The sequence below is a fragment of the Peromyscus californicus genome, unplaced genomic scaffold, assembly GCF_007827085.1.
Source record: "Peromyscus californicus insignis strain IS unplaced genomic scaffold, ASM782708v3 Scaffold_1__1_contigs__length_55948999, whole genome shotgun sequence".
Lineage (NCBI taxonomy): Eukaryota > Metazoa > Chordata > Mammalia > Rodentia > Cricetidae > Peromyscus > Peromyscus californicus.
Window position 1 is genome coordinate 52,743,960 of NW_026294492.1, and position 72,089 is coordinate 52,816,048.

Consider the following 72,089-nt stretch of genomic DNA (forward strand, 5'->3'; position numbering starts at 1 on the left):
GATCAAGTAGGCTCCATTCCAGGGATGCAAGGGTGGTTCAACATATGAAAGTCCACCAATGTAATATACAATATAAACAAACTCAAAGAAAAAACCACATGATCATCTCACTAGATGCAGAAAAGGCATTTGACAAAATCCAACACCCCTTCATGATAAAGGTCTTGGAGCGATCAGGAATACAAGAAACATACCTAAACATAATAAAGGCAATTTACAGCAAGCCAACAGCCAACATCAAATTAAATGGAGAGAAACTCAAAGCAATTCCACTAAAATCAGGAACGAGACAAAGCTGTCTGCTCTCACCATACTTATTCAATATAGTACTTGAAGTTCTAGCCAGAGCAATAAGACAACATAAGGAGATTAAGGGGATACAAATTGGAAAGGAAGAAGTCAAGTTTTCCCTATTTGCAAATGACATGATAGTATACTTGAGTGACCTCAAAGATTCCACCAAGGAACTGATACAGCTTATAAACACCTTCAGCAACATAGCAGGATACAAGATCAACGCAAAAAAATCAGTAGCCCTCCTATATACAATTGAAAAACAGGCTGAGAAGGAAATCAGAGATACATCACCCTTTACAATAGTCACAAATGACATAAAATACCTTGGGGGTAACACTAATCAAGCAAGTGAAGGACCTATATGACAAGAACTTTAAGTCCCTGAAAAAAGAAATTGAAGACGAGGTCAGAAAATGGAAAGATCTCCCATGCTCATGGATAGGCAGGACTAACATAGTAAAAATGGAAATCTTACCAAAAGCAATCTACAGATTCAATGTAATCCCCATCAAAATACCAACACAATTCTTCACAGACCTGGAAAGAATAATACTCAACTTCATATGGAAAAACAAAAAACCCAGGATAGCCAAAAGAATCCTGTACAATAAAACAACCTCTGGAGGCATCACGATCCCTGACTTCAAGCTCTACTATAGAGCTACAGTAATAAAAACAGCTTGGTACTGGCATAAAAACCAACATGTGGACCAATGGAATCGAATTGAAGACCCTGACATTAATCCACACACCTACGAACATATAATTTTTGACAAAGAAGCCAAAAGTGCACAATGGAAAAAAGAAAGCATCTTCAACAAATGGTGCTGGCATAACTGGATATCAACGTGTAGAAGGCTGCAAATAGATCCATATCTATCACCATGCACAAAACTTAAGTCCAAGTGGATCAAAGACCTCAACATAAATCCAGCTACTCTGAACCTGCTAGAAGAGAAAGTAGGAAGTAGTCTTGAATGCATTGGCATAGGAGATCACTTCCTAAATATAACACCAGTAGCTCAGACACCAAGAGAAACAATCAATCAATGGGACCTCTTGAAACTGAGAAGCTTTTGTAGAGCAAAGGATACGGTCAACAAGGCAAAGCCACAGCCTATAGAATGGGAAAAGGTCTTCACCAACCCCACATCTGACAGAGGACTGATATCCAGATTATATAAGGAAATCAAGAAATTAGACATCAAAATGCCCAACAGTCTAATTAAGAAATGGACTATAGAACTAAACAGAGAATTCTCAACAGAGGAAACTCAAATGGCTGAAAGACATTTAAGGAATTGCTCAACATCCCTAATTATCAGGGAAATGCAAATCAAAACGTCTCTGAGATACCGCCTTACGCCTGTCAGAATGGCTAAGATCAAAAACACTGAAGACACCTTATGCTGGAGAAGATGTGGAGCTAGGGGAACTCTCCTCCACTGCTGGTGGGAATGCAAGCTTGTACAACCACTTTGGAAATCAATATGGCGCTTTCTTAGAAAACTGGGAATCAATCTCCCCCAAGATCCAGCTATACCACTCTTGGGCATATACCCAAGGAATGCTCAATCATACCACAAGGGCACTTGCTCAGCTATGTTCATATCAGCATTGTTTGTAATAGCCAGAACCTGGAAACAACCTAGATGCCCTTCAACTGAAGAATGGATAAATAAAATGTGGTATATATACACAATGGAATACTACTCAGCAGAGAAAAACAATGACATCCTGAGGTTTGCAGGCAAATGGATGGATCTAGCAAAAATCATCCTGAGTGAGGTAACCCAGACTCAGAAAGACAAACATGGTATGTACTCACTCATAGGAGGATACTAGATGTGGAACAAGGATGACTGGACTGCTACTCGCATCATCAGGGAGGCTACCTGGAAAACAGGACCCCAAGAAAGACACGGGGATCGCCCAAGGACGGAGAAATGGATGAGGTCTACATGAACAGCCTGGACATGAGTGGGGGTAATGTAGGGCGAGGGTTCGAGGGAAAGAGAGCTTGAGGTAGCGGGAGATCCAAGCTGGATCAACAACAGAGAGGGAGAACAAGGAATAGGAGACCATGGTAAATGAAGACCACATGAGAATAGGAAGAAGCAAAGTGCTAGAGAGGCCCACAGAAATCCACAAAGATAAAGATACCCTCACAATAGACTGCTGGCAATGGTCGAGAGACAGCCCGAACTGACCTGCTCTGGTGAAAGGATGGCCAAACACCCTAATTGTCGTGCTAGAAACCCCATCCAATGACTGAGGGAACTGGATGCAGAGATCCACGGCTAGGCCCCGGGTGGAGCTCTGGGAGTCCAATTAGCGAGAAAGAGGAGGGTTTATATGAGCGAGAATTGTTGAGACCAAGGTTGGATAAAGCACAGGGATAAATAGCCAAACGAATGGAAACACATGAACCATGAACCAATGGCTGAGGGGCCCCCAACTGGATCAGGCCCTCTGAATAGGTGAGACAGTTGATTGACTTGTTCTGTTTGGGAGGCATCCAGGCAGTGGGACCGGGTCCTGTGCTCAGTGCATGAGTTAGCTGTTTGAAACCTGGGGCTTATGCAGGGACGCTTGGCTCAGCCTGGGCGGAGGGGACTGGACCTGCCTGGACTGATCAACTATCAGGTTGATCTCAATCCTCGGGGGAGGCTTTGCCCTGGAGGAGGTGGGAATGGGGGGTGTGGTAGGGGGAAGGGGAGGGGGCTGGGAGGGGGCGTGAATAAAGGAATCTATGGCTGATATGTAGAACTAAATTATATTGTAAAATTAAATTAAATTAAATTAAAAAAAAGAAAAACAAAAATCAAATGCAACACATCTTTACATAGTTACACAATGCAAACTTGCAGGTCACTACTGTGGGATATCTTTCTGTATGCTGTGAATATGTGTGGCTCCCATTGGATAAATAAAGCTTCATTGGCCTATGGCAGTGCAGGATGAAGTCAGGAGGGAAAATACAAAAGAGATATTAAGAGATGAAAGGCAGAGTGGAGAAATGCCAGCCTGATGTCCAACGAGCAACATGAAATGGGATACAGGTAAAGCCACAAACACATGGTGATACATAGATTAATAGTAATGGGTTAAGTTAAGTTATATGAGCTATTTAGCAAGAATCCTAAGCCATAGGCCATACAGTTTGTAATTAATATTAAGCCTCTGAGTAATTATTTCATAAGTGGCTGCAGGATGACAGGGCCACTGGTGACCAGAGAAACTTCAAATACAGTTCACCATGTGATATAATCCCACTACATTTCCTCTTTTTTGTCTAGATGAAAAAGAAAGTTTTAACTCTAATACAGAAAAACTATATACAACAAGAATAAATTATCAAATAAGGATTACATTCTAAATGTCTAGTCCATTTGTATTTGGCAAATTCTGAGAAACTGCTCTATTATATAATCTTATCTTGTTGAGTTCAAAGTTTTGTAACTAATTTACCTTCTATCATAACTCAGGAAAATTATCCCCATCAAAGATTTGAGAAGGATATAACATTACCTGAGTAAACATGAAGTGCAGAGCAAGAAACTTCCAAATTACAGAAATGACAGAAACAGCTGGCTGCCTGGATAGTCACCCAGGGTTCCTACATCTTTGTGACATTCACTTTTGGCCTACAGGTCTAGTATATCTAACAGACTTTTCTATGAATCATGAACTTTGAAGGACTGTCCCACCTTTTCTTGACAAAGTTTGACAGTCACTTTTATTTGTGTCCTGCATGTCCAGGTTGATGGTATACTATTAGAAGTCGAGGCAAGGGCAGTTCTCTTGTTCAAATGGCTACATTTGACACACTGAAAGCCAACTCCATACAAAGGTTCTTTGATGCCCACCATCTTTTTTTGAAGCAAATTGGTGATGCCAGGAGCAGATGTGTCACTCCCATGAAAAGCCTTGTGTTACAAAACATTTTCAATGCCATATTCTGTAGGTATTTGAAGTGTTTGAACACCACCTATTTCAATATACTTGTTTAACCTTGAAAACATACATAATATGACCACAAGTTTGATTGTTATTGATGACTTAATACTAACCTGCATTTCTTAATTACACATTATATTTTTACATGAGCTATATGAGCATAATACCTAAAACAAGAGTAGAAACAGTGTAACAAAAATAATTTTAAAGTTGTATCAATATACCAAAATCATACCAATGTAAAGTATTTGATATTAATGGTTTTCTTTTTAACCTATATTCCTATACCTCCCCCAAATGATGACAAACATCCATATCCCACAGAATGACCAAAACCCACCTACCCAACCTCTTGGTTATGAGGGCATTGTGTTCTCTAGACTGTTTCTTGCTATTTGAGGATAACAGTATCTTGAGGGGACCCTGTGAATATTGAGATAATGGTCAAGTCCCAGGAAAACTAGTTCTAACATTTGTTGTCAAGTCTCTGTGTAATGGGAAAGTGAAGGGCTTATCTGACATCTTGCTGGAGTGACCTGTGAGGTAGGACCACCTCAGCTAGCTGCCCTGAAGTTGTTCTAGAGATTTTTGAGGAAACTGTAACAGGGGCATTCTGAGAGGGTGGGCCACCTGGGCTACTTGTCTTTATTGGTGTTTGGCCCTTTTTTTCTGAAAGCACACAAATGTTGAAAGGTAACACATATACTTGCATTAATGTAAGTATGGAATGTGTGGTGTGCACAGTTCAGTTATGAATGATTTTTTGTTTTATGTTTGAGCAGACAGAAGGCACCTGTCAAGTTTATGTCAGTTTGGACTGTATAACCAAATCATTATGAAAACTCTGTAGCCAACAAGATGTATCATGTCTCATACAGTTTCAGAGCTGTTCCCATGTAAAGGGATCAGCATACATGTCACTTGCCTTGTAGTTTTTTTTTCTTGGTTTATTTCTTTATGTCAGTGGTCAATATTTTCAGGGGATCTCTCCTGATCAAACCTGATTTCTATTAGTTTTGGTGGAATCCTCAGTCTTTCATTTCCTGTGGAAACAAAAATATAATCTCTCCCAAAACGCAATACATTTCCCGTATTCCATTTTAAAGTTAAGACGTCCCTTAACTACCTAGACTGGTTTAATTCAGCAGTCTCTTTTACTATCCAGTGTCTCACAGCAGCTGTTGTTCACACATCAGCATTTAAAAAATTCAAGGTCAGCACACCACCATACAGGATCCAGTATCCCTGTGTATTTCCCATCTTTATGTGACTATTTTCTTTTATATTACTTTACTCTCTCATTAAAGACTTGACATTATTTATAAGCTATTTATTTGTTCTTTGAGTGACTATACCCATTTTATGTTCTTTTCCATGCACTTAAGCACATTTTATGCCAATATAAACTGTTTAGAGGGGTTTTTTTCTATCTGGACCTGTCTTTACTGCATGCCTGTAGTCTTTTTGAACTCATGAGCCAAACCTTAACTGACCAGGCTCCACTTAGCACCTGGCACTGGTGGCTGGTACCTGCCTTATCCTCAGGTCCATGAGAGCCAGCCTTATTTGTGGGTCTGGCCAGAGAGCTGCACTTAACTGGGAGATACATTTAACCGCCCCAGATTTTGGTGCTGTGCTGCAGCAGGTGATTTTTCTTAGCAGGCTATTTCAACTTAATGTTCTGGCTGCTCCAGTGCTTGCCCTATGGCAGAACTCTGACTCTGTATGCTACAAGAACCAGGCTACTAGAAAGCCATATCGGTTTTTTTTTGTTTTCTTTTTTCAGCCTTTTCAGGCCCTACAAGGAAATACAGGCCACACATTGGGCTTCAAATGTAGCAGGCTTTCTTAGACTGCCAGCCCCCAGAGCACGACGTGAAGACTTACTATTAGTTATGAAAGCTCAGCCTTAGCTTAAGCTTGTTTGTATCTAGCTTTTCTAACTTCAATTAACCTATTTCTATAAATATATGTGCTGCTCCAAGACTCGCTTACCTCATCTATATACTGTCCATTCTGCTTTCCTGCTTCCTCCATGTCTGCTAGCTCGCTCCTCTTTTTTCTTCCCACTTTTTTCTTTGCCCACTAGCCCCACTTATCCCTACTCTGCATATGTACTGGCCATTTAATTTTTTATTAGCCCAATCAGGTGACATAAGCAGGCCGGGTCAATCAGCAACACTACATACTAAAACAATTTACATAGTTAAATAAAATATTCCACAACATATCAAATGCAACACATCTTACATAGTTAAACAAATGAAAACTCAGGGTACACAGTGTGATCAAATATACCACTACAAACCTCTGATCCATCAAGGGGCTATCAATGACTGTTCAACCACTTCTGCAATCCAAATTAGCATGTGACTACACCTGCTATTTTCCAAGGTGAGGTAGAAATGAGTGGCCTTGGGAAAGTATATTACCTGTGGCTGAAATCATATAGTGAGCCAGACTGAACATGCAATTCAAGTGTTAGTAGCTTTAAAGAATCCTCAGTGGAATGTATGCAAGCAGGACACAGGATAAAAGTTCTCCCACAAAGCAGTGCAGTACAGCAGTACAGCAGCTGGACAAGGATTCTTCATATTTTTTCCACCGCTGCTGGCTGCTGCTTCAGCATCGTCACAGATTCCAGACAGAGAAGCTAAAAAGTAGACAGTGGACTGTGGGGCAAAGGCCAAGGTGCCATAGATCCATGTGGACTCTATGGTGGTATTTTATTTGTACTGAAATGTGATTTTAATTGTATGTTAATAAATAAAGTTGCCCAGGGGTCAGAGCTATTAGAGCCATAGCAAGAGTGTGGCAGTTGTGGCGCACGCCTTTAATCCCAGAACTTGGTAGGCAGAGCTAGGTAGATCTCTGCATGTTCAAGGATACAGCCAGCATTGGAGACACACGCCTTTAATCTCAATCCCAACCATAGGAGACCTGGAAGTCTCTACAGAAAGGCAGTGAGGAGGCAGTCATGTGTTTGGGTTTACAACCAATGAGAAGGCAGAACAGAAAGACTATATAAGACAAACACACAGGAAGTAGGTCTCTTTTGGAGAGCTCTCTTGGCTGAAGCAGGAAGGGTAAGGCTCTTAGCTCTGAATCAGCTCTGTGTTTCTTATTTTATAAGACGGTTGGTTACATCTACAGGACTCCAAGACAAAGTCTGACACTAATGGTCCCCAAAACTGGCATGGCAGAGCCTGCACATGCTTTGCTATTTGCTCTTTTGAGATAGGGTCTCTCTTTTAACCTTGCCTAAATCTCAGTGATTCTCCTGCCACAGTGTGCTCAGTACAGAGGACAGTTGTGTGCCACACCTGGCTTCTGTTTATTTAATGACTAAATGTGAAATAATTAATACAAGTCAGGCATGGTGATGCAGCCCTTTAATCTTAGCACTCTGCGGAAGAGGCAAACTGATCTTTATGATCTCAAACCTAGCCTGGTCTGCATAATGGGTTCAAGACCAGGAAGGGTGGCAGAGTAAGACCCTGACAAAGAAAATGAAACAATAGAAGCATGATGTGAAAACATTTTTTTCTTCATTTGGCTTACCTAATTTTCAGTAATGATGCAGAATTGAGAGAAAAGTATATCTGAAGACTCATATTAAAATAGGCAGTAAATATGTATATTTAGTTGTCAGAATATCAAGAGTCTCTCTAGTAAATATGGAGTGATTAAGTAAAAATACTTTGATCCTGTGTAGCATGAATCTTAAAAGTTCTTATTAATAAAATCAAACCCGAGGCCAGTTATTGGGGCCAATGCTGGTAGATCAGAGAGACAGAACAAGCCACAGCTATCTCACCTTGCCAAATCCTCAGCTGATCCTGTTTCCTCAGACTGGAAGCCTCTGAGTCCTCATCCAGAATGAATCTCAGCTGAACTGTGTTGCTCCAAAGCCTGAAAGCTTAACCAGCCAAATGCTTAATCAGCCAAATGCTTCTAGTTTCTGGTCCTCACGCCTTATATACCTTTCTGCTTTTTACCACCACTCCCTGGGATTAAAGGCATGATGAGTCACCATGCCTGTCTGTATCCTTGAACACATGGATTTATGCCTCTGGAATGCTAGGATTAAAGGCGTGTGCTACTACTGCCTATCCTTTATGTTTAATATTGTGGCTGTTCTGTCTCTGACACCAGACAAGTTTATTAGCATGCACAATATTTGGGGGAATACAATGCCACAATCCTGTAGGGTTTAGTTGACTAAAATTTTGTATTTATAGATGGATCTTTTCTACAGAATAGGTGTTTAAGAGATTGCAGATTTTTAGTACATTTTTTAATCAACCTTTTGTTTTACAAAAGTAAAAATCATAGTACGTTTTCCATTGCTGGCCTGATGTATGGTTGTCCCTGAAACTGACAGGTTTTCTTTGTCCTTTCTCAATCTCATAGCAAACCTGACTAGTGCCCCAGAAATGAGTCCTGAACTCCCAAGAAGCTGGACAGAGTTGAGGTGTGAATCAGTAGGTAGCTGGTCCCAGCACAGGTTCTAGGTACTACACTTCTCGCTCTGAGTGGGATGGTGGGGGTCCCTCACCCTACTCTGCAGCCTGCCATGGTGCTAGAAGGGCTTCCGGGTAGGGTTGGAGGTGCCTGACCTGACAGTTACTCTGGCCCTACTGGGTAACACCTGAGTTCAGGGACTTTCTCCTGAGATTGCAGGACCTGCGGAAGCCTCCATCACTGAGTCAGCCCGGATTTCCTGTAGTCAGCGTTTCAGGTGCTGGGGACACAGGCCTAGGAGGATAATAGGGATGAGAAAGGAGCAAAATATCATTTCACCTGCCCAGAAAGAAGGTCCCTGAGAAGCTCACTTGCACAATCCACAGGAAAGGGATAGCCTGCTCAGGGGGTATGATAGACCACACCCTGTAACAGATAGGAGCTGAGGGATGCAGGGAGAATCTGGCAGAAAACGTCTTGCTTGGTTATGTTAATTAGGCACCTCAGCCCTTTGTCCCTGGTTTGAGACCTAACATCCTGTGTCCGGGACGAAGAAGTGCCTACTGACTGCAGGAAAGGTGCAGGGACGACCTTACAGTCCAGTTCCAAGTTTTGCAGCAAAGCCAATCTCAGCCAGTCTGGGACAGCTCTGTGTCTGCAGTGGAAGCCAGGGCTGGGAACCACTGTGCTGTGTCCCTTCCGGTACTCTGTCCCTAGGGGAGCTGTTCCTGTCACTCAGGACACATTAGCCAATCAGGGCCTCCCAGTCAGAATAGGGTGGGCATTTCCGGTCCATAATTCTTCTGGCTCGGCGGCTCCAGGGCTGAGGGACACTTTCTTGTTCCGCGTGCTTCGCTGTGACCAGCTGCCGGGATCTGTGAGGAGAGCGGGGCGAGCTCGGAATCCGCTATGGTGAGCGAGGGTCGCCGTTTCCACCCGGGGAGAAGGTGCGGGAGCCAGTGTGGGTCCCGGGGCTGTGGGAACCGGCGGACGCGGCCACACTGGGGCTGTGGGAACCGGCGGACGCGGCGGCCCGTGAGGTCTGAGTTCCCTGCTGTTCCTGCAACTCCGACGTCCTGCAGCCTCTGAGTAACTTCCATATGCGGCGGCTGCGGCTGTGGCTACACAGAACACAGGGATGTTGGTACTGTAGCTGGATATTTTCTTATTGTGACATCAGCATGCTGTGCGCCCTCATGCGCCACTTGCGTTACTGCTGGTGGAAGGCAGGTTGTTAACTCACAGAGCGCTGGTCACACTAGTGTCTTCTAGAAGTTCTGCACTGGGCACTGAACATTCAGGTGTAGGACCGGTCTGCAGTTAATTCTGTGCAGGGCGTAAATTCTGTGTCATTAATATATTTGCATGTAGATGCCAGGGTGGTCCAGTCATGAGTGTCAGTAAGATCAGGCATGCTGAGTTTTTGAGTCAAAATTGACTCTATATTAATTGTATCTCTAAGTTTTCTCTTACATTCTATTGATATCTTTATTCTTTGTGAAACAGCACATAGTGTGTTCTAGGTCACCTAGTGCTGCATAGTGAGAGCCCATCTCAAAAAACCTTAAAGAAAGATATGTCTGTGTACCTTTTTGTCTGTTTTGTTTTTTGTTTTTTTTTGGGGGGGTGTTGTTTTTTTTGAGTCAAGCCTTTTCTGCCTGTTATAGGTTATGAAATTAATCTTGAGTTCCCTGCAAAAGTAGTATGTTCTCTTAACAGCTATGCCATCTCTCCAACCAAAAATCTAAGTTTTAAATATTACTAATTTTAAAACCACAGTTTTACTTTTTCAAACATTTAAAAGTTGATTCTTTTATCAACATAAAAGCATTCAAACAATTATGAGGCTCTATGTGAGAAAAAATAAATTAACATGATACACTATTAATCTTCAAAAATTACATTCAAGAGACTTGTCTCCCTAGAGCAAAGACAATTGTTAACTCTACTCCATATATATATATATATATGGTGTTAGTTTTGTTGCGGCGCTGTGCTCTTACCCTGCAAGGAAATGTCACGAAACACGACAGAATCCGCTAATAAGAGTTTTATTAAAGATAAAAGGGACGGAGAATGCTCAGGCCTGTAGGAAACAAGTGTGTGGAGAAGAAAGAACCGGGAATATGGCACTGGCTTATAAAGGCTGGGCGTGCACAGGTCAACGTAACTAATCTACCCACGTGCATAGATCACATGGCTAAGCTGTGCGCTCTTACATAACCATGCAACGTCACGGATCCTGGTCACAGGAGACGATCCTGGTCACGCGAGACGCCCTGACCCAGAAATGGCTTTCCTGACCTGGAACTGGCTAGGTAGAAGTGTCCACCGGGCATATGCAAACACGCCCAACCGTGGGGGCGTGTTGTGAACCCTTCATATGGGTCTCACTGTGTAGTCATAGCTGGCCTAGAACTCACAGATCCATCTCCCTCTGCCTCCTGAGGTCTAGGATTAAAGGCCTAAGCTACTATTCCTGGCCATATTTATAACATATATGTATCATTTACATAAACTATTATAAGCTGATGGGTTAAAAGAAAAAATTGCCTTCTATCTCAAGTAAATGTATGATGTACATTGCATGCTTCTTTTTTAGCTTTCATTTGCTTTTTCTTTTTTTTTATTAATTTTTTTCATTTATTTTACATACCAACCAGTTTCCCATTCCCTCCTACCCTCCTGTTCCCTATCCCCACCTCCCTTCTACTCTTCCCCCATCCACTCCTCCTCTGTCTCCATGCAGAAAGGGGCAGGCCTCTATGGGATAGAGTCTACAAAACACGGCACATCAAATTGAGGCATGACCAAGCTCCTGCCCCTGCATGAAGGTTGGGCAAGGCAACCCAGCATCAGGAATGGGCTCCCAAAGCCAGCTCAAGCACCAGGGACAGGTCCTAATCCCACTGCCAGGAACCCCACAAGCAGACCAAGCTACACAACTGTCACACACATGCAGAGGGCCTAGGTTGGTCCCAAGCAGGCTTCCTAGCTGCCTATCCAGATACGAGGAGCTCCCAGGAGCCCAGGTCAGCTGGCTCTGTGGGTTCCTCCATCATGACCTTCACACACACACACACACACACACACACACACACACACACACACACCTCATAATTTCCTTCCTCTCTCTTTTCCACAGGAGTCCTGGAGCTCGGCCCAGTGCTTGCCTGTAGATCTCTGAATTTGCTTCCATCAGTTACTGGATAAAGGCTTTCTGATGATAATTAAGATAGTCACCAATCTGATTACAGGAGAAGGCCAGTTCAGGCACCCTATCCACTATTGCTAGGAGTCTTAGCTGGTGTCATCCTATGGATTCCTGGGAGATTACCTGGCATGAGATTTCTCCCAAATCCCAAAGTGCCCCCCATCAAGATAACTCTTTCATTATTCTCCCCATCCGTCCCACTCCCAACACACCCAACCTGATTCCTCATATTCCTGCACCTCCACCCCCCTCAGTTTACCCAGGAGATCTCTTTCTATTTTCTCTTCTCAAGGAAATCCTTGAACCTTTCTTTGAGTCCTCCTTGTTACCTAGCTGCTCTGGGGCTGTGGATTGTAACCTGGTTATCCTTTACTTTACAGCTAGTATCCACTTAGGAGTTAGTACATACCCTGTTTTTGGTCTAGGTCTGGGTTACCTCACTCAGGATGATTTTTTTTCTAGTTCCATTCATTTTCCTGCAAATTTCATGCTGTCATTGTTTTTTTACAGCTGAGTAATACTCCATTTTGTAAATGTGCTACATTTTCTTTATCTATTCTTCAGTTGAGGGGCATCTAGGTTGTTTCAGGTTCTGGCTATTATGAATAATGCTCTGTGAATATAGTTGAACAAATGCCCTTGTGGTATGATTGAGCATCTTTTGGATATATGCGCAAGATTAGTATAGCTGGGTCTTGTAAATTGATTCACAGATTTCTGATAAACCACTATACCAGTTTCCAAAGTGGCTGTAGAAGTTTGCACTCCCACCAGCAGCAATGGAAGAGTGTTTCCTTTACTCCACATTCTCTCCAACATAAGCTGTCACTAGTGTTTTTATCTTAGCCATTTTGACAGATGTATCATGGTGTCTCAGTCATTTTGATTTGCAGCTCCCTGATGCCTAAGTATGTTGAACAATTCTTTAAGTAGATCTCAGCCATTTGAGATTCTTCTGTTGAGAATTCTCTGTTTAAATCTGTACCCCATTTTTCATTGGATAATTTGGTATTTTGATGTCTCTAGTTTCTTGAGTTCTTTATATATTTTGGAGATCCACCCTCTGATATGGGCTTAGTAAAGATCTTTTCCCATTCTGTAGGCTGCCATTTTGTCTTATTGACAAGTGTCCTTTGCTTTACAGAGACATCTCTGTTTCAGGTGGTCCCATCTATTCATTGTTGCTCTCAGTGTCTGTACTACTGGTGTTATATTCAGGAAGTAGTCTCCTCTGCCAATGCGATCAAGGCTACTTCCCACTTTCTCTTCTATCAGCCGCAGTGTAACTGGATTTATGTTGAGGTCTTTGATCCACTTGGAGTTGAGTTTTTTGCAGGGCAATAGATCTATTTGCATTCTTCTTCATGCTGACATCCAGTTATGCCAGCACCATTTGTTGAAGGTGCTTTCTTTTTTCCATTGTATAATTTTGGCTTCTCTTTCAAAATTAGGTGTTCCCAGGTGTATGGATTTACCTCAGGGTCTTCAATTTGATTCCATAGATCCACGTGTTTGGTTTTTGTTTTTATGCCAATACCATGCTGTTTTTGCTTGAAGTGAGAGATCATGATACCTCTGGAAGCTCCTTTATTGTACAAGATTGCGTTAGCTATCCTGGATATTTTTTTTTCCTTATGAAGTTGAGTATTGTTCTTTTGAAGTCTGTGAAGAATTGTGTTGGAATTTTGATGGTAATTGCATTGAATCTGTAGATTTCTTTTGATAAGATTGCCATTTTTACTATGTTAATCCTACCAATGCATGAGCATGGGAGATCTTTCCATTTTCTGATATCTTCTCCGGTTTCTTTCTTTAAAGACTTAAAGTTCTTTTCATACAGGACTTTCACTTGTTTGGTTAGAGTTACCCCAAGATATTTTATATTATTTGTGGCTGTTGTAAAGGGTGTTGTTTCTCTGATTTCTTTATCAGCCAGTTTACCATTTGTATATAAGAGGGCTACTGATTTTCTTTTTTTACATAATCTTGAATCCAGCCATGTTACTGAAGGTGTTTATCTGCTGTAGTAGTTCCCTGGTAGTATTTTTGAGGTCACTTATGTATACTATCATATCATCTGCAAATAGCAAAAGTTCTAATTCTTCCCTTCCAATTTGTATCCCCTTGATCACCATTTGTTTTTATTGCTCTAGCTAGTAACTTCAAATACTATATTGAATAAATATGGAGAGAGTGGACAACCTTGTCTTGTTCCTGATTTTTATGGAATTGCTTTGAGTTTATGTCCATTTAATTTAATGTTGGCTGTCAGCTTGCTGTATATTGCTTTTATTATGTTTAGGAATGTTCCTTGTATTCCTGATCTCTCCAAGACCTTTATTATTAAGGGGTGTTATATCTTGTCAAAAAATTTTTTCAGCATCTAATGAGATAATCATGTGGTTCTTTTCTGTCAATTTATTTATATGATGTATTACACTGACAGATTTGCATATGAGAACCATCCCTGCACTTCTGAGATGAAGCTTACTTGATAGTGGTGGATGATTTTTTTAATATATGATCTTGCATTCAGATTGCCAGTATTTTATTGAGTATTTTTGCATCAGTGTTCATGAGAGAGACTGGTCTGTAATTCCCTTTCTTTGTTATATCTTTTTGTGGTTTGGGTATCATGGTAACTATAGCCTCATTGAAAGAATTTGGCAATGTTCCTTCTGTTTCTATTGTATGGAACAGTTTGAGGAATGTTGGTATTAGCTCCTCTTTGAAATTCTGATAGAATTCTGCACTGAAACCATCTGGCCCTTGTCTTCTTTGGTTGGGAGACTTTTAATGATTGCTTCCATTTCCTTAGGGGTTATAGGTCTATTTAAATTGTTTATCTGGTCTTGATTTAATTTTGTTACATGCTCCCTATCCAGAAAATTGTCTATTTCTTTTAGATTTTTGAATTTTGTGAAGTCTAGGTATTTTAAGTATGACTTAAAGATGCTCTGGATTTCCTGTGTCTGTTTTGTCCCCATTTTCATTTCTAATTTTGTTAATTTGGGTATTTTCTCTCTGTGTTTTGGTTAGTTTGGATAAAGGGTTTGTCTATCTTGTTGATTTTCTCATAGAACCAACTTTCTGTCATTTTTTTTGTATTGTTCTCTTTGTTTCTATTTTATTGATTTCAACCCAGGGTTTGATTATTTCCTCCCATCTACTTCTCTTGGGTGAATTTACTTCTTTTTGTTCTAGAATTTTAGATGTGCTTTAAGTAATTAGTGTGAGATTTCTCCAAATTATTTATGTAGGCCCTTAGTGCTATAAACTTTGCTCTTAGCACTGCTTTCACAGTGTCTCATAAATTTGGATATGATGTGGATTCAGTCTCATTGAATTCTAGGAAGTCTGTTATTTCTTTCTTTATTTCTTCCTTGACCCGTTGGTAATTCAGTTGAGAGTTATTAAGTTTCCATGAGTTTGAAATTTGTCTGTAGTTTGTGTTGTTGTTGATCTCCAACTTTAACCCAGGGTGATCCAATAAGATCTATTTTTTTTTTTTGTATCTGTTGAGATTTTGTATGTGGCCAGTTTTCGAGAAAGGTCCATGAGTTGCTGAGAAGGTATATACTTTTGTGTTTGGGTGAAATGTTCTTTAGGTGTCTTAAGTCTACTTCAATCATAGCATCTATTAGTTCCTTTGTTTTTCTGTTAAGTTTCTGTCTGGCAAACCTGTCCATTGGTGAGAGTGGGGTGATATAGTCTCCCATTATTAATGTGTGGGTTTTGATGTGTGATTTAAGCTTTAGTAATGTATCTTTTACAAATGTGGGCCCCCTTATGTTTTGGGGCATAGATATTCAGAATTAAGACTTCATCTTGATGGATTTTTCCTTTGATGAATATGCAGTGTCCTGTGTTTCTTTTGATTTGAAGTCTATTTTGTTAGCTATTAGGATAGCTATACAAGTTTGCTTCTTAGGTCCATTTGATTGGAAAAATCTTTTCCCAACCCTTTATTCTGAGATAATGTCTATCTTTGAAGCTGAGGTGTGTTTCTTGTGTGCAGGAGAAGGATGGATCCTGTTTTCATATCCGTTCTGTTAACCTGTGTCTTTTTATGGTTGAATTGAGTCCATTGATATTTAGACATATTAATCACCAGTGATTGTTAATTCCTGTTATTTTTTGGGTTTGGTTTTGGTGGTGGTGGTGGTGGTGGTGGTGGTGGTGGTGGTGGTGGTGGTGGTGATGGTGGTGGTGGTGGAGGTGGTGGTGGTGGTGGTGGTGGTGGCATTGCATGCATGCATGCATTTGCATAGGTTTGTCCCTGTGTGTGTGTTTCCTTCCTTTTGTGTTTTGCTGATATGTAGTTATCTATTTCCTTTGCTTTCTTGGGGGCAACTAACTTCCTTGGGTTGGAGTTTTCCTTCTGGTATTTTCTATAGGGCTGAATTTATGGATAGGTATTGTTTATATCTGGTTTTGTCATGAAATATCTTGTTTTCTCCATCCATGGTGATGGAAGGTTTTGCTGGGTATAGTAGTGTATGTTGACATCCATGATCTCTTCCTGTCTGCAGAATGTCTGTCCAGGACCTTCTGGCTTTTAGAGTCTCCTTTGAGAAGTAGGGTGTAATTCTGAGAGGTCTGCCTTTATACTTTACTTGACCTTTTCTGGTTGTTGCTTTTAATATTCTTTCTTTATTCTATATGTTTAGTGTTTTGATTATTATGTGGCAAGAGATTTTTTTTTGGTTCAGCCTATTTTGTGTTCTTTAAGCTTCTTGTACCTTTATAGGCATGTTTTTCTTGAGATTAGAAAAGTTTTCTCCTATAATTTTCTTGAATATGTTTTCTGTACCTTTGAGCTAGTATTCTTCTCTTTCTTCTATCCCTATTATTCTTAGGTTTGGTCTTTTCATGGTGTCCCAGATTTCCTGGATATTTTGAGTTCAGAATTTATGGGATTTAACATTTTCTTTGACTGAAGAATCTATTTCCCCTAGCATATCTTCAACACCTGAGATTCTCTCTTCCATCTCTTGTATTCTGTTGGTGATGCTTGCATCTGTAGTTCTTGTTCACATACACAGATTTTCCATTTCCAAATTCCCTTGGTTTGTTTTTTCTTTTTTTTAATTTAATTTTTTTTTAATTTTGCAATATAATTTGGTTCTACATATGAGCCATGGATTCCCTTGTTCTCCCCTCTCCCGCCCCCTCCCCTTCCCCCTAGCACACCCCCCATTCCCACCTCCTCCAGGGCAAAGCCTCCCCCGAGGATTGAGATCAACCTCGTAGACTCAGTCCAGGTAGGTCCAGTCCCCTCTGCCCAGGCTGAGCCAAGCGTCCCTGCATAAGCCCCAGGTTTCAAACAGCCAACTCATGCACTGAGCACAGGACCCGGTCCCACTGCCTGGATGCCTCCCAAACAGAACAAGCCAATCAACTGTCTCACCTATTCAGAGGGCCTGATCCAGTTGGTGGCCCCTCAGGCATTGGTTCATGGTTCATGTGTTTCCATTCGTTTGGCTATTTATCCCTGTGCTTTATCCAACCTTGGTCTCAACAATTCTCGCTCATATAAACCCTCCTCTTTCTCACTAATTGGACTCCCGGAGCTCCACCCAGGGCCTAGCCGTGGATCTCTGCATCCAGTTCCCTCAGTCATTGGATGGGGTTTCTAGCACGACAATTAGGGTGTTTGGCCATCCTATCACCAGAGCAGGTCAGTTCAGGCTGTCTCTCGACCATTGCCAGCAGTCTATTGTGGGGGTATCTTTATCTTTGTGGATTTCTGTGGGCCTCTCTAGCACTTTGCTTCTTCCTATTCTCATGTGGTCTTCATTTACCATGGTCTCCTATTCCTTGTTCTCCCTCTCTGTTGTTGATCCAGCTTGGATCTCCCGCTCCCCCAAGCTCTCTTTCCCTCGAACCCTCGCCCTACATTACCCCCACTCATGTCCAGGCTGTTCATGTAGACCTCATCCATTTCTCCGTCCTTGGGCGATCCCCGTGTCTTTCTTGGGGTCCTGTTTTCCAGGTAGCCTCCCTGGTGATGCGAGTAGCAGTCCAGTCATCCTTGTTCCACATCTAGTATCCTCCTATGAGTGAGTACATACCATGTTTGTCTTTCTGAGTCTGGGTTACCTCACTCAGGATGATTTTTGCTAGATCCATCCATTTGCCTGCAAACCTCAGGATGTCATTGTTTTCTCTGCTGAGTAGTATTCCATTGTGTATATATACCACATTTTATTTATCCATTCTTCAGTTGAAGGGCATCTAGGTTGTTTCCAGGTTCTGGCTATTACAAACAATGCTGATATGAACATAGCTGAGCAAGTGCCCTTGTGGTATGATTGAGCATTCCTTGGGTATATGCTCAAGAGTGGTATAGCTGGATCTTGGGGGAGATTGATTCCCAGTTTTCTAAGAAAGCGCCATATTGATTTCCAAAGTGGTTGTACAAGCTTGCATTCCCACCAGCAGTGGAGGAGAGTTCCCCTAGCTCCACATCTTCTCCAGCATAAGGTGTCTTCAGTGTTTTTGATCTTAGCCATTCTGACAGGCATAAGGCGGTATCTCAGAGACGTTTTGATTTGCATTTCCCTGATAATTAGGGATGTTGAGCAATTCCTTAAATGTCTTTCAGCCATTTGAGTTTCCTCTGTTGAGAATTCTCTGTTTAGTTCTATAGTCCATTTCTTAATTAGACTGTTGGGCATTTTGATGTCTAATTTCTTGATTTCCTTATATAATCTGGATATCAGTCCTCTGTCAGATGTGGGGTTGGTGAAGACCTTTTCCCATTCTATAGGCTGTGGCTTTGCCTTGTTGACCGTATCCTTTGCTCTACAAAAGCTTCTCAGTTTCAAGAGGTCCCATTGATTGATTGTTTCTCTTGGTGTCTGAGCTACTGGTGTTATATTTAGGAAGTGATCTCCTATGCCAATGCATTCAAGACTACTTCCTACTTTCTCTTCTAGCAGGTTCAGAGTAGCTGGATTTATGTTGAGGTCTTTGATCCACTTGGACTTAAGTTTTGTGCACAGTGATAGATATGAATCTATTAGAAGCCTTCTACACGTTGATATCCAGTTATGCCAGCACCATTTGTTGAAGATGCTTTCTTTTTTCCATTGTGCACTTTTGGCTTCTTTGTCAAAAATTATATGTTCATAGGTGTGTGGATTAATGTCAGGGTCTTCATTTCGATTCCATTGGTCCACATGTTGGTTTTTATGCCAGTACCAAGCTGTTTTTATTACTGTAGCTCTATAGTAGAGCTTGAAGTCAGAGATCGTGATGCCTCCAGAGGTTGTTTTATTGTACAGGATTCTTTTGGCTATCCTGGGTTTTTTGTTTTTCCATATGAAGTTGAGTATTATTCTTTCCAGGTCTGTGAAGAATTGTGTTGGTATTTTGATGGGGATTACATTGAATCTGTAGATTGCTTTTGGTAAGATTGCCATTTTTACTATGTTAGTCCTGCCTATCCATGAGCATGGGAGATCTTTCCATTTTCTGACCTCGTCTTCAATTTCTTTTTTCAGGGACTTAAAGTTCTTGTCATATAGGTCCTTCACTTGCATGGTTAGTGTTACCCCCAAGGTATTTTATGTCATTTGTGGCTATTGTAAAGGGTGATGTATCTCTGATTTCCTTCTCAGCCTGTTTTTCAATTGTATATAGGAGGGCTACTGATTTTTTTGCGTTGATCTTGTATCCTGCTATGTTGCTGAAGGTGTTTATAAGCTGTATCAGTTCCTTGGTGGAATCTTTGAGGTCACTCAAGTATACTATCATGTCATTTGCAAATAGGGAAAACTTGACTTCTTCCTTTCCAATTTGTATCCCCTTAATCTCCTTATGTTGTCTTATTGCTCTGGCTAGAACTTCAAGTACTATATTGAATAAGTATGGTGAGAGCAGACAGTTTTGCCTTGTTCCTGATTTTAGTGGAATTGCTCTGAGTTTCTCTCCATTTAATTTGATGTTGGCTGTTGGCTTGCTGTAAATTGCCTTTATTATATTTAGGTATGTTCCCTGTATTCCTGATCGCTCCAAGACCTTTATCATGAAGGGGTGTTGGATTTTGTCAAATGCCTTTTCTGCATCTAGTGAGATGATCATGTGGTTTTTTTTCTTTGAGTTTGTTTATATGGTGTATTACATTGACAGACTTTCGTATGTTGAACCAACCTTGCATCCCTGGGATGAATCCTACTTGATCATGGTGGATAATTGTTTTGATGTGTTCTTGGAGTCTGTTTGCCAGTATTTTTTGAGTATTTTTGCATCAATGTTCATGAGGGAGATCTGTCTGTAGTTCTCTTTCTTTGTTGTATCCTTGTTTGGTTTAGGAATCAGGGTAATTGTAGCCTCATAGAAGGAGTTTGGTAATGTTCCTTCTGTTTCTATTGTGTGGAACAATTTAGAGAGTATTGGTATTAACTCTTCTTTGAAGATCTGGTAAAATTCAGCACTGAAACCATCTGGTCCTGGGCTTTTTTTGCTTGGGAGACTTTTAATGACTGTTTCTATTTCCTTAGGGGTTATTGGACTATTTAAATAGTTTATCTGGTCTTGATTTAACTTAGGTATGTGGTACCTATCCAGAAAATTATCCATTTCTTTTAGATTTTCCAGTTTTGTGGAGTAGATGATTCTCTGGATTTCCTCAATGTCTGTTGTTATGTCCCCCTTTTCATTTCTGATTTTGTTAATTTGGATGCTCTCTCTCTGTCTTTTGGTTAGTTTGGATAGAGGCTTGTCTATCTTGTTGGTTTTCTCAAAGAACCAACTCTTTGTTTCATTAATTTTTTGTGTTCTCTTTGTTTCTGTTTTATTGATTTCAGCTCTCAATGCGATAATTTCCTGTCATCTATTCTTCCTGGGAGGCTTTGTTTCTTCTTGTTCTAGAGCTTTCAGGTGTGCTGTTAAGTCACTAGTGTGAGATTTCTCCAACTTCTTTATGTGAGCATTTAGTGCTATGAATTTCCCTCTTAGCACTGCTTTCATAATGTCCCATAAGTTTGGGTATGTAGTGTCTTCATTTTTGTTGAGCTCTAGGAAGTCTTTAATTTCTTTACTTCTTCCTTAACCCATTGGTGATTCAGTTGAGCATTACTCAGTTTCCATGAGATTGTAGGCTTTCTGTAGTTTTTGTTGTTGTTGAAATCTAACTTTAAATCATGATGGTCTGACAGAACACAGGAGGTTATTCCACTTGTTTTGTATCTGTTGAGATTTGCTTTGTGGCCAAGTATGTGGTTGATTTTAGAGAAGGTTCCATGGGGTGCTGAGAAGAAGGTATATTCTGTTTTGTTAGGATGGAATGTTCTGTAGATATCGATTAAGTCCATTTGAGTCATGACATCAGTTAAGTCCTTTATTTCTCTGTTAAGTTTCGATTTGGGAGATCTGTCCAGTGGTGAAAGTGGGGTGTTGAAGTCTCCCACTATTAATGTGTGGGGTTTTATATGTGGTTTAAGCTTTAGTAATGTTTCTTTTACATATGTGGGTGCCCTTGTGTTTGGGGCATAGATGTTCAGAATTGAAACTTCATCTTGGTGGATCTTTCCTGTGATGAATATGTGATGCCCTTCTTGATCTCTTTTGATTGATTTTAGTTTGAAGTCTATTTTGCTGGATATCAGGATGGCTACACCTGCTTGTTTCTTAAGACTGTTTGATTGGAAAGTCTTTTCCCAGCCTTTTATTCTTAGGTAGTGTCTATCTTTGAATTTGAGGTGTGTTTCTTGTATGCAGCAGAAAGATGGGTCTGGCTTTCGTATTTATTCTGTATGCCTATGTGTTTTTATAGGTGAATTAAGTCCATTGATATTAAGGGGTATTAATGACCAGTGATTGTTCATTCCCGTTATTTTTTGGTGGTAGTGTGTGTGTACTTCTCTTCTTTGGGGTTTACTGCTGTGGCTTTATCTATTGCCTGTGTTTTCGAGGGTGTATCTGACTTCCTTAGGTTAGAATTTTCCTTCTAGTGCTTTCTGTAGGGCTGGGTTTGTGGATAAGTATTGTTTAAATCTGGCTTTGTCTTGGAATGTCTTGTTCACTCTATGATGATTGAAAGTTATGCTGGATGTATTAGTCTAGGCTGGCATCCATGGTTTCTTAGTGTCTGCATTACATCTGTCCAGGTCCTTCTGGCTTTCAAAGTCTCCATTGAGAAATCGGGTGTTATTCTGATGGGTTTGCCTTTATAAGTCACTTGGCCTTTCTCCTTAGCTGCTCTTAATATTCTTTCTTTATTCTGTACGTTTAGTTGTTAATTATTATGTGGCGACGGGCCTTTTTGGGGGGGTCTAGTCTGTTTGGTGTTCCGTAGGCTTCTTGTATCTTCATAGGCATTTCCTTCTTTAAGTTGGGAAAGTTTTCTTCTATGATCTTGTTGAATATATTTTCTGTGCCTTTGAGTTGGTATTCTTCTCCTTCTTCTATCCCTATTATTCATAGGTTTGGTCTTTTCATGATATCCCAAATTTCTTGGACATTTTGGCTCATGACTTTGTTGGCTTTAGTGTTTTCTTTGAGTGATGAATCTTTTTCTTCTACCGTATCTTCAGCACCAGAGATCCTCTCTTCCATCTCTTGCATTCTGTTGGTTATACTTGCATCTGAAGTTCCCGAACGTTTACTCAGATTTTCTATTTCCAGTATTCCCTCTGTTTGTGTCTTCTTCATTTTTTCTATTTCCCTTTTCATGTCTTGGACTGTTTCCTTCATCTGTTTCATTGCTTTTTCGTGATTTTCTTTCAGGGCTTTATTGTTTTCTTCTACTTTATTTTCCTTTTCTCTAGTTTTTTTTTTATAGTGTTCTTCCCATTTTTTGTTTGTCTTTTCCTCTATATAAGCCTCTACCTTCTTCATGATGTTATTCATAAGGCTGTTTTCTTGTGCTTCTTCCAATTTTTGACGTTCAGGTCTAGATGTTGGAGGAGGACTAGGTTCTGGTGATGCTGTTTTGCTCTTCATTTTGTTGTATGTACTTCTGCCTTGACGTCTGCCCATCTCCTTGTGGTTTGTTCTTGGTCTTATCAGCGCACTTGGTCCAGACAGAGCTGACAGATTCAGGAAGTCTCTCTCTCTTGTCCAGATGGGAGCTCTCTTGTCCAGATGGGAACTCCGGGACAGGATGGTGGCTCTTGTCCAGATGGGAAGTCCGGGGCAGGATGGGAGCTCTTGTCCAGATGGGAAGTCCAGGGCAGGATGGGAGTTCTTGTCCAGACGGGAAGTCCGGGGCAGGATGGGTGCTGGGGGCTGGTCTCTAAGTCTTAGGAAGTGGCTGGGGACTCAGGCGGATAGGCATGGGGGCAGGGCGTGGAGATTGCAGGGTCTGCCGGGAGTCTTGGAGAAGGGGAGCCTTCCAGGTAAGGCTAGAAGGGAACCTGCCCAGTGGCCAGATCCTGGGGCCAAGTCCTGCCCAGAGTGGCTGGTGCCCAGAGATGGGGTCTAGGCTGAACCCAGGCACTCACCTCTTGTCCATAAGGGAAGTCCGGGGCAGAATGGGAGCTGGGGGCTGGTCTCTAAATCTCAGGAAGTGGCTGGGGTCTCGGTCGATGATGGGCGTGGGGCTGGGAATGGAGATTGCAGGGTCTGTCGGGGGTCTTGGAAAAGGGGAGCTTTCCCGGTAGGGGTGGGGGTAAAAGGGAACCTGCCTGGTGGCCAGAACCTGGGGTCAAGTTGGGCAGGTCTTCCCTGAGTGGCTGGTGCCCAGGGTAGGGGTCTAGGCTGAGCCCAGGCACTCACCTCTTGTCCAGTGGTTTGTGTTTTCTTTATTGCTTTAATTTCAACTTTCAAGCTTGAACCATTTCCTTTACCTCTTTAATTGATTTTCTTGGCTTTGTTTAAGGGATTCTTTGATTTCTTTCAAGTTTTTTGTTTTCCTTGTATTCTTTAAGAGAATTTTTCATTTCCTCTTTAAGGGACTCTATCATCTTCATAAAGTTATTTTTAAGGCCATTTTCTTGTGCTTCAGTTTTGTTGGAAGGCTCAGGTCTTGCTGTTGTACGATTAGTGGGTTATGGAGGTGCCATATTGCCCTTTATCTGTTGTTGAATGTATTGTTAAACTGGCATTTACTCTTTTGTTCTTCCAACTGGTGTGGGTTGAGCCTGTGCTTATGAGTCTTGCAGTTGAGGGCTGGTCAATGGGAGGATTAGCAGGTGTGTGGGTTTGGGTGGTGGAGTCAGTCTTGGGGGAACAGATACCAGTGAGTTGTGGTGATGGTGGTACAACCTTGGGCAGGTTTCTCACCTGCTTACTGGCTGGTTGGGACAGCACCAGAGCATTGGAGTTCCACCAGATTTGGGTGCAGGGCCCAGCTGCTTTGCTGATGCTGAGATGGGAGGAGGAGGGGCATGGGATGTGCCCTGGGGTTTAGGGTCTGGTTGATGGGGCAGTTCAGCTGGGAGACCAGTCATTAACCTGTTCTTCCAACTGGAATGGGATGTGCCTACCCTATGTACTTTACTGGGATTGTAGGGAACGGCTGGCCATGGGAGAATGACCAAGTGCATGGGTTTGGGCAGCGGAATGGATCTTAGAGGAACAGAATCTAACCTGCTTGGTGGCTGCTGGGAACTGCCTCATGCTTCTTTTTAACATGGTCTAGAGCTTTCTCTGTATGTTTTATTTCAATTTCTGTTAACCTTTATTTTTTTGTGCATACCTGCATGAATGTATATGCTTGCCACCTTTCCTCTCACATCAGAAGAAGAGTCAGATCTGTTGGAGCTGTAGGCTTGTGATACAACCATTCTGGGTGTTGGGAACCAGGCTCAGATCCTCTGTGAGAGTAGCACAGTCTTGACAACTCAGCCTTCTCTGCAGGCACTGCAGGTTTCTGAAGCTAATGAGCCAGTACCCTTGGAAGATGATTTTACTTTACTTTACTTTACTTTACTTTTGTTTGTTTGTTTGTTTTTGTTTTTGTTTTTTTGAGACAGCGTTTCTCTGTAGTTTTGGTGCCTGTCCTGGTTCTTGCTTTGTAGACTAGGCTGGCCTTGAACTCACCGAGATTCACCTGTCTCTGCCTCCGAGGGTTGTGATTAAAGGCGTGTATCTCCACCGCCTGGCTTAACTTTAGGTCCTCCCCCCACCCCTGGAGCTGAGGGCGGAACCCAGGGCCTTGTGCTTGCTAAGCAAGCACTCTACCACTGAGCTAAATCCCCAATCCTGTAACTTTATGTTTTTAATGACATAAACCTGGCAGTCAAATGGCACCCCCTCAGTGCTACTTGATACCCTCAATTGAGCAAGAGTCACTATAGAATTCTTGGCCATAGTCCTCATTGCTATCTTCATGTTCACAAGTAAGATGCTTCAAAGAAACATAAACTTATGGTTTGAATGACCAAATACTGTGTGTGCTGGAATGTGAAGATACTTTGCCCCAGCAAAATCATTAGGAAAGGGAAAGCCATCTTCAGCCACTGATCGCCTTCTGCATTCTAGTCTTTTTAACAGTTGTGTACAATTGTGAACAGCTGTGACAATGGTTCCACTTCCAACTCTGACCCATCCATGAGCTATCAGTAATTGTCCGGGCATTATATAATCACCATTGTCATGTGACTCCACCTTCCATTTTCCACATTCAGGTAGAAATGAGTAGCCATTTTTAGTCTGGATAGAAATAGCTCTAGTTCTTTTATTCCTCTTAAGATAATGTGCAAGGATTCTTCAATGCTGTCCCACATTGTAGAGCTTTAAATAAATTGGTTGGTGCAAAATTAGGTATTAGGCATTTTGATTTTGGTGAAATACGACTGGAAATACCAAGAGCAGCTCATAAGGCTGATAAAGAATTGGCAAATGAATTCCTTTTTCCTATGCCCTAGCTTGCCTACTTTGTAAAGTTAGCATTTTCATAGGTTCTCATAAGTCCTCATCAGGAAATGGAGGTAATTTAAGATTACATAGATTATAGAATTCCTCACCACATACTTCAAGGTTATCTTCACCCAAAAGTGGCTAAGTATTTAAAGGAGGTTTCAGTAAGGGAGTGGAAGGAACTGTCTCCAGGGAGGTTGTCAGTGGCGCTGTTATTCCTTTAACTAATGCCATTACCTTCTTAGTTATAATAATACAGTTGGCATATCCTGCTTGTTGATCATGAGGCTCTGCACTCAGGAAAATGAAATGATTTAGAGGGGGAAATTGTAAGAGAAATTGCAGGACTGTCCTGGTAGTTAGCCTACCTCATACACTGTGCATCTAAGTAACAAGCATGGCCCATCATACTCCTGAATATTCCCTGAAGTCACAACGTTGAATTATAAAATTGCATGGGTAGCCAATAGCTGGCCTGCTAACATATCTGTGCTCACTATGTCTCTTTTACGTGGCTCTTCTACATAGAAACCCAGGTGGGTTGTATGAGCATTCATGTTTCAATCGAATGTAATGTGCTAACCAATCAGAGTTGATAGGCTTCCACTATATAAGTAGTTGCTTACATGCAGTAAAGCACATGCTGTTCCCTGAGACCATCTCTGGAGGAGTTCTTCTCCTTGTCCTTTACTGACCCACAGGCATTGTGGTCTTTTGGGGGGACAGCAAGGTGATGATTGTAACAGCAACTTGGTGCCCAGTGTGGTTGGTTAACTAACTCACCCACATTATGATCCACTGCACAAAGGCACATATGCATTATAAAGAAATGTCATTAAATATTTGAGAAACAATCAAGCCTAAAAGTTATTCTCAGTGCTGTTTTTTTCTTCCAGGAAGGGTCTTACTAACTCATGCTCACGTGCCTAGAACTTACTATGTAGAGCAGGCTTGCTTGTGTCTCCCTGGTGCTAATATTAAAAGTGCATGTCACTGTACCCAGCCTAATTTTTTGTTATTTAAATATCACTACCTGGAGAATATAGCTTGGTAGACATGAAAATGGAAGATGACCCTTAGCTATTTACTGAACTTGAGGCCAACCTGAACTTTTTAAGAATATTTACACCCCAAACAAATCAAGCTGTGTGTGGTGGGGCACAGTGTAATATCAGGACTCAGGTGGCAGAGGCAGAAGGAGGGAAGCAAATTTTTGTTAGAGTTTGCATAGAGATCCAGACTAGTTAGGACTACATGAGCAGACTTTGTCCCTGACAGCAAAACCACAGAAGATGTCATAACCTATGAAAGTAGAAAACCTGCAAGTGATTAAGGTGCTTACTTCTGAGCCTGAGTTCAATCCCTAGGACCCACCTGATGGAAAAAAAATGACTCTGACAAGTTATTCTCTGACTTCCACATGTGTGCAACCCTTAAGTCACCATGCATGGAAGAAGGGTTTTGGATGTAGGTCAGGGGTAGAATACCTGACCAAGCATGTGAAAGCTCTGGATCCCATCCTAGCACCTTAGAAAAATATCTTGCTTGAGACAGAATTCTGCTTTGCTGTCCCTGATCTCCTGCACCTCCCTGTGCAGCCCATGCTAGTCTGAATGCTGAGATAACAGGCATGTGTCACCTAGTCGGCTTGGTATATTGTTTAAAAGTCTCCTGAAGAGTTGGGGTAAAGACTTCCTAGTCAAACAGAAGTACTAACAGCAGAATGTATTTACATTCCTCTTGCCCCAGTAGTTCAATCCAGCAGGACTTAGGCTCTGGCAGCTCCTTTCTGTTCTCCCCAACTTGACAGGTCACTCATCTGTGTTTCCATTTAATCCAATTAATGTAAATCATCAGAGTGCTTGATAGTTTTATGTCAACTTGACACAAGCTAGAGTCATCTGAGAGGAGGGAGCCTCAATTAAGGGAATACTTCTATAAGATCTAGATGCAGGCAAGCCTGTAGGGCATTTCCTTAATTAGAAATTGATTGGGAAGTGCCCAGCCCATTGTGGATGAGCCCCCCATGGGCTGGTTTTCCTGGTTTCTATAAGAAAGCAAGCTGAGCAAGCCATGGTGAACAGGTTAGTAAGCAGCACCTTCTATGGCCTCTGCATCAGCTCCTGCTTCCAGGTTCCTGGTCTGCTTGAGTTCCTGTCATGCCTTCCCTCAAAGCATGAGGAGCAGGAGCCCATGTAAGAAAAAATGCTTATTTTTGACCTCACCATGCCATGAGCACAACTCTCCTGATCTTATTGTCTCATTGGAAGGCAGACTTTCTATCTCATAGAGCCCTAGTTTTTCTGGGGGCTTCTTGAAGTTCTGTTCTTCCCACTTAACATGCAGGGGTAGGATCCTACTGGAGTTAATTTTGCCAAGATCTTAAAATCTGTGTTATTAATACATTTGCATATAAATGACACAGTGTTCCAGTCACCTGTGTTAGTAAGGCCATACTGGGTATCCTGGTCTCATTTTTCAACAGTGACTGTATTTCAGTTGTGTTCTTAGTCTGTTTGCTCTGAAGTTCTGTTATCTCTTTATTCTTTCCCAGACAGTACAATCTTTATGGTAGTTGCAATTGAACATTTGAAGTCAGATGATGTCTTTAGTGTGCTATATGTTCGATCTTGATCATTTTTTACATTCATAATGTCATTTTGCCATCAGTTTAATGTTGTTGATAGCATAAATTATTAGGCTTTATATTCAATTTCTGTTTACTCTATAAATTCTGTGTTTTCATAATGTACTATTGACATAATAAGCAAGAAGGCAGCAAACCACCTGGATACTGTGTTGGCAAGGATAGCCCAGCTCCCTGCTATGACACATCCATCCTCCATCAGACACAAGGCCTGGTGGGACCCACACTTCTCAAGGTTTAAATGTGCCCTGTTGTGCCTGTTCTTTAATAGAACATTTTAATTAGGTTAGCATGAATATAGGAGGAGATGGTACCTATGGCTTAGACATGTAGGCTCCATACAACAAAGTAATAGAGGAAAGAATTCTGTGGCCTCAAGTTGAGTCCACCCATGGGTCTTATCACAAATTGTAACAATGGAAGCCAAGCATTGCCTTCCAGGTATTTTACCTTCTTTGTTTGTTAAGGTGTGTCACTGTAGCTGTGCTTTGAGGTTCCAAAAGCCGAAGCAAGGTTTCTTTCTGGTTGCCCGTCTGTATCAGGATATTGGTCTCAGCACCATGCTTGCCTGCCTTGATGCTGCCATTCATGATGATAATGGACTAATCCTCTGTCTGTGTAATCAAGTCCCAACATTAAAAGCCTTGCATTATAACTGTCACTTTTGTCATTGTGTTTCCTCACAGCAACAGAGCAGTAATTATCATAGATGTTTTGTGTAGTATTTTGGCATATTGTCTACATGTATTGTTGCCATACCCTGTGAAAACAAGTACAGCTAAATTAAAGTGTTGTAGACTATCTTAATTTGCATGTCTGAGTGAAGGAGAGCATCACTTGCCTCTATGACTCTAGTCCTGTATTATTTTCAATACCCAGAATACAAGAGGCCCAGGTGTACTTGAGGCATCTTGTGACCAATGTCAGGGGATGGCTGCAAAGCCCTTTTCAGGAAAACAGTCACTGCTTTCCATAAGGATTCTTGAAGGTCAAAGTCCTTCTGAGAACTGGTTGTTCATTCAAATATTACCCCAGATACAGTGACTCTGCTAAATTCCTACATTTCCCCCTTTGGTTTAAGCTAATCTAATTATGCAGCTGTGCTGTGAAGATAGTCTCATGTACATAAGTCAGAATATATTTGAAAAGTGTTAAAATTGTTATAGCAAAAACAAGTATAACAATTGCCCGAATACAAAACTTATCAAAATGATTCATAGGGTTAAATGAAGGTATGGTATCTGCAAGGCATTCCATGACATCCATTCCAGACACGTCAGTTAGCTTAACTGAAAAAGTTTCTTTAATTTCTTGTTGTAAATCATAAATCATTGGAGAAACATTAGGGTGACTCAACAATGGCATTTTAACCTTATCCCAATCATACTTGTTTTCATTAAACTTTAATACAGTAGGTGAAATACAATTAAATTTTAACATTACCAACACATTTTAACTGAATCTGTTCCCTTTAAGTCTCTAACTGATCTCCTAAAAGTAACACAGCTTGCATCATGTCTGCTCTTTCACTAACACTGTCACCCATCTGTTTAATTCTGCTGAACCCAAAGTTTTGTAGAAATCTGATGCTAGTCACTAACAAATTCAGCAATTTAAGTTTCTTTATGAAGGCTGTTGCAACAGTAGCAGTCAATGAAATAATTCCCATTGATGAGTTTTGGATCCATGGTTATTGGATATCCTTAGCTGCTAAGGTAATAAGTCTTATCAAGTCAGTTTAATAAATCCAGGTTTAATGAACAAAACAAAGCAACTCCCTGGTGAATCTCAGGAGAGCAGGAGAGGAATCACATGGCCGATCCAAAAGGAGGGAGCCTAAATACACTGTAGGTGCAGGGTGATGACTTTTCCACTATGAGGTGTGTTTTTGCCCAAATATAATACTGGGATTGGGCCACAGGCGGCTTCGGGGGAGGAGCCTCCAGCTGCCAAGAATGCAGAACTGGGCTTTTTGGTGGTTTTTCTGAAAGGACGGGGTTTGGATAGCCAGGAATGGAGGTTCCAGCCAAACATCCCAATCTTTTTGGGTATATGGGTGCTGGTTTAAATCTGGCTACTTTCTCTTAGCATTCAACAATGTGGGGAGAGGGAATAGGCAGTCGGTTGGCTCATGCTCAGTGGGAGGTATGGGTGAACAAGCATTTGATTAACTACCATCTAACCTAAAGAATCCATTCTGGGAGGAAGAGTTGATAGCAAAGATAGAAAGCAAGTTGATAGGAGAAAAAAATAGATTATTACCACTGACCCTGTGAACAGGGCTAGCTGTGGGAAGAGTGAAGACTGCCAGAAAGAATGCAATGGAGATGGGCCCTGGTCATAGTGATGAAGTTCTTCAGAAAGTTTGTAGAGTGACTGAATATTAGTTTCCACTAGGTCAGATTCCTTGATACAGTAGCAACACTCTTTCCCTAGGAACATGCAGGTGTCTTGTCTTGGCAAAGCAGGAAATCCGTTCCTCAGTGTCCTGCTTCTCCACAGTCTAGACAGGGTCTTGGCAGCAGTTGAGGTGAAAGGCAGTTTTTTTCCCACTCTGTGACTTGATTTGCTACATTTAATGCATGTTGTAGGTCAGATGGGACACAGGAAACTTCTGACTACAGAGAATCAATAATTATATTTAGATTTATTAAAGTCTAATAAAACCATTAGAATAGCATGCAACTCTGATTTTTTAACTGAAGCATATGGACTTTGAATTACTTTACTGATGTTTCCTGCTTTATAACCAGCCATTCCTAATTTACTTGTGTCAACATAGAATGTAAGAGCCACAGAAATAGACACTCGACTCATCATGCTGGGAAGAACCCATTCAGTTATTTTTATGAACTGAAGTCTTTTACTTTTAGGGTATTTATTGTTAATTTCTCCTAAATAATTACTACAGAATATTTGCCAGTCATCATTAATTACTCATATTGCATAATTTCTACATGAGTTTAATGTATTACAATCTCAGCTGGATCCATTCCTCACAGTTGATGAAGTCTTGTTCTTTTTATAATTAATTCAGAAATCTTTTCTCTATAGGTTTTTTACTTTTTACTCTGTTTATGAGCTAAAAATGTCCATTCTAAAACATTATTTTCCCTTTGCATAATAAGCCCAGTAGGGGAAGGGGTAGAAAGGAAAATTACCAAAATACACTCAGTTGTGAAATTTAATCCATTTATATCGGCACTCTGTATATTTTGTTTACTTTGTTCAGCTCCTTTTCTGTCTCAATTGTTAAATGCCTTGGACTGTTTAAATCTGAGTCACCTTGCAAAATTGAAACAATGTACTTAATTCTTAAGTAGACAATCCAATGGTAGAACACAACCAATTAATATTCCCAATGATTTCTGAAAATCATTAAGTTTGTGTAATTGCTCTCTTCTAATCTATACCTTTTGAAGCTGAATTTTTTGTTTACTAATTTAAATCCTAGATACCTAAGAGAATCCCTTGTTTGAATTTTTTAGGAGTAGTTTGCAATACCCAGTGAGGTAAGATTTGTTGTACCTCACCAAACACCTTTTCAAGGATATCAATATCAGAGGTAGCTATTAAGGTATCATGCATATAATGATAAATAATAGACTGAGAAAATTGTTTACAAACCACTTCTAGTGGTTGATTTACAAAATATTGACATAGGGATTATTTAATATTCCCTGGGGAAGAATCCTTTAATTAATCACTTTATTGGCTGAGCACTATTATAAGTAGGAATTGTAAAAGCAAAATTTTCTCTGTACTGTTCTTTTAAAGAAATAGTAAAGAAGCACTCTTTTAAATCAACAACTACTATAGGCCATGCTTTACGTAATAAAGAAGGTAAAGGAATTCAAGGCTTTAAAGGAAATACGGATTGAATTACTCTTTTTAAAGCTCTCAAGTCAGTTAATATTTTCCATTTTCCAGATTTCTTTTTATTACAAATATAGGAGAATTCCAAGGACTTATACTTTCCTCACTGTGTGTAGCATCTAACTGTTCCTGTATTAGTTGCTCAAGTGCCCGTAATTTTTTTTTTTTAGTAAGGTAATTGAGGAATTCTATCACGGCTTCTATTTGCATAGTCTTTTCTACATAAGCCAACTATAAAAGCAGTAAAAACAATCTCTATAGGATTTTAAGTAACTTTAGTCAATACTTTCAGAGTATTTTTATAAAATTTTAAAAAGAGGATCCTTTTAATACATCCCAAGTAACATGATAATGCAATTTGTCAGTTATTACCAGTGTGGAACAAACAATTTTTCTGTATTTTATTTAATGGAAAAATATTTTATGAATTTTTAACTTAGTAACCACATTATTTAATAAGCTAACAACCTGTTCTGTTTACAGTACTATATTTTTAAATGATTTAATCAAGCATTTCCAGAAAGAAACTTAGTAAGAAGAGCCAAATTATCAGTAATTATAAACAGACAAGAGCATATAATAATATAGTTTAAAATCACGAATTTTATTTTTAGTTCATTTGTTATGAAAAATAAACATTCATTCAAACACTACTTAGATATTCAAGAGAAGAGAACAACCTCCATACAATTAATGACTAATACCTTTGGAAATTCAAACAGCATTGACTTACTACTTCATCTCCTTTTTTTACTAGAATTTGGGATTGTTTTCATATTTGCTTTTTCTCTTGAAGGGACCATTGATGAGTTATATCCATTATTAAAGAAACACAAAACATTTGCCACAAAGGGATCTTTAATATTGAATTATTCCTACTCTGAGGGGGAAAATCAAACAAACATTTAAACCAAAGTTAAGCAAACAAGAAAATTCTAAGCACTGGACTTGCTGTGCTTGCTCAGGCTGCATCATTGATGCCTACCCAGCCTGTCTCTGAAGGAGGTGATAGGTAAAGTGTAGCTCTCAGTTTCAGAAATCTTTAAATTTTTCTATTGTCAGAAAAAGCCTTTTTTTCTTTCCCTGTTTCTCCTGTGAAGAGGCTTTTTTCTTTTCTTTGTTTTTCCTTTATAGGGACTCTATTCAACATTTTTCCTTCTTCTACCAGGAAAATTCTCTTTTCTTGATTAAACATTTCTCCTTTTTTCATCCTGAAATTTCCTTTTCATATTTCCTTTTCTTCACCTTTCTCAATTGTGAAGGTATGTTTTTAAACTTTGTTTCTATTCTCTTTTTTCTCCTGGAATGATTCTTCTTCCTTGACTTCTCCTTTGTCTCAGGAGCTAATTTATTGTTGCCACTGCTGAGATGGAAAATTTAAATTCTCTATGTTCCTGCCCTATGCTGGAGTCTCGCACTACTATTGGCATATGTTACCTCCAGTATTGGGGTGTCTGGGCCACATTATTGGTCTTTCCTTGCACCACATTGTTGGTCACCAAATATCAGGTATACTGTGTAATGTGGGTCAGTTGAAGAAAGAGGCACTCCCAAGAAGAAATTTTAAGGCCTTTGTGGCAGCAGGAAGGTCTAGCCTCTTCTGATGGACTGAACCCCAAACAACTGTGTGGTTGTTTTGCTTTGCCCATGAACTTGGGCTCTACAGTCCAAGTGAGGCTGTGTTTCTTGCCATTGTACGTGACATCTTTAATTTAAGAGAGGAGAGAGAAGGCCCAGTGGTTAAGATCTCTGACTGATGTTCCAGAGAATCCTTGTTCAATTCCCAGGCCATCAGGTGTCCTGTCACACCAGGATAAAATAAAAAACAGAAAAAGGAAGAGGGAAGCCCATAACCCTCTCTCCTGTCCTTTTGTGAGGTCACATACAATGGCAGGAAACACCACCTCTTTTAGGCTATATAGCCCAAGGTCATGGACCTAGCAAATACCACTACACAGCTGTACAAAGGTGTATTGAAAGTTAGACAAAGTATTTCCTCACACCAGAGTCCCTAATCTTAATCTAGATGTTCTACTGAAGGTGAGTATCACATGGATCCATGACTCTAGTCTTTTTTATGTATTATGTGCAATACATAATAATACAAGAGCCTCAGATGTGCCTGAGGCATCTTGTGATCATAGTGACAGGATGGCTGCAAAGTCCATTCTGCAAAACAATCCCTGCCTTCTATTAGGATTTTTTAAGGTAAAAGTACTTTTAAAAAATGGTTGTTCATTCTAATATGTACCACAGATACAGTGACTCTGCTAAGTTCCTACAACAGTAGAGTAAAGGAGCAACAATTAGGGCAGATATTAATGAAACCTGTGTGTTTGGAAAGGAAAACAGTACTAGGTAGTGTTAGAGGGCAGTCATGGGCTAGAACAGAGGCTGTATTTATCAGGGAATTTAATGACATTAAAGAGTAGGCACAGGCTCTTCTTTGGAAATATAGAAAAGGTGTTGCATGGGTACTGTACCATCAAAGTAAAGTGTTTCAATAGGAAAGGGAAAGGGAACAAGAGTCCTAGTCCCAGAAAAAAAATTCATACAGAATTAATGCTAATCTGTTCCAGATGGACAGGGTCAATCCAGAACTAGAACCCCATGTTGACACATCATCCGTGTGTCACATTTTCTTAAAAGAGGAAAGATGCACAATTTAAAGGTCATGGATTCTTCCGGTGTACTTTCAGTTCAGCACTGTTGCAGCCAATTGTTTGGCAGAGTCAAGGATCCAATGTGGAGACTATGACAGTTCATTGTAGAAGGTATGAAAATGAAGACTGGGTTGCATTTTGAGACCACTAGATGTTGAAATGAAAAAGCTCTGAGACACCTTTCATGAGTAGCTGCATGAAGGGAGTGGAAGTAATCAAAGGTAGAGATGTGTGAAAAGTGTCAAAGAGAAAGAACCATCTAATTCTTTTGAAACTGAAGCCCCAGGTTTCTGACTCAGAGCTGCAGGATGTGGTGTTTGCCCAGCAGGGTTTCAATCTTGCCTTGGCCCAATCTCTCCTCACTTCTTTGAAAAGGGAATGTGTATTCTGTACCTTTGTGTGTTGTGTAGTATCATCCATTGCTGAGATGAAACAGTGTGACCAAAAGGCAAATTGGGGTGGAAAGGGTTTATTTGGCTTACACTTCAGCATTGCTGTTTATCACTGAAGGAAGTCTGCATAGGAACTTAAAAATGCAGAATCCCAGAGTCACAGAAGCTGAATCAGAGGCAGTGGAGGGAAGGTGCTTACAGGCTTTCTTCACATAGCTTGCTCAGTCCACCTTCTAATAGAACCTAGGACCAGCAGCTCAGGGATAGCACCACCCACCATGGACTGGGCCCTCCCCCATTAATCACTAAAAGGAAAATGCCTTAGAGCTGGAGCTCATGGAGGCATTTCCTCAACTGAGGTTCCTTCCTCTCTGATGACTCTAGCCTGGTCAAGCTGCCATAAGAAACCAGCTAGTGCACATAGATAGAATTTCTTTTTTGATTTTACAAGATAACACATTCTAGAAACTATCTTCAGTGTCAGAAGAAACTTTGTACATTCTAACAGTTTGGGGACTGTTACAGAATATAAGGATCTTTGTGGCTAGCTTAAAAGGCATTTTACATTATGGGGTGTATGTGAGCCTATCATGATTTGTGTCAAATAGTAGATTGAATGAAAAATCTCCCAAATACAAAGATGTATTTGAGACTATGTCTTGTTGTGCCCAGATCGTGACCCCCAGAGAAACCACCAAAGACAAGCTTGCCGGAATGCAAAAGCAAGGTTTAATTCTGGATATCCAAAAACAATACATGTCTAGGCAGGGATTTCGTCCAATACATCCAACGCAGTGGAAGCTGGAGGAAGTGCCCACCTGTCTGCAAGCTCAGTTTTTAAAGGGAAAAATCACAATGTTACATCATTTAGGGGTGCTAGTATGGGTACAATTCTGATTGACTAGCTTCTAGGGGCTTTCTAGAAATCATAGCTTAATGTTACTTCTAAGAGAGTGGTTACCCGCCACCATTTCCCATTGGCTGCCCTCAGGTGGGGACACTTTTATGGTCAGTTACCCTGGAAACCAGGGTTGGAACATTCTATAGTCTGGCAGTCATTACCTCGTGACTACCTTGTGACTCTGTACTTTTACACTTCCTGGTTTCTGGAATCTGGACTGACTTGTTTCAGTAATTATTGGCCTATTCCTAGAAGGAGAAATCTTAGGCCTTAGTTTTTGGGTGAAAGCATTTTGGTCTTATTTCTAAGATGGCTCATTTTGGTCTCACATTTCCCACTTCTCATGTGCCTAATGGAATCCTATCATTGGTTTTGGGCAGTTAGCTTGTAAGTATCCCTCTCTAATAATGGCCATGTATAGTTAGCCATCTTGTCTCTATGCCAGGGAGTTTCCTTTTGACCCAGCATTTCATCCTTTTCTGAACAGGGAACATGGGATGACGTATTCTCTTCTGGAACTGCTTCAAGCTGGCATTGGGGCACCGTTGTCAGGGCCCCCAAAAGGCTGATAAGCTAATCAAAGGCTGGGCAAGGGGGCATTTGTCAGAAGCATGTAGCTGCCTGACCCCATAGGGACAGGGAAGAATCATGTTAGCTGGGCTGGTTCACGTCAACTTTTAGCAAGTCCGGAGCTTACAGTCGTCTGGAGCAGTGGAGTCAGTAAGTGAAACCTGGAGGTGACTGCCAGCTAAGTGGAAATCTGTTGAGACAAATTTAAACTAGGAACAGAAGTTAAAATTTATGAACTTATTTGAAACCCTTAGGTCCATACCCTTAGTAATGGGAAAAGCAGTAGTCCCAAGACCAGGAGAGAGGAAAAATACCATCTTTAGGAGTACTTATCTGGGGTCCTTTCGACCTCTGTGAAGTGGGTCTAGGTTTTTATGACTCTTTTGATCCTTTGAGGCCTACTTACAAAATGACATAAAAGTTTTAGATACATTAGTATTACCAATCTGTACTGAAATCCATATTGTAGACAAAGCAGGTAATGGGTATCTGTAAAACAGCAGAAGTGGACTCACACTTTTGAATCCCAACAAGAACTACAGATTTGGGTTAAAAGCTTGTGCATTTTCCTTCTGTCCAGAAAGCCAGGTATAAATTGGACAGAGATTTTTGACCTGATGAGAAGCACTTTTAGGTTTACATTTAGATATATTTAGATGACATCTAAAATAAATCTAAAATGTTGAGCTTGTGGTTAAACAGTAAGTTGTCATTGCTCTACCAGCTTATCAGGACTCTTAAATGTTAAGTTCTGAATTTTTACATCATAGAACAGGAGAGCAATCTGAAACATATCTCATTTTAGACTCATATCTGAACCTTTATGACTTACTTAAACTTTTATATCTTAGAACATTTTCCTAAAAGTGAGCTAACAAGCTAGCTATAGCCTTGCAGAAGGATATGGTTGTCTGATGCTGCCATGCTGACAAAGTTAGAGCTAGCCCAGCCATCAGTACTATCAGAAATCTGAGAAGGATAAACTATAAGTGCAAACCAAGAAGCTTCCAATCCTATAAATTACAGGGACCAATCCCTACCCAGGTCTCCATAGTGTTGGAGGCACCAGTCGGAACAGCATCAATCTTCTTTCACCATTCGACCCATTACGATCCTGTGTAGCTAAAGTTTTCCTTCCTGGCCCACAGTCAGGACAAATCTCTCACACCTGCCAGTCCCACAGCCGCTCAGACCCAACCAAGTAAACACAGAGACTTATATTGGTTACAAACTGTATGGCCGTGGCAGGCTTCTTGCTAACTGTTCTTACAGCTTAAATTAAGTCATTTCTATAAATCTATACCTTGCCACCTGGCTCGTGGCTTACCGGCATCTTCACATGCTGTTTGTCATCATGGCGGCTGGCAGTGTCTCCGACTCAGCTTTCCACTTCCCAGCTTTATTCTTCTCCTTGTCCTGCCTATACTTCCTCCTGCCTGACTATTGGCCAATCAGTGTTTTATTTACTGACCAATCAGAGCAACACATTTGCCATACAGAACATCCCACAGCAATCCTGTTTCCTGACTTCAGCAACAACAGCTCTGTCACAAGCTTCCCATCAGCTCCTTCACTAGGCTCTAATGTGACCATCACTTCTCCATCAGGCTGAGGGATGCTTTAGAAGCGACAGTGTTGCTCCCAGATGAACTGTCCAGTCAACTTGATGTCCACCTCTACCTGGCCAACCCTGGTGACACCATCTGTGATGTGGTAGAGAAGACACTCATACATCAAGGGGTCCTCATTCAGATTTACTAGATGGGGAGTCTCTCTCTCTTTTTTTTTTTTTTAGAGAGAAGACACCCACAGTATCACCATCTTCTCATACAGCCACACCCATCTCAGCCAGCAATGCTTCTCTCTCCATTCTCAGGGCTTCTGTCTTACGAAGCTTCTCCCAAGTCTCATTCAGCTCAGCAGTAATCTTCTCCGTCTCCTGCAGCCTCTCCATGGCCTCCTCAGACCCAATCTGGGGCTCAGCACTGAGGGAGAAGGAGGGCTCCAGCTCCCCATTGTGTGGAGGAGGAGATGAGGGTGAAGCTGGGGTGGGAGATGATGCAACTGGCAGAGTACCTCCAGTACTGCCCTCTTTTACCTTCAGACCTCCTAGAGCAGAGGCTGAGAGTCCCTGAGCCATCAGCAGCTCCCACAAATGCGCCACCTCCTCCTGCAGCTCTCGGGTAAGCCAGGCATTGGGGCATCGTGCCCTGTGGTCAGTGTAGCCATAATCCAGGCAGAGATGTTGTGGTGCCTCGTATGTAATCTTCTTTGGAGACCTTGGGTCACTGCTAGGATCTGGAAGCCTGTCTGATATAATAAGCTTTTCGATCAACATTTGAATGCCATATTCTGCAGATTTCTGAAGTATGAGGACTATCCAGGTATATCTAAATAGACAAACTTTGTTTCTAATTACTTGTTTCAAGCTCAACCCTGAAATCATATGCAAGGGACTGAGTAAATGAGTAAGTTTATCCCTGTAATATTACATCAGTACTTACTTACCCTGACTACAATTAAAAAACTTGATTACTTATGACTGACTATTTATGTTCTCTAACAGTCTACAATAAGTGGCCTAAAAACAATGCTTTTAAGTTGAAGCTCTTCTAGCATCAAACACGGGTTCAGTAAAGAAACCAAAACAAAATATCAATATAAAGCATATATGTATCAATTTATCCAAGTAACTTAAGCTTAACAAACTTAGCAAATACAAGGAGACTAGACAACATTCTTAAGCCTGAATGTACCTTGGGTAAGGACAAACATTTTTTAAGTCATTGGTTTTTAACTATAAAAACTGTTCTTAAAAGATAAAGATCTCTCAAATGTCTTCTGTAATATCAACAATAAAGTATCTTCTTTTATTTTAAGGGGGGAGAAAACATGGCATCATCACAATCTGTATAAAGTAAAACCAAGCTCCAAAGTGCAAACAATCCCAAAGTTCAATATCTGGGATTTATTTATAATCCTTTTGGTTCTTTTACTTAGAGGTTTGGAAGATTTCTTTGACCCTACTTTTGGCAGCACATACATAGCCTGCCTGCTCCATTTTATTAAGGCTGGTGCTTCTGCTGATCTTCACCTGGCACTAGCATTCTTTTAAAACTGCTAAGGTCCACCACTGCAACTAGACTCTTTTTGGAACTCTAGTCCTGCCTTACATTTGCAAACCTCAGCTATTTCCTATGATTCCTTTATGTTACAAAGTTTAGCTGCCAGAGCAAGGTATATTCCTGTGTATAAAAGCATTATACACTTTAATATTTATTAAGCTTTAATATTTATTAAGTATCTTATTTATTAAACATATGTTGCCATCTATTTAAATTCTTTAGTAACTTGCTGTTGAACACTTGGTAAGGACATAAGCACTTAGGTGTTAACCTGAGTAGATCTTTATAACCTTAGTAAAAGATGGCTGCCAGCCACATGGCTGTCAATGAGGTCACCAGCCAAGATGAAGGGAGCCACATGGTTGCTGTTTAAAGCTCATTTTTCTAAACAATAATTACTTGCACACATCCACACAGTTGGATCCAAGTTACACACATACATATGTACAGTTAAAGCTTGCTTACATTTTCAAGTCACATACCTGTATACATACACACATAAGCAGTTTGCAGAATCATTTGCTGTGGGATGTTCTGTATGGCAAATGTGTTGCTCTGATTGGTCAGTAAATAAAACACTGATTGGCCAGTGGCTAGGCAGGAAGTATAGGCGGGACAAGGTGGAGAATAAAGCTGGGAAGTGGAAAGCTGAGTCAGAGACACTGCCAGCCACCACGATGACAAACAGCATGTGAAGATGCCGGTAAGCCATGAGCCACGTGGCAAGGTATAGATTTATAGAAATGACTTAATTTAAGCTGTAAGAACAGTTAGCAAGAAGCCTGCCATGGCCATACAGTTTGTAACCAATATAAGTCTCTGTGTTTACTTGGTTGGGTCTGAGCGGCTGTGGAACTGGCAGGTGAGAGAGATTTGTCCTGACTGTGGGCCAGGTAGGAAAACTCCAGCTACAAATGGCACCCAACAAGTTGGCAAGAGTTTCCACCTAAAAACCTGAGAAAAGATTCTAAAACAGAGCTAAAAACAGCTTCCTAATTGTCTCTCTCAAATGAGCGGCAGCCTGCCGATTTGAGCTACTGGTGGGTTCCTAGCATGCGTGCTCGACCTGCCGTATGGCAGAAATGAGGCCTCTGCAAGTGGCTCATTAAGCTGCGTGGTGGATTTAGCCTTTGCTAGTACAAAACAAAAAAAGAGGTTTCTGGGCTACACGCTGCTTGGATAAAAGCATAAACCCACAATAGCTGCCAGAGCTGGTGGTAAACATACCACTGCCATGTTGGGAAGCTAAGGTGTGCAGAGCCAGGAGCCATAGCGCCGTTTTAGTCTTACAAATGCCTCAGTTTAAAGCAATAGATTCACAGTAAGACAGATTCAGATGTAATAGTTTACAATGTGTGTAAAATATACGTAGGCTTGAAAGAGATAAAAAGGTGATATATACAGTTATATAAACAAATACATAGTTTTAAAGAATAAAGTCTTTAAAGAGACAGTAAAATTAATATAAAAAATAAGCCACGTAAAGATGAATATTAAACAGAGAATCTTGATTGTGTCGTCTTTGGGATTTTTAACTGCAGAAAAACATTTGATCGTAAAAGATGTTGAGTTAAACCAATATGTATATTTTAAAGTTATCTTGACTTCAAAATTTGGATGTAAGGATGTGTTGCTTTGGAAAGGAGACTCTGCTTTTGTTCCCACAGAAAGCTAAGGGCTATGGATTTGTTCCAGATTAAGATACATCAGGTTTGACCAGCCAAGACACCCTTAAAGGGCTCCGATGACACCATGTCCCAGATGATCCAACATCCAGAATGGTTTGAAGGCAACTGGCTCAGACAATACAGCCTCATGGACTATTCCATAATCCTAAAATTTTCTTTGTGCCCCCATAAGATACAGCACCCCCCTCCAGCAGGAAGTAGTAAGAGAAGCTATGCCCAAATTCCCAAATTATATGTAATTTTACTTTGTTATGGTTACAACCTTCCTTTTTGAAAACAAAGAAAGAAAAGGGGAAGTGCTGTGAGATGTTCTGTATGACAAATGTGTTGCTCTGATTGGTCAGAAAATAAACATTGATTGGCCAGTGGCTAGGCAGGAAGTATAGGCGGGAGAAGGAGGAGAATAAAGCTGGGAAGCAGAAAGCTGAGTCAGAGACACTGCCAGCCGCCACAATGACAAACAGCATGTGAAGATGCCGATAAGCCACGAGCCAGGTGGCAAGGTATAGATTAATGGAAATGGATTAATTTAAGCTGTAAGAACAGTTAGCAAGAAGCCTGCCATGGCCATACAGTTTGTAACCAATATAAGTCTCTGTATTTACTTGGTTGGGTCTGAGCGGCTGTGGTACTGGCAGGTGAGATAGATTTGTCCTGACTGTGAACCAGGCAGGAAAACTCTAGCTACAATCATTAGCCATTCTTAAGATGAAAACCAACCAGAATTAACTTTTAAATTCAGTATTTGCAGGTATAAGAAACCATAACAAACAGTTTACATCACATTTCCTCTTTCTACAACCTCAGTCTGTTCCTTTGATCCCTCAGACATTTACTCTAGACAAATTCCGCTTTTTCTTTTCTTTTAAAACAGAAACTCACCGGGCGGTGGTGGCGCACGCCTTTAATCCCAGCACTTGGGAGGCAGAGCCAGGCGGATCTCTGTGAGTTCAAGGCCAGCCTGGACTACCAAGTGAGTTCCAGGAAAGGCGCAAAGCTACACAGAGAAACCCTGTCTCGAAAAACCAAAAAAAAAAACAAAAAAAAAAAAAACAGAAACTCTTACCAAAGTCTTCCTTGTGAGTTCCCTCATTAATCTAGAATATATTGTAAAGTTATAATATTTTAAACAAGAACAGAAATACATGCATATACCATAACAAGAACAACTCTCAATTTGCATCAGCACTGTACCACAGACAAGAAACTGTTGGTTAGTCTCACATAGGTAGTGGCATTCCATTCTTGGAGCCAGATCTTGATCAGGTTTTAGCCCTAGGGCAAGTCTTGGGAGCCCCACCCAACAGCAAGGGAGATGAAGAGGACGGGAATGCGTGCACCATGGGGACCAAAGATTGCTGTTAAACTCAGATTTTCAAGTACACGAGAACGGCAGACTGAAAGTGGCTCCATGTCCTGGCTGGGCTCACAGACTTGTAGGCCACTCCTCAGCTGTGACCCTGGAGGGGCAGTTAGTTCTCCACCAGCCCCCACACTCTGAGCTCCTGGAGGCTCCTGCTGGCTCCTGCCAGCTCAGCCCTGTGTCCACATGGGAGCCCAGCCAAAACCTGACGGCCATATCTGGGCCCCACAGTGCTCATAGCCTGCCCTAGCACACAGCCATGCCTAGTTCCCATGCGGCCTCTGGGCCAATCTGGCCGCCACCTCATCATGCTGTAAAGTCTCTACTCCAAAGCTCTCTGAGCGAGCTGGTGCCCTGAACCCCCTTTGTCTAAGCCCTGTGATGCTCACAGGCTGCCTAGCTCTCTCAGCGGCATCCTGGGTCCCCAAAGTTCTGCTGCCTGTGCTCTGGTCAGAGAGAGAGCAAGGAAGCAATGGAGGAGTTCAGTTAGTCTATGCCAGTTCAACCACCGAAGGGGTCTCCATCCCTTCTGCTGACAATCCGACCTACAAGTCCCAATGCATACACAAGCTCAGGCATAAAACACACATATGGCCACAGTTCTCACACATTTATACATTTATATAGGTATAACAAATCACACTGACGGACAAGATAGGCAGACAAAAAGGAAGAACAAGGGCCCTACAGATGGTCCAGGCAGACGAGAGTCCAGAGAGAGAGCCTCAATTATGCCAAAGAACGTACGAATGGGACAGGGACAGTTCAACAGAGTGTCCCGATCCCCAGAGTTCACAAAACAGACGGACCCCTCACAGGCGTCCAAACAGACGCACCCCTCACTTGTGTCCAAACAGACGGACCCCTCACAGGCATCCTATGACAGGGAGATCTGTGGGGACCCCGCGTCCTGATGAGGGGTAGGGATGTCTCCCAACTCCACCTTACAGGCCCGTCCGCCAAGGTGAGAGCCTGTCAGATTCAACCGCCGGCTTCGGATAAGAAAATGAAAGTAAAAGGAAAGCAAAGACAAGAAAATGGAGCGCTCTTACTGATTGGTGCAGATGGACCTCCAGAGCTCTTAGGGGTCCCAGTGGGGGTTCTCTGGGGATCCCGGAGAGCCCCCAAGTGTTGTGCCCAGATTGTGACCCCCAGAGAGACCACCAAAAACGAGCATGCTGGAATGCAAAAGCAAGGTTTAATTCTGGATATCCAAAAGAGCAATACAAGCCTAGGCAGGGACTTCATCCAATACATCCAACGCAGTGGAGGCTAGAGGAAGTTCCTGACTGTCTGCAAGCTCAGTTTTTAAAGGGAAAAATCACAATGTTACATCATTTAGGGGTGCTAGTATGGGTACAATTCTGATTGACTAGCTTCTAGGGGCTTTCTAGAAATCATAGCTTAATCTTACTTCTAAGGGAGTGGTTACCCGCCACCATTTCCCATTGGCTGCCCTCAGGTGGGGACACTTTTATGGTCAGTTACCCTGGAAACCAGGGTTGGAACATTCTATAGTCTGGCAGTCATTACCTTGTGACTACCTTGTGACTCTGTACTTTTACACTTCCTGGTTTCTGGAATCTGGACTGACTTGTTTCAGTAATTATTGGCCTATTCCTAGAAGGAGAAATCTTAGGCCTTAGTTTTTGGGTGAAAGCATTTTGGTCTTATTTCTAAGATGGCTCATTTTGGTCTCACAGTCTGAGGTTTCTGTTGTGTCTAGAACATGACCCCCAGAAAGACCACTGAAGATGAGCATGCCAGAATGCAAAAGCAAGATTTAATTCTGGATATCCAAAAGAGCAATAGAAGCCTAGGGAGGGACTTCGTCCAATACATCCAACACAGTGGAGGCTGGAGGAAGTGCTCACCTCTCTGCAAGCTCACTTTTTAAAGGCAAAAGCCACAAGGTTACATCATTTAGGGGTACTAGTACGGGTACAATTCCGATTGGCTCGCTTCTAGGGACTTTCTAGAATCATGGATTAATCTTATGTCTAAGGGGGTGATTGCCAGCCATAATTTCTCATTGGCTGCCTTCAGGTGGGGACATTTTCATGGTCAGTTACCCTGGAAACCAGGGTTGCAACATTCTTTCGTCAAACAGTTACCTAGGGAACCAGGGAGAGGACGTTCCATAGTCTGACATAGTCATTTCCTCGTGAATACCTTGTGACTCTTGTACTTTTACACTTCCTGGTTTCTGGAATCTGGACTGACTGGTTTTAGTAACTCATGGCCTATTCCAGTAACTCATGGCCTGTACGTAAAAGGAGAAATCTTAGGTCTTAATTTTAGGGTGAAAGCATTTTGGTCTTATTTGTAAGATGGCTCATTTTGGTCTCACAGTTTCTGGTTTCCTTAGGATGCAAATGGTATCTCTAGAATCAGAGGCCATCCATGTTGGTCTCTGGGGATGGGTTTTGAGTGTTTATACTCCAACCACTCTTATCAATGTTATGCCTAGATTGCGGGGAACCCCAAAAAGACCACCTAGGAGACCAAATCACACATGTAAGAGCAAAGAGCCTTTATTCTCTTCAAGCTTTGAGCTTGGTCTCTCTGTCTCCCTTTATTTTCAGGCTCCAGGACTTGATCTGTCTGTCCTATGCAATGGTGAGAGCAGAGAGCCCTGAGCCCAGGCAGGGTAGAGTTTCTATCGTAAAGGTTGGGGTGAGGGGATTTCCAGGGTTCAGGACCCTAATTTGTTGATAATGTCTATAGGTATCTGTAAAACAAAAATAGGTATGTGCTAGACTCAGGGACATCTGGCCACCTTATCTAATGGTTGGAATGTTTGGGATGTTTGGTACTTTCCCATCCCTGGGTGGATTACTGGGTGGTGTCAGCTTATGGCTTTTCCTGGAATCTGGGCATTGCCTTCCAGAAGTAGTATCTGGGCCTCTAAGCCTGTCATGGTAGCTGTGTGGTCAAGCTGTTTGGGGGCCCCTGAGCAGCCCTGTTCATTCTCATGCAGCCACATTTCCAACATAACACTCTCCATCCTTAAATAACTTAAGGTAATATAGAAGCAAATGCTTTTCCTTGATAAGACCTTTTTTCTGCCCTGATATATTTAGTTTATATTTTTGGCTGATAGCATTAGGTTTTACTATATGTGAAGTATTTGATCTTGGTGAGCTTTACCCACTTTTTCAATTTTAAACATTGGCAGAGGTTTTGTTTTCTTCCAGCAGGATGACATGCATTCACAACATTAATACAGATCTCCTGAATCATTACATTGCAGATGTGTAGCATTCTGCATATCTTTTTGCTGTTTTAATATTTTTTACTTTTTGAAATGCATGCATGAGTCTTTTTCCTGTATATATGCAGGTGTACCATGTTTGCCTGCTGTTCACTGAAGTCAGAGGAGAGCCCTGGATAGTCTTGAAATTAAGTTCCAAATATTGGGAGCCATAATTGAGTCCTAGGGACTGATGCAGGTCCTCTGTAAAAGCAAAAGGTGATCTTAACTGTTGATTCATATTTATATTCTACTGGTAGTTTTGCTTGTTTGTTTTCTTTTATGGTTTAACACCAGCCTTTCCTTCACTAATACTTTTGAGAGTCATTTTGATATGTCTATCAGTAACTTAATAAAAATGCACTTTTTCATAGGAATATCATATTAGCTGTATAGTTCAAATGAGTCACTCCAGTTTTCTGAAAGCCAAGTACATTTCTAGATTGTATGTTTAGCTCACTGAGGGAATTTAGAGTGAGCCCCTTGTGCTCAATGTTTTTCTTTGTTTGACATGGTCTCACTATGTACCTTTGACTATCCTTGAAATCTGTACATAGACCAGGCTGGTCTGGAAATCACAGAGATTCACTTGTCTCTGCCTCCTGAGTTTGGGGATTAAAAGTGTGCACCACCATGCCCTTCTTGTCCATCCTTTTTTGATGTCAGTAATTTTGAAACAAGTTTGCTGTTGTTTACTCAATACTATTGCTTTGTTTGAATATCTCTCTATATATATAGGTCAGCATTTCGCTTGCAGTAGCATATAGTATTCATAGGGATCAGAAATGAGAGTTGTAATCCTCTTTCTCTAATTCCCTCTAAAATGGTTCGCTGATTGAATTGGAAATTCTGTGATATGAAATACATTTGTCAAGCACACATAATTATGTAAATATAATCCCAGTGAAGTGTACATTTGCAGAGCATTCAGTCTTACCATTTCTGTTTCATATGTGTATGTGGTTTTTAGGATACAGTGACCTATGAGGATGTGCAAGTGAACTTCACCCATGAAGAGTGGGCTTTGCTGGATCCTTCCCAGAAGAGTCTCTACAGAGATGTGATGCTGGAAATCTGTGATAATCTCACTGCTATAGGTAAGAATGTGAGTTTTCCTTCACTTTTTAACTTACGATTATAAGCCTTTCTTAAGAATTTTTGTTGCACTGTGATTTCTACTGCGAAAGAAGAAGAATGTGGTACATAAATTAGGCATGGTTCTAAGGTTCACTGGATATAATAACTCAAATTTTGCATAATTTCCAATGATATATCATTCATTTCTGGTACTATATTTTAGGCTACAAATGGGAGGACCACAATATTGGAGAACGTTGTCAAGTTTCTAGAAGACATGGAAGGTAATTTTCATGTACAAGGTGATACATTTATGCCTCTAAAGAACTTTTAAAGTGCTCTAATATTTAATGAAAACCAACAATATAAATAATTACAGCTTTGTGATGATTATTAAATTCTTACAATATCATGTACCTCACTTTCAGTTAGCTGATATGTGTTTACAAGGTGTTCCTGTAAGAGACAAGACAAAGAAACAATGCCTTAACAAATGTCACCATATCAATCATAACTCCCTGAGATCCATTCAACTACTGAAAAGGCATTCACATTGATTTGCGGATTAGGGTATGTCCTAAAATGTTCATAAGCAAATTGTCCCTTAGTGTTACTCATATACTTGAAGAGAGTTACCATAGTTTAATTTAAGGGGCAGTTTATGAGAGTCAAGAATGTTTTGTTGTTGTGGAGAAACCTTAATCCCTGTACTACATCTCTATGTGGAACAAAAAGTTAAACTGTGTGAATGCAGTGTGAAAACCTTTTGTTTGTTAATGTTCCTTTAACAGGTATATCATCTGTCACTCTGGATATAAACTATGTGAGCATAAGGGATCTGGAAAGAAGATAGGTACCTCTCTCTCACCCAGAAAAATCAAAAGATATGCAGTGGTTAACACTATGAGTAGACAGTGTGATTGTGAAACAAGTATAGAATTAACTGGATTCCCAACTTCACTGGAAATACACCAACATACTTGCAATGGAGAAAAGCCTTATGAGTATACAGAACTTGGAAATTTTTCTGTCTGTACTGGGTCATGTTGCCCATTTAATGTGACTCCCACTATAGGAAAGTGTTATGAATGCAATCAGTGTGGTAAAGCTCTCAGTTATTCCAGTACTTTTCAAAGAAATGTAAAAACTCATATGAAAAAAGGAACAGATAAATGTGAGCCATGTACTAAAGGCGTGAACCATCACAGGTATCTTGAAACATGCAAAAGAACCCATAAAGAAGAGGAATCTTATGAATGTAAGCAACATGATAAAACATTTAGATATGATTGCCCTTTAAAGTTACAGCAAAGAACACATTTGAAAATTAAACCCTATGAATATAATCAAAGTTTTAAAGCTTTTGCATGTCATAGTTATCTTCAATTACCTAGAACTAATGCTATAATAAAACAGTATGAAGAAAAGCAATGTGGTAAAACTTTTACATATCCCAGTATTATTAAACAACATGAAAGAAGTCATACTGGTGAGAAATCCTATGAATGTAATCAATGTGGTAAAGAATTTGCACAAAAAAGTCATCTTCTCAATCATGAAAAAAGTCATATTGGAAATAAACCCTATGAGTGCAATCAATGTGGTAAAGCCTTTTCAAGTAAAAGTCATCTTCACAGTCATGAAAGAATTCATAGTAGAGAGAAACCCTATGAATGTAATCAATGTGGTAAAGCATTTGAATGGAAAAGTCTTCTTCACAGACATGAAAGAAGCCATACTGGAGAGAAACCCTATGAATGTAATCAATGTGGAAAAGCCTTTGCAAGTAAAAGTCATCTTCACAGTCATGAACGAATTCATAGTGGAGAGAAACCCTATGAATGTAATCAATGTGGTAAAGCATTTGCATGGAAAAGTCCTCTTCACAGACATGAAAGAATTCATACTGGAGAGAAACCCTATGAATGTAATCAATGTGGTAAAGCATTTACATATAAAACTGATCTTCACAGTCATGAAAGAATTCATAATGGAGAGAAACCCTATGCATGTAATCAGTGTGGTAAAACATTTCCATATAAAAGTCATCTTTACTATCACAAAAGAATTCATAGTGGAGAGAAACCCTATGAATGTAATCAGTGTGGTAAAACATTTGCATGGAAAAGTGATCTTCACAATCATGAAAGAATTCACACTGGAGAGAAACCATATGAATGTAATCAATGTGGAAAAGCCTTTACATGTAAAGGTCATCTTCACAGTCATGAAAGAATTCATGTTGGAAAGAAACTTTATGAATGTAATCAATGTGGTAAAGCATTTGCATGGAAAATTTCTTTTCACAGACATGAAAGAAGTCATACTGGTGAGAAATCCTATGAATGTATTCAATGTGGTAAAGAATTTTCCCAAAAAAGTCATCTTCTCAATCATGAAAAAAGTCATATTGGAAATAAACCCTGTGAATGCAATCAGTGTGGTAAAGCCTTTTCAAGTAAATATCATCTTCACAGTCATGAAAGAATTCATAGTAGAGAGAAACCCTATGAATGTAATCAATGTGGTAAAGCATTTGAATGGAAAAGTCTTCTTCACAGACATGAAAGAAGCCATACTGGAGAGAAACCCTATGAATGTAATCAATGTGGAAAAGCCTTTGCAAGTAAAAGTCATCTTCACAGTCATGAACGAATTCATAGTGGAGAGAAACCCTATGAATGTAATCAATGTGGTAAAGCATTTGCATGGAAAAGTCTTCACAGACATGAAAGAATTCATACTGGAGAGAAACCCTATGCATGTAATCAGTGTGGTAAAACATTTCCATATAAAAGTCATCTTTACTATCACAAAAGAAGTCATAGTGGAGAGAAACCCTATGAATGTAATCAGTGTGGTAAAACATTTGCATGGAAAAGTGATCTTCACAATCATGAAAGAATTCATACTGGAGCGAAACCTTATGAATGTAATCAATGTGGTAAAGCCTTTACACGTAAAAGTCATCTTCACAGTCATGAAAGAAGTCATAATGAAGAGGAACCTTATGAATGCAATCAATCAACGCAGTACAGCATTTACATGGAAAAGTGACCTTCACAGCCATGAATGAAATCACATTGGAGAGAAACCCTATGAATGTAATCAATGTGGTAGAGATTTTCATGGAAAGGACTTCTTCGCATTCATAAAAGAATCATACTGGAGACAAAGTCTATGAATGCAATTAATGTTGTAAAGCATTCGCTTATAACAGTCATCTTCACACCTAATGAAAGAATTCATAGTAGAGAAAACCCTATCAATGTATTCAATGTGGTAAAGCTTTTACATAATATCCCAGTGTTCTTAAACAACATGAAAGAAATCATACTGGAGAGAAGGTCTATTAATATGTTAGAGCATTTATATAAAAAGTCATCTTCACAGGCATGAAAAAATACATCCTAGAGAAAAATCCCTTGAACCTTATAAATCAGGTAAAGCTTTGAACACCAGGCACAGAATCTATCATTTTGGAGATGCCAGTACCATGCAGTGTCCACCAAGACCATCAGCAGTGGTAAAGTGGATCCAGTAAGAGCCTCGAAGTTATGTGTACTGCAGAGCGCAGAGCCAAAGAAGTGACCCAAGCCCTTTGGAGAATCCCTGAAGATTCTGCATGGATCCCAGTCACTAGAGGTTGAGTTAATTTATACTGTCAGACTTCATTTTTGCATTCTTCAGGTTTTGGCTGCCTTGCTTCTTCCTCTTGCACAGAGACAGTACTTAATTTAATTTTGATTTTTCCGTGAGAAATATTTGAAAGGCTTTGAATTTTTAAAAGAGATTTTAGATTTTTAGTGAGATTGCATATTTTTAAAGAGAAACTTTAATGTGTATGAATTTGTAAAGATTGTTGGGCTTTTGTTAAAGCTATTTATGTTTTTAATGCAATATCTTGTGAATGAATAAGAAAAGAAAGGTTGGGGCTTAATAGTGCCAAGTTTGTGTGTCAAGTTGAAAAGTGGTCAATTTCACTGGCTAGTCCTATGTTAACTTCACAAACAAGCTACAGTTATGAAAGAAGGAAACTCAATTGAGAAAAATTCATAAGATCTGGCTCTAAGGCATTTTCTTAATTAATGATTGATTGGGGAGGTGTCCTGTGTTCTATAAGAAAGCAGGCTGAGCAAGCCATGGGGGACAATCCAGTTAAGAGGTACACTGCACGGCCTCTGCATCAGCTCCAAGTTCCTGCCCCATTTATGTTTCTGTCCTGACTTCCTTCAGTGATAAACAGCAATATGGAAGTTTAGGCCAAATAAACCCTTTCCTCCCCATTATGTTTTTTGGTCATTGTGTTTCATTGCCGAAATTCTAACTAAGACATCTTGTCTCAAAAATGGAAAATTAGGGTTGTGGACAGATGGCCCAGCAATTAAACACACTGGCTGTTTTTCCAGAGGACACAGTTTCAATTCCCAGCACCAATAGGGAAGTTCACAACTGTCTGTATGTACTCTTCCAGGGAAAACAACACCCTCACACAGACTTAAATCCTAACAAAACACCTATGAATATAAAGTAAAAGTAAATTATGTTTAAAAGAATATGTCACATTATGGAACTTTCCCTACCATAATCTGGACTCATCTCTACTAAATATTTTGTTGTCATTTACATTAAGAGAACTGTGTTTACAATTACAATAAGAAGAGATGGTCAGAGTCTATTCACAGAGGGATAGAAAGCATTCAGCCCTTCAGTGATCATATAGGGAATTTCATCACCTCCCAGTGATAGAAGACAGAAACAGTAATGGCACAACTTCATCTTCTATAATATGACATATTGGCATGTTGAGAATTTGACTCAGTTGTAAAGCTGCTGTTAGGTTCCCAATTTGGTTCCAATCACCCACATCAGATGGCTCAGAACTGCTTATAAAGCTTTGTGGAGATCTGATGCATTCTTCTGCCTTCCGAGGGCATCAGGTATGTAAATGGTGCAAAAACAATTATTTATTTGTGTGTGAGTGAGTGTGTGTGTGACTCCATATTTTCAAAAGAACTTTCTTCATGGGTATATTATATTTTCTAAAATAAAAGTAAAATTAATTTAGATTTTTTAGCAGACATGGTCTTGGAAAGGTGTCATTTGAGGAGAATTCTGAATACTTATGTTAACACTCCAAGAAAATGAAACAAAAATTTTGTGACCTCAGTTTCTTCAAATCCAGAAATTGTTCTTGAAATATGTTTTTGTGCAGATAGATGTGATTTGTCTCTTGGTTGCTCATTATTGCTTGGTGGCTTTGCTCAATTAAATGTTTGACCTGTCCTTTATATGCCTGAATGGAAAAACATGTTTTTGTCCCATGTAGCTTGTTCTGTCATTGTATACAACTTTAACTCAGGAGAACTTCACTCATGTAATTTTCTTAATCCACAGAGTATAAATTATCTCAGGCAGTGAATAAAGTTGGCTCTTGTATGAGACTTTAATCGTCCTTATTTATCAGCTCCATTCTCCCAGTTCCCATTACCACTACAGCCTCCTTTATATACATATCCTTCATTTTCTGAAATTGACCCTGAAGCATGGAGTGAGTAATTTAATGATCAATCTAATCTTGAATTCTCTCCATTTTGGTGAATATTTAGAAGCGCCTGTGATAAAGTTGACTTCACTTACAAATTCCTTCCTGACCTCATGAGGTGTGTTTAGCATTTCCAGTGCAACTTCAGGAAAATCAAAATTATGCACTAACCAATCCACTTAAACTCTAGAAGGAGAGATGGCATTGGAATATCTTCACATACTATCTATAGAGGCAAAAATTAGCTACAGCTATTTCAATCCAGACCAAAGAGGTATTTGTGTATCCTGTGGATCCTTTGCTGCCTTCCAAAGTACTTATTTACCCCACTGAATTGTTACCCACAGATATTATAGCACAAGAGGATAAACCTTTGGAATGGATGGATTTCTAAGTCAGAAAATACAAGTTGGCCAATGGCAGATTTACTCAGGCCCGTAGAAATTCCTAAAGCTTGGCCTTCAATAGTTTTGGATTTAAAAGAATGTTTTTAAAGTATATTTATTCATCCTGATAATATGCATTTTGCCTTTTGTGTTCCCTCATTCAAACATAAAATGCCTCTCCTCCAATATCAATGGACTATATTGTCTCAAGACATGACAAACCCATTTACTATGTGTCAGTACTACATAAGAAATATGTTAGAGCCTAGAGGCAGGCCTTCCCTTAGCCTTATATCCTGTTGGTTTGCTCGAAAGAGGAAGAACTACAATTTATATATGATATGACTCATGATATGCCAGGAAACAAACAAAGAAACATAAAACAGTGGCCTTATTATTGAACCAAAATGTTACAATGATCAGACTCTGTGCAATATTCAGAAAAACTAATTACTACAACAGCTGTTAAACCAAACACAAAAAATGTCCATTAGACAAGACAACTGAAAAACAATGACTTTAGAAATTGTTAGGGGGTATTAATTGGCTATGTCCTCCTTTAGGAGTACCTAATGATGCACTAACTAGACTATTTGAAACTACAGAAGGCGAGGCATCATTGGATAGTCCTCACATATTACCTCCAGAGGAAAAGTAAGAATTAAAGGTATTTGAATTCAGACTAAATGAGGCATTTGTGGATCCTGTGGATCGTTGACTCCCTTTAAATGCACTTATTTCTCCCACTAAATGAGTTCATACAGGTATTAGAGCACAAGAGGAGAAAACTTTGAAATGAACTTATTTACACCATATCAGCTTTCCTTGCCTCTCTTGCTCAATTACTGAACTAGGGCAGGACCCAATGTCAAAAATTTTACATACTTGATTGTTGCTGTATTATATATCCCTTAAAGAACAATCAGTATTTAAGTGCTTTAAAGAACTGTATGGACTTAATCATGTGCACATTACTCTGGAAAGACAGGAAATCATTATCCTGCTGGCAAGAGAGAGGTTTTCTCATATGACCTGAATTGGTGATTACAAAATTGTCCAACTTCTCTCATTCCACAGAAAATTATTTTATTTATGGCTCATCTAATGGATTAGTAAGGATTCATAAACCAGACATTCACCAATCTATTAATACTTCTTTTTCCAGAGCTCAACATGTAGAATTTGCTGTTTTGATTCATGTATTACAGCTAATTTATAAACCTGAAAATATTGTTTCAGATTCTGTTTATGTTGTAGGAATATTTCCAGCATAGAAATTGCTTTAATATTATCTTCATTGCCTGTTTTGTTTCTTATTACTACAGGAACAGAAACATTTGATTAAAACTCCCAGGTGTCCTTTGTTTGTTGCTTGTTCTTCTGCATACTCTGGCCTGCCTGTTTTTATTTCAGAAGGAAATAAGCTAGCTTGTAGTGGGTAGCCATTTCAGCTTTGGTCTGGAAGTTCCAACCCCCATTGAGGCTTCGGTAACTGTCACGCCTACAAGGCAGGGCCAAGGGAGGACCCTGAAGACCCGAGATCCGGATGCGCCAGCCCTCTTGGTTCCTGGACCCTGGATGCTGGAGGTAGACCAAGCAGAGTTCTCCAGAGAACACCGCTGGACAGTGCTGCGTCTTTCCCAGACCCTGCAACCTATCTATCTCTTCATTTGTAAGTTACACCACTAAATAAATCTCCCTTTTAACTACGTGGAGTGGTCTTAATAATTTCACCAATACTAGCTGATGCATGAACCTGCCTTATTTTTACTTCTCTAAAACAGGAACCTCAGCACCTACTCACTACTGCTAATATACTTTATGTACAGGGCCCCATTGCTGTGGGATGGTCTTTATGTCAAATTGCTCTGATTGGTCAATAAATAAAACACTGATTGGCCAGTGGCTAGGCAGGAAATATAGGCCGGACTAACAGATAGGAGAAAAGAAAGAACAGGAAGGCGGAAGGAACAGCCGCTGCCATGACAAGAGGTATGTGAAGATGCCGGTAAGCCATGAGCCACGTGGCAAGGTATAGATTTATAGAAATGGATTAATTTAAGCTATAAGAAGAGTTAGCAAGAAACCTGCCACGGCCATACAGTTTGTAAGCAATATAAGTCTCTGTGTTTACTTGGTTGGGTCTGAGCGGCTGTAGGACTGGCGGGTGACAAAGATTTGTCCTGACTGTGGGCAAGGCAGGAAAACTCTAGCTACACTCCATACTGTGGGGCATACATACAAAGAGGGTGCCGAGAAGAAGTTAAACAAATAGAGCTTAAGCTGTTTACACAGAGAGTAGATACAGAGGATGGTGTGGAGAGGAAGTTAGCTTGGGTTGTTTGTACGGATATTAGATACAAATGGTGTGGAAGGAAGTAGCTCAAGTTGTTATGCTGAGATAAAATACTAAGATCAAGAGATGATGTCAAGGCATAAACAACTCGTAAACAAGAAAATGAGTATAGGGTGACCTTTAAAATGATTTGTCGTTTCCTTTACACCCTCCTAGGGTTCTGAGGTTTTTGCTATAAAAGAGGCTTACTGCCTAACAATAAACGAGTTCTTGCTTGACTTTACTCACCGCTAGGTCTGATGGTTGACTCCCCACTGAGTCTGATTGTCTCCAGGTAAGAGGAAGGCTGGGAAATGGGTGAGCATTGCACTTACCTTTCCTCAGTTCCAGGCCACTTTTTCACAGGTGACCTAAGTTCCCAGTGGGGCAGGACCTCACACCATATCACTTAGAGAAGTGAGAAATCGTGCAGGAAGGTCCTACTTATGTCCTTTTACACTGTCAGAGTTTCATAGCTGGAGTTAATCCAAGAGTTAAAAATAGTAACAAATTATGGCAAATGGCTGTCACTGCCTTTGTTCTTGAACCTCAGATGCTCTACATGCATGTGTTCATTTATTCATATTTTAATTTCTTTGGACTGTATGTCAATCCTCGGAGGTTTCTTCTGCACTATGATTTTCTGTTATACAAAGTTTTGCTGTTATGGGAGTTCTTACTACTATAAAATTTGCAATGGAATAGTATTTATTGTTTTTTAAAAACCAAATTCAAACAGTATCCACAAATTCAGCCCTATGGAAGATAACAGAAGGAAAACTCCAACACAAGGAGGTAAATGACACCCAAGGAAACACAGGAAATAAATGATTTCACAACATCAAATCCAAAACAAGGGAAACACAAACTATCTCCACTCCTATTAACATCAAAATGACAAGAATAAACAATCAGCACTCATTAATATTCCTCAGTATCAATGGACTCAATTCCAAATTAAAAAACACAGACTATCAGAGTGATACAAAAAGAGGATCCATCATTTTGCTGCATACAGGAAACACACCTCACCATTAAAAATGAACATTACCTCAGAGTAAAGAGTTGGAAAAAGCTTTTTCAATACAGCTGTACCCAAGAAGTAAGCTGGTGTAGCCATTCTAATAAGTAACAAAATAGACTTCCAAATAAAATCAAAATAGTTGGGGAGGGACACTTCAAATTCATCAGAGAAAAAAAAATCAACCAAGATGACATCTCAATTCTGACCATCTATATCTCAAATGCAAGGGCACCAACATTTGTAAAAGGAACAATACCAAAACATAAACCATGTATCAGACCCACACATAAATAATAGAAGACTTCAATCTCCTACTCTCACCAATTGACAGGTCATCCAGACAGAAACTAAACAGAATATCATGGGGAAAAAAAACCAGAATAACTCAAATGGACACAACAGATATCTACAAAACAGTTTACCCCCCAAAAAAGAATATATCTTTTTTTCAGCACCCCATGGAACCTTCAGTGAAGTTGACCATATACTCAACCCCAAAGCAAGTCTCAATAGATAGAAGAAAATTGAAATAACCCCTGTATCTTACCAGACCATCATGGATCGGTGTTGGACTTTAACAACAACAGAAGCAACAGAAAGCCTGAAAACTCATGGAAACTAAACAATTCTCTACTGAGTTACAACTGCCTCAAGGAAGAAATAAAGAAATTAAAGACTTCCAAGAATTCATTGAAAATAAATGAACAAACCAAATTTATGGGATACAATGAAAGTGGTGCAAAGAGGAAATTTAATTGCACTAAGTGTATTCATTAAAAAAAAATTGAGAGATCTCATACTAGAGCCTTAACAGGATACCTGAATGTGCTAGAAGAAAAAGAAGCAAATGAACTCAAGTAATAGGTGGCAGGAACTATCAAACTCAAGGCTGAAATCAACAACATAGAAACAAGTGTACAATACAAAGTATCAATGAAACAAAGAGTTGGTTCTTAGAGAAAATAAACAAGATAGACAAACCCTTATCCAAATTAAAATGCACAAAGAGACTAATTAAAAAACAAAATCAGAAAAGAAAAGAGGGCCAGGCAGTAGTGGTGCACACCTTTAATCCCAGCACTCAGGAAGCAGAGCCAGGCAGATCTCTGTGAGTTCGAGGCCAGCCTGGTCTACAGAGTGAAATCCAGGAAAAGGCACCAAAACTACACAGAGAAACCCTGTCTTGAGCTCCCCCCCCCAAAAAAAAAAAAGAAAAGAAAAGGGGATATAACAACAGACTATAGAACTATAATCCCCAAGGAAATTGAAGCAGTCATTAAAAGTCTCCCAACCAAAAAGCCCAGGTCCAGGTTATTTAGTGCATAATTCTCCCAGATCTTCAAAGAGCTAATACCAATACTCCTCAAATTATTCCACAAAATAGAAACAGAATAAACATTGCCTAATATATGTTGTGAGGCCACAGTCATCCTGATGCCTAAAACCACAAAAAGACTCAAAAATAAAAAGAATTACAGAGCCATCTCACTCATGAACTTCGATGCCAAAAACTCAATAAAATACTTGCAAACCAAATCCAAGATCACATCGGAAAGATCATCCACCATAGTCAAGTCTGGTTAATCTCAGAGATGCAGAAATAGTTCAACATATGAGAATCTGTCAATAGAACCTACCATATATACAATCTGAAAGAGAAAAATCACATGATCATCTCATCAGATGCAGAAAACTATCTGACAAAATCTGACCCCCTTCATGATAAAAGTCATGAAGAGACAAGGATACAAGTGACATACCTAAACACAAGAAAGGCAATATATAATAAACATATGGCCAACTTCAAATTAAATGGGGAAAAATTTAAAGCAATTCCACTGAAATCAGGAACAAGGTAAGGCTGTCCAGTCTCTCCATATCTATTCAATATAGTACTGCTGTGGGATGGTCTGTATGTCAAATGTGTTGCTGATTGGTCAATGAATAAATCACTGATTGGTCAGTGGCCAGGCAGGAAGTATAGGTGGGACTAACAGAGAGGAAAATTGAGAGAACAGGAAGCTGGAGAGGGAGACACTGCCAGCCGCCATCAGGATAAGGAAGATGTAAAGTACCGGTAAGCCACAAGCCACGTGGCAAGGTATAGATTAATGAAAATGGATTAATTTAAGCTGTAAGAACAGTTAGCAAGAAGCCTGCCACGGCCATACAGTTTGAAACCAATATAAGTCTCTGTGTTTATTTGATCGGGTTTAAGTGGCTTGGGACTGGCGGGTGAGAGAGATTTGTCCTGACTGTGGGCCAGGCAGGAAAACTCTAGCAACAAATGGCGTCCAACGTGGTGGCAAGAGTTTCCACCTAAAACCTGAGAAAAAAGATTCTAAAACGGAGCTAAAAACAGCTTCCTAATTGTCTCTCTCAAATGAGCGGCAGCTGCCGGTTTGAGCTACTGGCGGGTTGCTGGCGTGCGTGCTCGACCTGCAGTATGGCGGGAATGAGGCCTCTGCAAGTGGCACATTAAGCTACATTGTGGATTTAGCCTTTGCTAGTACAAAACAAAAAAAGAGGTTTCTGGGCTACACGCTGCTTGGATAAAAGCATAGCCCCACGATAGCTCCCAGAGCTGGTGGAAAACGCCATGTTGGGAAGCTGAGGTGGGCGGAGCCAGCAGCCACAGCTGCTGCAGTTTAAGGCAATAGATTCACAATAAGACAGATTCAGATGTAATAGTTTAAAATGTGTGTAAAATATACGTAGGCTTAAAAGAGATTAAAAAGGTGATATATACAGTTACAGAAACAAATACATAGTTTTAAAAAATAAAGTCTTTAAAGAGACAGTAAAATTAATATAAAAAATAAGCCACGTAAAGATGAATATTACACAGAGAATCTGAATTGTGTTGTCTTTGGGATTCTTAACTGCAGAGAGATATTTGATTGTAAAGGATACTGAGTTAAACCAATATGCATATTTTAAAGATATCTTGACTTCAAAATTTGGATATAAGGATATGTTGCTTTGGAAAGGAGATTCTGCTTTTGTTTCCACAGAAAGCCAGAGGCTATGGATTTGTTCCAGATTAAGATACATCAGGTTTGACCAGCCAAGACCCCCTGAAAGGTCTCTGATGACACCATGGCCCAGATGATCCAACATCCAGAACCGTTTCAAGGCAACTGGCTCAGATGATACACCCTCATGGACTATTCCATAATCCTAAAATATTCTTTGTGTCCCCATAAGATACAGCGCCCCCCTCCAGCAGGAAGTAGTAAGAGAAGCTACGCCCAAATTCCCAAATATACCAAGCTGACTTTGGAGATGTGTAAAGGTTAAAACCTTCCTTTTTAAGAAAAGAAAAGGGGAAGTGCTGTGGGATGGTCTGTATGTCAAATGTGTTGCTGATTGGTCAATGAATAAATCACTGATTGGTCAGTGGCCAGGCAGGAAGTATAGGTGGGACTAACAGAGAGGAAAATTGAGAGAACAGGAAGCTGGAGAGGGAGACACTGCCAGCCGCCATCAGGATAAGGAAGATGTAAAGTACCGGTAAGCCACAAGCCACGTGGCAAGGTATAGATTAATGAAAATGGATTAATTTAAGCTGTAAGAACAGTTAGCAAGAAGCCTGCCACGGCCATACAGTTTGAAACCAATATAAGTCTCTGTGTTTATTTGATCGGGTTTAAGTGGCTTGGGACTGGCGGGTGAGAGAGATTTGTCCTGACTGTGGGCCAGGCAGGAAAACTCTAGCAACATAGTACTTGAAATTTTATCTAGAAAAATAGAAAATGAAGGAAGATAAAGTGGATACAAATTTCAGAGGAAGAAACCAAAGTATCATTTGCAGATGTCATGGTAATTAGTATACATAACCAACCCCAAATATTCTACCAGGAGATTTCTACAACACCTTCAATAAAGTGGCTGGATAAAAAATTAACTCAAAAAAAAACCATTAACCTTCTTCTGTACATGTTAATTAGACTGAGAAAGAAATCATGGAGACAACATCAATCACAATAGCCACAAATAGTATAAACTATCTTGATGTAACTCTAAACAAGCAAGTGAAAGACGAACTTCTAGTCCTTGAAGAAGGAAACTGGAGATGTGCAAAGATGTAAATATCTACTATGCTCATGAATAAGTAGGATTAACATAGTAGAAAATGGCCATCTTACCAAAAGCAACACACAGAGTTTATACAATCCCCATTAAAATTCCAACATAGTTCATTACAGACCTAGAAAGAACAACTTCATATGAAAACACAGAAAACCCAGGACAGCTAAAAAAAAAAAAAAAAAAAAAAAAAACTACAATAAAAGAAATTCAGGTAGTACCATCATCCCTGATTTCAAGCTGCACTATAGAGCTATAGTAATAAAAAATAAATGGCATTGGCATAAAAACTGAGAGGTTGACCAATTGAATCAAAAGTGAAGACAGACAAAAATCCACAGGCCTATGGACACTTAATTTTTGACAAAGAAGCCCAAATTATACAATAGAATAACGAAAGCATCTCCAACAAATGCTGCTGTTCTAACTGGATGTTGGCAGGTAAAAGACTGCAAACAAAAACATATCAGTCACCCTGCACAAAACTCAATACCAAGTGAATAAAAGGCATCAACATAAAACCAGATACACCTAACCAGATAGAAAAGAAAGTGGAGAATAGCTTTGAATGCATTGGCACAGGAGATGACTTCCTGGACAGGACACCAATCACAAAGGCACTAAAATCAACAATAAATTGGAGCTCATGAAACCAAAAAGCTCCTGTAAGGCAAAAGTCACGATTAAAAAGACTGTCTTAGTTAGGGTTTTATTGCTGTGAAAAGACACCATGACCAACACTTATGAAGGCAGCATTCAGCTGTGGTGACTTATTTAGAGTTTCAGAGATTCAATCTATTATCATCATGATGGGGAGCATGTCAGTGTGCAGGCAGATGTAGTAATGTAGCTGTATCTGAGAGTCCTACATCTTGCAGGCAACAGGAAATGGACTGAGACACTTGGCAGTATCCTCAGTATAGGAAACCTCAAAGCCCAAACCTATAGTGACAAACTTCCTCCAACAAGATGAGAACATAGGGAAATGGGAGGGTGAAGCTGGAACAGCGGGGGAGGGCAGGGAAGAAGATACCATGATAGATGAGGACATCATGGGAATAGGAAGAGGCAGGGTACTGGGGAGGCTCTCAGGAATCCACAAGGTTGACCCCACTTTGGTCTGCTGGCAGTGGTCCAGAGGGTGCCTGGACCAGTCTACTCTGGTGACCATCATAGCAAATAACCTAGCTATTATCATAGAGCCTTTGTCCAGTGACTGATGGAGGCAGATACAGAGATCCACGGCCAGGCACCAGGCTGAGCTCCAGGAATCCAATTGATGAGAGAGAGAGAGAGGACAGATACTGCAGGTGAGGGACGTCAAGCTCATGATGGGAGGACGTGCAGAGATGACTGGCCACACTAGTGGAAGCCCATGAACTGTGGACTGGTGGCTGTGGAGCCCGCATGGGACTGTACTAGGCCCTCTGGATACGGAAGACGGTTGTTTGGCTTGAACTGTTTGGGGGGCACCCAGGCAGGGGGATCGGGATCTGTCTCTGGTCTATGGGTAGGCTTCTGGAACCCAGTGCCTGTGATGCGACACCTTGCACAGCCTTGGTGCAGTGGGAAGGGGCTTGGACCTGCCTAGGCTCAGTGTGCTGGGCTTTGCTGACTCCCCATGGGAGACCTCGATTTGGGGGATGTGGGAATGTGAGGTGGCTCGGGAAAGAGGACTGGGGGTAGGAGGGGGGGTCTGGGGATAGCATGTGAAGTGAGTAGAAAATTTCTTAATGAAGAATAATGAAAAAAAAAAGATCATACCCACTCTACCAAAGTCACACCTTGTAATCATGCCACTCCCTATGAGATTATTGGGACTAATTACATTCAAACTACCACAAGGACAAAAGAGAAGCCTACAAAATGGGAAAAGATCTTCACCAACTGTACATCCAACAGAGGGCTGATTTAAGTAAGAAGTGTAGTGAGCACATACCCCGGTTACAGGGGAGGAATAATCACTCTTGATTCAGACTTGGTATAACACTCATTTATTCACACAGTAAGATTACAAGCAATATTCATCCTGTCTTCCAAATGGAAGCAGGAGTACTTCTCCAGGTGTACAGGTCTGGACTCACCACGTCTGTTCCTCTGGATCTTGGGTCAGCCTTCCTCAGGTCAGCCATGTCTGCACTGGGGACAGGATCTCACGTCTCTGGCGGAGGAGAGTCGTCTCGCATGAGGGCCTGACGAGCTCTGTTGGTCGGGTCTGAGGCTTCACCTTTTGTATTCTTTTCTGGCTAGGTTTCTAGTCTTATCCCTACTTCCACACATAGCTTATAGCTTATCACTACTCCATTTGTGGTTTACTTATGTCATTCTATTGCTTATCAGTCCTGACCAGGGTTGTTCACCCTAGGCCTTACATGTTCCTTACAGAAGTATATAAAGAACTCAAAAAACTAGACATCAAAACAACAACAACAAGTAATCTAATGAAAAATTTGGGTACAGATATAAACAGGATTGTCAACACAGGAATCTCAAATGGCTGAGAGGCACTTAAAAAGTATTCAATACCCTTAGTCAGTCATTAGGGAAATGCAAATAAAAAATGACTCAGATTTAATCTTACACCTGTCAGATGGATAAAATCAAAAACACAAATGACAGCTTATGCTGGAAAGGATATGAAGCAAGGGAACACTCCTCCATTGCTGGTCAGGTGTAAACTTTTACAGCCTCTGTGTAAGTCAATATGGCAAGTTCTCAGAAAATTGGGAATTGATCTACCTCAAGACCTAGCTGTACCACTCTGGGCAAATACCCCAAGAACACTCCATTCTACCACAAGGACAATGGCACAACTATGTTCATAGCAGCTTTATTCATAATATCCAAAAACTCGAAAGAACCTAGATGTTCCTCAATGGAAGAATGGATAGAAAAAATATGGTATATTTATATAATGCAGTGAGGCAGGTAAGGCGAAAAGCACTGGACCATGCCTTAAGCGAACAAAGAGCTCTGACATGCACAGTAGTATCCTAACCCAGAGGAGCCTGAAACTCGACCTTCAAGATGACAACTGCTGACATACAACCCAGAGCCAACCAGGAAACACCACAGCAGCTGGAAGCAGAGCCCACCAAAAACTACACACATAAATAACTCAAGTCCTTTGTTTAATAAACGAGATTGCTTACAACCTCCCAGAGCCTGTGCCATTGGTTCTGCATCTATTCACCCCCTGCCCCTGGGATCAGAGATTGTGGGATCCCAGCTGCAAAGACAGCAACATTCTGGCACCAATGTGGACTATATGGACCCATTCCTAGGGATCGCTCTCTGGGTCCTCTTTAACTTTCTCTTTTGGGCATTCTTTATTGTTTGCTGGCCGGCTTGCTGTCCTGATTCCAATTATGACTCGGTGTTGTGATACGCCCCCTATGGCTGATTCCTGGTGAGTAGACCCCCACCCCTTCTCATTTCTTTGTTCTTCTTCTTCACCTGTGAGTGTTGGGAATCTCTCCTCCCCTCCCCTCCCCTCTCCCTCCTCTCTCCCTCCCCTCCTCTCTCTCTCCCCTCTACCTCCCTTCTCCCTCTCCTCTCCTCATTCCCTTCCCCTTACTCGTCTTTAGGGCACATACTGTTTATTTTCAGTTTGTCCCAGCTTTTCCACATAAGGGATGGTCACCTAGGAAATGGAATCAATAATTGACCTCCCAAACAGTCTTTTCTCTCCAGAGACACCATGTGGGAAGTCCCCCACAAAGCACTTACACTCGGTACCACAAACACAAGCCTTTTCTTTCATTTCCAGCCCAGGACTTCATGAGAGACCCTCCATGGCTCTGAACCAACTGAAGTTTCTTGCCTAGGGCTACTCTTCAGGAGAAACTGAAGGGGTCTCTGTCTGATGGAGGGAACCCGACAGCCCCTTTGGGGTGTGGTCAAAGGCTCTTAGTATATTCATCTATCCTTGAATCTGGTTACGTGACCACCATTTAAGAACTATAAGGGCAGTGACTGTTATCTTCAAGGTGATGCTTTCTGGCTACCCCCTGCAGGAATCCCCTGCTCCCTCCCTATGAGAGAGGAGTGGGAATGTTCCTCTTGTGGTATGCCAGTTCCTTTAGTCCTATCATTCTCCTGTCATCTCCCATCTTCCCCACCAGCTCTCTCCCTGCTAGCCCTCATTTAGCCAGGCTTTGTCCCCAGTTTGTCTCGGTCCCATAGCCTCTGAGCACAGGGAGCCACTTTTGCTGTCATGGCCAGCTGCTTTCGGTCCACCCAGCAGCAGTGGCATCCCTGCTTGTCCTGAGTGCCCTCTATGAGCATGAGTGCTGGGAGAAGCTTTTGTTGTTGCAGCTGGCTGCAGGCAGCGCCCCACCCCACCCCCACCCCCGCGAGGGACAGCTGTTGCTTTCGCCAGCCTGTCCCTGCTGCGGTGAGAAAGTGCAGGGTATCTGCGTGGAGGTGTGCCCCAGTGAGATCTGCACACACAAGCCACAGGGAGCAAAAGCAGCTGCCAGCCGTGCGCACACCCCCTGCACCCCACCCGTGTGTGTCCTGTGCCTTTGCATGCACCAGAGCTACTGGGAACCACAGTGGCTGCCAGCCACGCAGCACAGCCTGGCACAGCTGCCACGGGGAGCTGCAGTGGTTGTCCGGGTAGCTACACAGCAGTGCAGCCATACCCTGAGCCTTGGGGAGCTGCAGCCACCGCCATCAGGGCGCCAGAGGCATGAGGCATGATCCGAGTTCCACAGGGAAAACAAGACTCAGACGATGGCTGAGGGGTGCAGCAGAGTCCAGGCATAACAAAGGCAGCAGACAGTACTGTCCCGCCGTGCCCATGAGGCAACAGCTCAGGCGTGCTGTCCTGGCCTCGCCCACTTTGCTTATAAGCTCACCTCTAAAGCCAAACTAAACACGTGCCCTTTCTCCCCCAGGCCCCTCTCCCTATAAACCCTTGTGCTGTTTCCCCCAACTAAGGTGTTGGCACTATCACTTTCTCCCACCCGCCCAGGGGCGGAGATAAGGCAGGTCCACCTGAAATCCGAGGACTCCCTGGTGCCTGCCGGGTCTGCAGGCAGGAGAGTAGGCGGGTCCCTCCTGCATGGTCTCCAGGCCTCCGGGGCTGTGGCTGTGACGGCAATCACAAAAGGGCTTCTCAGCCCCAGGCTGCTGCAGCCTTTTCACTCCCCAGTGCGGGAAGCACCCAGTTCAGTGGCTAAGGCTGCAATCAGGAAAGAGTGGGGCTCTCATTCCCCGGGCTTCAGAAGCGCCTAGTCCCTTTCAACAGCTGCAGTTTTTAACTCCTGCTGACAGCTATCTCTTATCCCAGGAGAGTGCATTTTTTACCCTTCCTTTAACAATGGGTAATTTCCCTGCTACCGTGAAAGAACCTCAGATTTAGCCCTTAAAGCTCTCTTACAGACCAGGGATATTCATATCAAGCGTGCAAACTTGACTAGCTTTTGGGCTAAAACCTTCGCCATAGCACCCTGGATATCTCCTTATAATATCTGGGTGGGTGTTTTATTCCTAGCCAGAAAAAGAGAGGTTCAATCAGGAAAATCTCCACATGCATCATTTATTTCTATTTTATTAGGCATTATAACTTGTACAAAAGGAGGTACCACAGATGCTGTTCTTAAAGCTTTTAGTGACCACTGTAAAACATAAAAGATGGATACCCTCTTGCTTGACTTCTCCCTTCTGTATGTAGAGCCAGATTTGGAGGATGAGGACAACCCACCAAAGAAACCTCCAATACACCCCCTTTTGCCTCTCCTCCCAAATAGGGAACTGTCTATCCTTGGGCAGAACTACCTTCATCCTCATGCCCTGAAGAGCACCGCTGTGATTCCCTTAAGGCCATACCATCCTTAGTAACTAAGGCCTGCCCTGCCCCGGTACCTGAGCCCCTTATGTAAGCCCCAACAATTAAATATCACACTACTAACCCTTCTGCCTTTCCAGTTAATGTGTTGTGCCCAGATCGCGACCCCCAGAGAGACCACCAAAGATGAGCATGCTGGAATGCAAAAGCAAGGTTTAATTCTGGATATCCAAAAGCAATACAAGCCTAGGCAGGGACTTCGTCCAATACATCCAATGCAGTAGAGGCTGGAGGAAGTACCCGCCTGTCTGCAAGCTCAGTTTTTAAAGGGAAAAATCACAAGGTTACATCATTTAGGGGTGCTAGTATGGGTACAATTCTGATTGGCTCGCTTCTAGGGGCTTCTAGAAATTACTTCTAAGGGAGTGGTTGCCCGCCACCATTTCTCATTGGCTGCCCTCAGGTGGGGGCATTTTTTTGGTCAGTTACCCTGGAAACCAGGGAGAGGACATTCCATAGTCTGGCAGGCATTACCTCGTGACTACCTTGTGACTCTGTACTTTTACACTTCCTGGTTTCTGGAATCTGGACTGACTTGTTTCAGTAACTATTGGCCTATTCCTAGAAGGAGAAATCTTAGGCTTTAGTTTTTGGGTGAAGGCATTTTGGTCTTATTTCTAAGATGGCTCATTTTGGTCTCACAAATGTAGGGCCTAATGCTGCCACCCAGCCGTGGGTACCCACCCCTCTTACAGATCTGTCTTTGATTCATAAAGCTGTTAATGAATCAGGTCCTGACTCACTGTGTTTTGAATAGGTACTGCGACAAATGGACAATACATTTACAAACCTATTGTGCTGTGGCCCGCGCAGCTGGAGCACAAAATCTGGCGTGGGACACCGAGGTTAAACAGCACTCTAGACACCCAGTTTCAGTTTGTCAGGGAAGCAGCTCTCTTCATTCATACCAACATGGGTTTATATACCCCTCTAACAGCATGAGTCAAGGAATGGTTACTCTGTATCCGGAGGCAAGCCGAACACTGTTTTCCAAACAGGAAAAACCACAGGGGAACTGATCCCCAGCACCCTCCGGAACCCAACTGCACATTTTTCACACAAACAACTTAACTGGGACAGGACAAAAAAGGGCATTTAAAGGCAGCAAACTTACTGCTGCTGACACTATTATGATTGGTGGCATTTAAGGAAAGCTGTATTAGACCCAGCAGTTTTTCCTAATTGTCATGCAGCTTATGAAGAACAAGCTAAAACACAGGCATGCCTAAATATTCAATATAACATTGCTATATCCCTAGACATGCTAACTGGCAGGGACCAATATGTTAGTTCCACGACCCAAGCCCAAAATGCCTATTTTCAGCAAGTCTCTGACCTTGCATTTAAAGCCTTGAAATCCTGCACTCCTCAGGACCCGACTACATACTTTTGTAATCTGATAGAGCAGCCAGGGGAAATGTTTACTGACTTCTTAGCCCAAGTCAACATGGCAGTGGAGAAATGGGTCAATCCTGGCCTGACCAGGGAAATGATCATTAATTAGTTAACTATCTGAAATGCAATTGTGGCAGTGTGTAATGAGGACATCCATAAATGGATGATTGCCACTCAAGATCTTGACCCTCAGGCAGGACCCATAGCTGCCCTTACAGCCTCCCTCAACAAACTATTAGCTTCCAAGATGATAATTGTGGGAAGTCCTCCCCCCCCACCTGACCATTCTTGCTGCGGCTGTGGTCAGTCAGGGCACCTTCATAGAGATTGTCCCAAAGCTAGGCCCAAGACTAAATGCCCCAAATGACAAAAAGGCTTTCAATGGGCACATGATTGCAAGAGCGCTTCACAAGTTCCTTTAAACTCCAGGAGGGGCATCCCTCAGCCCAGCAAGTAAGAGGGGGGCCCTCCAAACCCAGACTGTTCTGGACCTTTCCAATATTCCCACATTCTCCCATGATGACCGTCTACCTGGATGGCAGACCCACCAAGGGTCTGGTAGACACTGGGGCAGAAGCCACTATGATATCTCTTCATGATGCTCAAGCCTTCCCACGTTGGAAACTTAAAAGAGAGCCCAACCATTACTGGGGTAGGAGGAGATAAGTCTTTTAAAATAACCCTTCACCTGGTTCACTGGAAGGATCTTGATGGCAATCAGGGGTGAATTCACCCTATTATAGCTGATACACCCCATACATTTTGGGGTTGTGACCTATTAGAAGAAATGGGGGCTATGCTTACCACAGATGATAAGGCCTTTTATGAGGATATAGTAACATATGACATGACAGGTCAATCTGGTAGAAATTCTAGCCTTCACCCCAATTCTAAGGGCCACTGCCCCCCACACAGATATAAACATTCCAAGGCTCACATCATTAAATTGAACATTGCAGAAGCCTGTGTGGGTGGACCAGTGGCCTATTATAGAACCCAAACTATCAGAGTTGAGAAAATTAGTTGAAAAGCAATTGTCATTGGGCCATATTGAGCCTCTCCACAGTAGATTTAACACTCTCATTTTGTAATTAAGAAAATGTCGGGAAAATATCGCCTTCTGCTAGACTTAAGGCAAATCAATGCACAGATGGAAAAAATGGGTTCCCCTCAAGTAGGGCTACCACACCCAGGTGTTATTCCATCAGGGTGGCATGTTCTTGTAATAGATATTAAAGATGTTGTTTTTTTTCTCAATACTGCTGGCTCCAGAGGACAGAGAGCACTTTGCTCTCACTGTCTGGGAGCCCAATGTTCAAAGTCTGCTTCCTGTTATCACTGGAAGGTATTACCCCAGGGTATAAAAAACAGTCCAGTTATCTGCCAGTTGTATGTTAAACAGGCCTTAGTTAGGGTCCCTGGTGGGGTATTAATGATTCACTATATGGATGATATCCTGTTGGCCCACCCAAGCAGACAGAGACTTCAGGAGTTATTGCCCCAGATCCTAAAAGACTTAGGAGCCTTTCACCTCAAGGTTGCCCCAGAAAAGATATAGTGGCTACCCCCACTTTTTGGGGGGGTTACCAAATCAGCCAAGTCATCCAACCCTTCAATGCCTCTATTATAATATGAGAGTCCTACTCCCTTACAGACCTCCAAGAACTCTGTGGCACCATTAATTGGCTCAAGCAATTTCTCCCAATTCCTGATGAGGACATGAGACAACTGTTCTCCCTTCACTAGGGGCATACCTCCCCCTCTGCAAAAATATAATTGACAGAGGTGGCCATGAAGATGTAACCAACCTTCTTATTAAATAAGAAACACAGAACCAATGCAAAGAAGAAAGCCAAGAGGTCAGAGCTATGAGCTAAAACCTTACCCTTCCTCCTGCAGTGGTCCTACCTCTCCGAACCAGAGCTACCCCTGTGTTAAAGTCTTTATATAGAGTTCCTGTTCTGCCTTCTCATTGGATGTAAATCCAACTACATGACTGCCTCCTCACAGCCTGTCTGTATAGGCCTCCAGGTTTTCCATGATTGGTTTTGATTAAAGGCATGTGTATCCAATACTGGCTATATCCCTGAACACACAGAGACTTACCCAGCTCTGCCTACCAAGTGCTGAGATTACAAGAGTACGCCACCACTGCCCTGCTTTCCTATGGCTTGCTAATAGCTCTGACCCCCAGGCAACTTTATTTATTAACATAAAAATAACATTTTAATACAAATAAAATATCACCATATTTCCCCTTTTCTATTTTAATAAAAAGAAAAAAAAGAAAAAGCTTATAACTAACATAAGAAAAACTATATACAAAAGTACAATAACTATATACAATATAAGTTCATTTGTATTTGACAAATTCAGAGAAAATAATTTCATTATCTATTCTATTGTATCTAATTCACTTTCTATCCTAATTAATCTTCAACTATAACTAACTAATCTTCAACTCCCTCAGAGACCCAAGAAGGAAATAATATTAGCTAACAAAAAAATAAAAACGGGAAGTATATATGCAAGCAACTTCCAAAAAATTGTGAGTTGACAGAAACAGCCAGCTGCCTGGACAATCATCTGAGGTTTCTCTGCAGTGTTATGGCATCATCTTCAGCCTATAGGCTTAGCATGTTTGACAGACTCATTTGTGAAGTAGGATGTACACAAGGTCAACAGTTCAACCTCACTTTGGGTGAGAGCAGTCCATGTACCAGAAACACCTGAATTCCACTAGTGTCATGTCATGATTCAGGATTTTAAATTCTGGAAATTGTTGATTGTTTTCTAATTCAGCTGTCCATTCTTCTTGGCTGTGTATATATGGCTTCATCTCAGCATCCTGTTCTTCTCCACATCCCTCTATCAAATGCCAGTCTCCTATTGAGAGGCATGAGCTTAGTTACTCTTCAAGAATAACTGTTTCAGCTGCTGTTCCATTGCACATCAGAGGCCATTGGCCCACTGCCTGTTCAGCTGCCTTCGAAGAAAAGGGCACTGTACCTTTTCCAAATTGCGAAGGCCACTTCAGGGATGATGCCATATTGTCCTGGCCTCAGAAGATGCCTTTTGATAAAGCCATAACCACACTTGTTTGTAACTACAAACTACAAACTACAGTTTGTAACCAAAAAAAAAAAGAAAAAAGAAAAAAAGAAGAAAAAAAAGGGGAAGTGCTGTGGGATGGTCTGTATGGCAAATGTGTTGCTAATTAGTCAATAAATAAAACACTGATTGGCCATTGGCTAGGCAGGAAGTGTAGGCGGGACAAGGAGGAGAATAAAGCTGGCAAGTGGAAGGCTGAGTCAGAGAGACACTGCCAGCCGCCACCATGACAAAGAGCAGGTGAAGATGCCGGTAAGCCACGAGCCAGGTGGCAAGGTATAGATTAATGGAAATGGATTAATTTAAGCAAGTTAGCAAGAAGCCTGCCACGGCCATACAGTTTATAAGCAATATAAGTCTCTGTGTTTACTTGGTCGGGTCTGAGCGGCTGTGGGGCTGGCAGGTGAGAGAGATTTGTCCTGACTGTGGGCCAGGCAGAAAAACTCAAGCTACAGGGCCAAGGATCTGTTAAAGAGGGCCTCCATAAGGAGACATAATCCAAGTATTCCCCAATAGCCCTAGTCCTTTGGACTAAGTGTGGCATATTGTGAGCACTATGGCAATCAGGCCTCCTAATCTGGATACATCTATCACATTCTGAGTCATCCCATATCACCTCAAAGTTTGATATTGCCTTTGAGATAGGCATTAAAGCAAGAGCAACTGCTAGGAGAATCATGGGCCGTGAACCAGACAAGATTATCCTCCCCTTCTCCCTTGAAAATACTCAGCCCTTATGGGAAAACTCTCTTCCCTTCCAAAATAAAAGGACAGGTTTTTCCAGGGAGCTTAGATAACCACTTCCCCTAAGATGAACACTTGTCAGTCTTGTCACTTCTTGAGTTAACTTTAAGCCCATATGCGAATCCTTTGAATGTCCCTCTCCCTCAAGTGCTAGAGCTTTTACAGACGCCAATAAGACCAATTTTGGCTTTAATAATAACCATGTCCAATGCTAAAGAAATAACTCACACCCAACTCAACCCAGGCTCCATCCAATTGGAAGAACTCCTGGTCATCCTTAAAGTACCGGAGTTGAGCCTGTCAATGC

The 72,089-nt window shown here is 41.2% G+C and overlaps 1 protein-coding gene across 1 annotated transcript; it reads left to right on the plus strand.

Moving 5' to 3' along the window:
- Positions 1 to 9,504: 9,504 nt before the first annotated feature.
- On the plus strand, positions 9,505 to 54,939 carry LOC128115866 (zinc finger protein 709-like). The gene is made up of 4 exons (XM_052746997.1): positions 9,505 to 9,633; positions 47,193 to 47,319; positions 47,523 to 47,583; positions 48,091 to 54,939. The coding sequence occupies exons 1-4, from the start codon at positions 9,631 to 9,633 to the stop codon at positions 50,354 to 50,356; spliced, it is 2,457 nt and encodes an 818-aa protein (XP_052602957.1). The 5' UTR covers positions 9,505 to 9,630; the 3' UTR covers positions 50,357 to 54,939.
- The last annotated feature ends 17,150 nt before the right edge of the window (positions 54,940 to 72,089 follow it).

Bases quoted from the DNA above. Each gene is read 5' to 3' on its own strand.
- LOC128115866 (XM_052746997.1), top strand. The intron at 47,320-47,522 runs GTAAGAATGTGA...ACTATATTTTAG, and splicing joins TGATAATCTCACTGCTATAG to GCTACAAATGGGAGGACCAC. The intron at 47,584-48,090 runs GTAATTTTCATG...TTCCTTTAACAG, and splicing joins GTTTCTAGAAGACATGGAAG to GTATATCATCTGTCACTCTG.